The sequence below is a fragment of the Paramisgurnus dabryanus genome, chromosome 21, assembly GCF_030506205.2.
Source record: "Paramisgurnus dabryanus chromosome 21, PD_genome_1.1, whole genome shotgun sequence".
Lineage (NCBI taxonomy): Eukaryota > Metazoa > Chordata > Actinopteri > Cypriniformes > Cobitidae > Paramisgurnus > Paramisgurnus dabryanus.
The window spans coordinates 7,682,647-7,754,735 of record NC_133357.1 but is presented as its reverse complement, the minus strand read 5'-3'; the positions used below and the strand labels follow the sequence as shown (position 1 = coordinate 7,754,735).

Here is a 72,089-nt window from a genome sequence, read left to right as displayed (position 1 = left end):
ACAACAAGTAAATAATAACAGCGATACTACCTTATGCAACTTCATGCAATATAAAAAAGAGTTTTGTTGCAGTGGGAGGAACTCTAACTTGCACGTGCCTGACTGGATGTAATGTATAAGGTGCTTGTTAATGGGTCGTACAGTTTTATCATGCTAAACGAATTAACAACTCTATGTACATGAGAATGTATTGAGAATGTTGATGACATGACACCAAAAACTAATAGAAAGGAATTTATTAAAAAAAGTAAAACACTGGGAATTAAAGAGCAGAAATGTTAACTCATGTTTAATTTAGTTATTTACTGTGTAATTTTTGAGGCTGAGGGTTAAAAGAGAGTGAAATGAGTTATAGGAAACTTCCCTTAAGAAAATAACCGTGGTTTAATAATAATAATAATAATAATAATAATAATAATAATAAAAAAACATGGTTACTGTAGTAAAACCATGGTAATCACAAAATAACCATGGTTTTGACAACCATGGTTTTCAAAAACCATATGGTTAGTGTAGTACCCCATACAGGAAATATACGAATATGGCCAAAAAATATATTTTTCACAGATTTTAAAGCATTAGAAAATATATATTAAGGAAATATATTCATGTGGCATTTGAAGAAAAACTTTATGTTACCTGCAAACATAACAATTTTAAAAAGGTTCAAATTAAATATATTTTTAACTTCAAAAATTTACATTATAAAATGTATAAAATTAACTTGTATTTAGCATATATTTCAAATATTTTTTGATAATTGTTTTTGGGATGCAAAATTACAAATGTTTCTTTTTATCCTTGAAATACATTTTAAAAATACATGAAGGTTAAAACTAAATATATTTTAAATTAAATAATATATTCAACTTAGCAGTACTTTCTACAAATTGTATTTAGCATATATTTATAATATATTTTTTGGCCAGAGAAATGTATTTTTGTGCACCATTCATGTTTTTTTCATGGGGTAAAACGTCTCGGGTTACGTAGGTAACCCTGGTTACCCTGGTTATGCCTATCGCCATAGCAACGCTTTGGGGAACCCCTAGGCGTGACTGATCTGAAGCAGTCTTTTTGCCGGTAAAGACGGTCGAGTTTCTCGAAAGGGAACCGCATGCTGGATAAGGTGACTGATTTTGTTAATACATGACTAACGCATTTCAAACAATGTGTTTTCAAGAAAGATGACAGCTAAGCAGCAGGTTAGCTAGCACATAAGTTAGCCTATAGTTAATAACTGGCTCAGAAAACTCAGTTTCTGTCAAGGCACGGTGAAGAAACAATTACTGAAGGCTTTCATTTATGTTTTTTATATGTAATGCAGAACAGCATTTGTGAGACGACATCAACTCAACATAACAAGAACACCAACAGAGGAAGCCAAGCTGCAAAAAACACTAAATAATTGTTATGAGTTTTTATTTTGAAATAAAAGTTTTGTGTTAATAAAAATTAAGTGTTGGCTTAATTATAGTGTTGATAAGAGGTTTTAAAATAAGATTTTTAAAAATAAAAATAACAATATTCTGTATGTTTTTGGTATTTTTTACCCTATAACATTTATAACAAGAGGTGAACAAAGCACCATTTTAGTTTCATCCCGCAAATATGAGAGTTACCTGGTAAATAAACAGAACAAGGGGGTAACAAGCACCACTTTAATTTACAGCACGCAAATATAATAGTTACCCGGTAAATACACAGTACATGGGGGTAACAAGCGCCACTTTAATTTACAGCCCGCAAAGGTAAGAGTTACCTGGTACATATAACCACTTTAATTTACAGGCCGCAAATATAAGAGTTACCCGGTAAATACACAGTACATGGGGGTAACAAGCACCACTTTAATTTACAGCCCGCAAAGGTAAAAGTTACCTGGTACATACACAGAACAAGCGGGGAATAAGCACCACTTTAATTTACAGCCCGCAAAAATAAGAGTTACCTGGTAACTCCTGTATACATATACAGATCAAAGAGGTACAAGTTGCTATTATTTTTGTTGTACTTGCCTTAAAACACAGATGATCAAATTAAAGCAGCTGCACTTTTGCTATTATACATTACAGTCTATACCGAAATAAAAGTGATGTGCTGTTATATTTTATTTGCCGACGTGGCTCGTAGACATGGGGAATGTAACAACTGTATACAATACACTTTCATCAGGTAAGTAGCAAATATGAAACAAAACTATAACAAAAAAATTAATAGGCCATATTACCCATAGACGTAAGTCATACATACCACTTAATATAACAATAGGTTAGGTACCCTGTAGTTATGAAATACTTAGAGAATAAATCAATTATAATTTTCCATATATTCTTACCCCCTTATTACCCCATCCTTAAAATATTGTTCCCTTTTACCTACAAGTACATACTGTAGAGGTATTTGTTGTTACAAATAGGTACGCTGTAAATTCGGTTTAATTACGCGGTACATTGCGCGTCGTAATATAAAGTGTTACCGAAAACTTATGAAGAACAATAAGTGTGCTTTTGCAAGCACACTTAATAAACAACTGCTGTGGACGTACTGTGACTTTTTTGTACCTGCAGTCCTTATATTATTTGATCATTTTGATCATGGCACCACTAAGCAATTAAATCCCATCTCTTCAAGACATTTACTAAACTTTTTTATCCACTTTGCACAGTTGCTGAAACATTTTCGTCTAACCATATTTGTAAAACACACACTTCAGTGTTTCATGCAATGTACATCATTACCCATCATATTCATTGTGGTTTATTTGTTCAGCGGGCCTGAACAATACTCTCTAAAACTCTCTAAAAGTGGCCAGTTGAAAATAACACCTGCATGATTAACAAAACTCTGGCATCTTAGGGAAGATTCATCATAACTGAAGGCTACAGTGTCTGGCCTTTCAGTGCATTCATCTGGAGGATGAACATGTGCTTATGTAAAATATGAGTCACATGATCTAGTAACATAACCAGTCCTACAACCCTAAATCTACTCAGCGCAGTAAGGTAAAGATGAAAGGAATAAAATAAGAGAAAGAAAAAAATAATAATTTAGACTTTATAAATATGACTGCACTGGAAAAACTTTATCTTTGTTGTAGCCTTCAACAACCCTGAGGATCTTTGACAAGATGTATCTGTAGATTCTGAGCACCATCTGAAATGCTGAATGTGGATGCAGATAGACTTCAGTGTTCTTCAGCGGTCTGTTGGCGTGTTGGGTCGGGTCACTGAAAGTCAATCTTTGGCATCTCGGCTACGGCAGATGGTTTTGAAGGGGTGAGGGTGTCTCACCACACCCATGATACCATCCATGTCTGGATGCTGTGAGATCAGTGGCCAGGAGAAATGAATCCGCTGTAGTAGAGACACAAAGTAAAGAAAAAGCTCCGTCCTTGCAAGGGTCTCACCGAGACAAACTCTCGGACCTGAATGATTAACATAAACACACGGTAAATATCAGTTTAAGTAGTCAAATCTGTTGACTCTTCATAACCACAAGTGATTAAACAACTCACCCATTAAGAATGGGATGAACGCCTCAGGTTTGTAGAAATGTCCGGATATTTCCAATGCTCCTTATCAGTGAAGATTGCTGTTAAGTTTGTCATGATCATAGTTCCCTATAAAAGAGAGTTGATATGAATATGTGCTAAAGATCTCTGAAGGAATCTCACAAAGTCCAGGACACATTTTAGCCTACAAATTATCAGTCCAACACAGGTAAGTATGAAAAATTTATTCATTACCTTGGGAATGTCATATCCTCTTAGTTTGGTTGGCTGTGTGGTTGCATGAACTACACCAAGAGGAACAATGTTGGCACAGCGCTGAATCTCATGAACAGTGGCGTATGTGTAAGGAAGTTTGTCACGGTCATCCATGCTGGGCAGACGATCATAACCCAACACCTGAACAATCTCCTTATGACATCGCTCTATAATAAAACATATTACATGAGCTAGATTGACAAAGATCATGACCATCATGTTTAGGTAGTCAGACACCGAACATCTAAACAGATCTTCTGTTTTATGAAAACCTCACATGTTGCTTCCTTTAATGAGTCTGGTGTAGATTATATCCTGGATTTTATACCTCAAATTTTGAATTTTTATAGGCCATTAATCACCTTGTACATCTTGGTCGTCCATCAAGAAGATAAGTCCCCATCTCATGGTGGTCGCCAGCGTGTCGGTTCCAGCCAAGAAGAGATCGGCTGCTGACATCACCATGTTCTCCTCATGAAACGTTGAGTCCTCGTGTGACTTTTGCTAAAGGTAAAAATGTTTTGGTTTGCTTAGATATACCTCAACAATGCAGGAAGTTTTCTGTTGTTTAAAGTCAAATCTCTCACTTTTTCTATCTCTAGCATGTAGGCATCAATGAAGTCTCGTGGGTTTTCAGGATCCAAAGTTTGTCTGTGTTCTTTAACTTCCTTGCGAATGAAATCCAGTAACTCAGTGGCGTTCTGTATGATCTTCTGGTGAGGTCCAGGAAAGTGTTTGATAAAAGGAACCAAGCTGAATATCTAAAACAGAGATTGATGCTCAGTGTTTGCCCATTTCAGATATGACAGAAATGACTTTGGATAATTTAATTTACTGGTATTTCTCCCTCAAACATACTAAAGAAATAATCAATAGAGCCATTAATGAAACAAGCATTTTATTTCTAATGACTAACATTTATATATTTTCTGAAAATCACAATTTTCTAATTTTTAGGACCACTTGAATTCTGCGTAACACTTTACAATAAGGTTGTTCAGTATTGGTTAACATTGTTAAATACATAAATTAACAATGAGCAATATAGTTTTCAGCATCTTTGTTTATATTAGTTCACTGGACATTAGCCAATTTTAAATGTTAATCCACTTCATCATTGATAAAATGGTTATAATAGGTGCACTTTAACAGCCCTTTTACAACTTTTGATTTTTAAAATGTATTAGTAAGTGTAACATAAATAAACAAAGTAATAATAATAAATGTGGTAGAAGTATTGTTCATTGTTAATTCATGCTTGCTAATGCATAATGTTTACAAATACAACCTAATTGTAAAGTGTTACCAAATTCAGGACTATAAATTAAGATGATGTCACAGTCTACAGCCCAATGATTTAAAGTTACCTGTCCTATTGCTGACCCTGACAGAATAAAGTTCTCATTGAGGATTTTCAGAAGGTATGCGAAGCGTTTGTTATCGTATTCAAAGCGATCTCCAAACACGATGGAACAGATAATATTTGAAACTGCATTCTGTACGGCATGCTGTGGGTCAAATGCTGTTCCTTCAGTAAAGACAAAATATATCAGTATATGATTTAAATAGGACACATGAGTGAGCTAACAAAGTGTATTTTAAATATTAAGTTTACTGTTATACACCATACAAAGAAGAATCTTTTAGATGCTGTATGACTTTTAAATCAAATGTTTACACCCAGACACTAAGGAATGAATCTGAATAGAGGAGGAACATCTCAAACCTTCATCTTTGAGCATCTCAGTAACCAGGTAATGGCCTTCATCTAACACACGCTCTTCAACAGATTTCTTTCCCAGACCGAAGTTTCTGAGCGTGTGGAGAGCAAACCTTCTCTGCTGTCTCCACGAGTGACCATTCGTCATTATTATACCTGAGAAAGACAGAAATTTTCAGCTGCTGTGGTGTAGATGTTCATAATGTTCCTTTCCATACAATAAAAGTATATGGGGACCCACTCACCGTCCTTATAAGAACAAAAGCATCTGCGGCTGATAAACATCTAGCTCATAACATGTGTCATAGATTAACTGCATTTAATAAAGATCTTACATGACAGTATGATATCTACATGTACAAAACATCCAAGTTTTACTGACCGAGTCCATTAGTTATCCATTCTACAAGAGGTAAAGGTGGTCTTCCCGAAAAAGATGAACCTTCTTGGACCAGGGCTTCCTTGGTGATCTGGAGTGTATTTAAGACTATTGATGGTTTTCGTCCCAGGTACACACTTGACAATTCTCCAAACTGACTGTTCTGATCAGAGAAGAGTAAAAAATAAAGAATTCACACTCATATGTGTGTTCATAAACCTACTTTTAGACATATCTGTTGTAAAATGAAACATCTTCACAGTTTCAGAAAGGAGTTAGTAGGAGAAGAAGAAAGAGTACGAATAAGACACTAAAAACTCACTGATCTGACAGATCCCATTGGGTTTTTTATAAAATGTGGCACAGTTCCCACAAAAGGGAAAGGTGTGGGTCCAGGTGGAGTTTGGGCTCTGCTGAAATGAATCCTCATCACCTCAAACAGAACCAGAAAGATCAAACCCAGAACCAAAGCCAGGCTCACAGAGTTGAGGTCGAAAATCATTGCAGCCATCCCGGTTACATTACAACAGATTGACTACAAACACTACATGACCTCTGTGCTTACCTTTTAAAGCTCCTGAAGATGTGGGTGGAGACAATAACAGAAAGGAAGTAAAACCTGTTGTGTTAACTCTTTCCTAGCATTAATGTTATGAGGTATGAATCTATGAGCAGCTTACAATACATCACCTATCAAATTAAAAATAATTGCAATGTATAAACATGATGACCTATGAACATAAAGATGTTTAGGACACTGCAGACACTTCTAGGTTCAGGAAAACACCCCCTTGTCCTGTTTTTCTTCATTCTTTCCCTGAGGAAATAATTAAAAGATAAGAAAGGTACTGAATACTACATAGATAAAAACATGCCACAAAAATCTGAATGACTCGATCTCACCTCCCTAAACTTCATAACACCCAGCAGTAATGAACAAATTCTAATCCCATCTTTATTAAAGGTAAAAGTCAAATTATGTCACAAGTAAATAATAACAGTGATACTACCTTATGCAACTTTATGCAATATAAAAAAGAGTTTTGTTGCAGTGGGAGGAACTCTAACTTGCACGTGCCTGACTGGATGTAATGTATGAGGTGGTTGTTTTATCATGCTAAACGAATTAACAACTCTATGTACATGAGAATGTTGATGACATGAGACCAAAAACTAATAGAAAGGAATTTATAAAAAAGTAAAACACTGGGAATAAAAGGGCAGAAATGTTAATGTATGTTTTAATTTAGTAATTTATTGTGTAATTTTTGAGACTGGGGGTTAAAAGAGAGCGAAATGAGTTATAGGACACTTCCCTTAAGAAAATAACCGCGGTTTAATAATAATAATAATAATAATAATAAAAAAACTTGGTTACTGTAGTAAAACCATGGTAACCACAAAATAACTAGTTATGTGTAGTACCCCATACAGGAAATAAACAAAAATGGCCAAAAATATATTTGCTGAAATATATTTTTCACAGATATTTTGTATATTTTGTTTATATTAAAAATAAATCAATTTTAAAGCATTAGAAAATATGTATTAAGGAAATATATTCAGGTCACATTTGAAGAAAAACTTTGTTACCTGTAAACATAACAATTTTAAAAAGGTTCAAATTAAATATATTTTTAAACTTCAAAAATGTACTTTATAAAATTAACTTGTATTTAGCATATATTTCAAATATTTTTTGGCAAAAAATTTTTTTCCATGGGATGCAAATTTAAAAATGTCTTTGTTTGCCCTTGAAATACATTTTAAAAATACATGAAGGTTAAAACTAAATATATTTCAAATTAAATAATATATTCAGTTTAGCATTACTTTCTACAAATTGTATTTAGCATATATTTATAGGCCAGAAAAATGTGCAGCATTAATGGGTTTTTCATGGTGAAACCATGGTTAATTTTCGTAAGGGCTGTTTTTGAATGTGACGAAAGCGAAAACGAAAGCTGGAGGGACTGGCGAGCGAATCTTCTAATGCAGGGGTCTTCAACTAAAATTGGTGGAGGTCCAGTAAATGAACCCTCCGCACCAGCCGAGGTCCGGATGTAAAAACATAAATCGACCGCTTTCGCCAGACTAAAGAAATTAGTGTAATTTGTTTTATTGAACAAAATATAGTGTTATCAAGCATATTGAATAATGTTTCTTCATATGTATAAGCATAAATAATCCTTCACAAAATGGATTTCATTTTAAAGCTGCTCTGTCCTTTCAGTTGCTTGGTACAAAATATCTAAATTTATCCAGTAACAATGTCTGACAAAAATATGAAGGGAACAGTGCAAAATGCATTCATCTCTAAATCTGCAAAACACACATTCATTTCCACATAACAACTTTATAGGAAAACTAACATGCACTTTTCTGCTAAACTGAGAATTACAATCACAATCAATGAATACAAACCTCTCTGGCTTAATCAAATCATATCACATGTTACATTCATTCTCATTTATTGTCTGTACTTAACTAAGTTCTGCTTAGCTGCTTCAAGTTGCACTGGTAAAAGATCATCATCAATATCATTCATAAACACAAACAGGTAAAAGTAAACTGCCAGTTTTGGAAAACTGAAAAAGTGCAGGAAAACATTTCTCTCTTAATTTGTACTGTTCCTTCAAGTCTATAAAAATGTAAATAAGTTCAAAAGACGAAAGAATAAAAAGTCCTAGTTAAAAAAACTATGCTCATTGATCATTCTTGACATGTTTTTACTTTTGATAATGTTAACTGTTGAGAATGCTGACTCGCAACTATACGTTGAGCCAAAAATGCAGCATCCACGCACTCCTTTACTATTTTCCCATCTGTAAAGGGCTTGTTATGCTTTCCTTAAATCCACTGTATTTTCAGTGAACACTCATAGATGGCTCGATGACGCATAGCTCGTTGTTTGGCAATGAGTGAGTGTGGGTCGCTCATACTGGGCTTTTAGTTCATTTATTTTTCGCACCCTTACCTCGGACTGCTGAGGGTAAGTTTCTTCAAAGTGTCTTTGTTTAGTTTCGTAATGGTGTTTAATGTCCCCACTTTTGACAACCGCAACAGACTCGCAAGCAAGATGAGGCTCTCTGCTTTCTTCCCTGCACACCTGTCTGTGAATGTTCGCGCTGGCTCCGCAATCGAAACCTGTGTTGATGTAGGACCCATATAGCGCTACTGGGCTGACCATATATGTGCCTGATATAAATAAGATTTTATAATAACGTTAAATAGCGTTTGCTATTTATGTATTTTATTGTGTTAAAAGTCTTTGCGGTCCGGATGGACGCATCTCGCGGTCCGGATTCGGACCGGGGTCCGCCAGTTGGGGACCCCTGTTCTAATGCCTCGATTCTTTTTTTAAATAATCGATTGAACCGCAAATCAAAAACACATACTTGTGAAAATCTTAAATATTTTATAATGGAATTGCAATTTAATAAACAGTACTTTACGAAACTAAATTGTTTAATACATTTCGACGACATGTCCTAAGATTTATACTTGTGGGATATAAAGAAATTAAAGAGTGAAAACTCAAATTCAAACAAACGCGATCAAACACTAAAAAACATTACATTTTTAAACAAAAGTAAAAGCCAAATGAATAACTGTTAAAACAGAAATATTGTGTACACTTCTAGGAGGAGGCTTCAATGAATCACAGAGTCGACTCGTATGATTCAGGATTTGATCAAATGAATTGAATTCGGCGACGGGCTGTAAGTTTCGATAAGTTTTTACACACCCTTCTGGCATTACAACTTATCGTCACACACTTTGTTTATTTTTTTAACTGTTGATTCACTCCGGTGTGTGTGTTCTCAAACTGTTCATTAAAGCTTTGCCTTAATTCGCGAAGTTTCACTGAGAAGAAGATTCACGTTATACTCGCTTAAAAATGACACAAAACGCTTCCGGAAGAGCGAGTAACCCGAAACTGTACAGTACCGTGACCTCTGTTGGACTACCATACTCATCAGATAAACGTAAGTAAATAATAAAGACATATTGAATATTTCTGAAAAGACAGAAACCATCACTAATGGATTTAATGAGAATTGTATAGGGTTTAATGTAAGCTATATGGTCTCTATAACATGAAAATTAACCATGGTTTTACTATAGTTAAAACCAAAAAACATGGTTACTGTAGTAAAACCATGGTAATCACAAAATATATGGTTTTGACAACTATGGTTTACAAAAACCATGGTTAAACCATGGTTAGTGTAGTAAACCCATAGTTTTGCTGATAGTAATCAATACACCAAAAAACATGGTTACTACACTTTTACCACAATAAATCCATGGTTAATTTTCGTAGGGGTTGGGATCTATTGGAAGATGTTATCAGGCAGATGGGAACCAAAGAACCCCATTAAATCCTACTGGAATAAGAGCAGAAATAAAGTAATGGTAAACAGCTACTATTTGAAAAGAAAAGCATTTGAATTTGTATAGGTTTTTTTTTTACAATTGGGTAATAATTTAGTAATCTATGCCACTGCTTTTCAATTCTGGTCCTTGAGTACCCCCTTCCAAAAATGTTTAGATGCCTCCTTAGTTAAAACATTTGAATTAACCTATCAGCCTCCTTCCACCAGAATGGTTAACATTTTTCCCTTACAAGCTGATGACTTAAATCAGGTGTGTTAAATCTTAAACATTAGGAGGGGGTACTCAAGGAAACACTGTTTTACACCCTGTTATAAACCCTCTTTCTTATTCAGCAGCAAATCTTGACCTGTTGAAACTGAAGCAAGACCTTCGGGATCTTTTGTCCAGACATTCTGAAGGGATCTCTCTGAGTAAAGCCAGAAGTTTCTGCCCTCTCCTCCTCAATCCACAGCTGCTGAATGATCACGCATCCGTACGGCAACTCCTACAATCCATGCCTGATGTGGTGACGCTACAGGGACTCGGGGTCCAAACAATCCTCCTTCCCACTATCAAAACCGTGCAGTAGCTGCTGTTTATGGGGCTATCCCACAATGCTTTGCAGTCTACAAACAGAACACTTAGAAGAGGACCAGAACACTTATGTGAATCTTTTAGTACTTGACTCAGGTGATATCTCATACCTCAACATGTTTGAAAAATTTTGAATAATGGAAACACAGGAATTGTGCAAAAATCATATATTTTATTACGTTACAAATATCAAGATGTGTATAGACCTGTAAAGAACTAAAGCTGGTTTTTAGTGAAATATAGAAAGAATACTTGGCAACTCAGGATACATATTTATTAATCATCATAGCGTTTTAACAATTACTTATAAAATGCCTATATATTAAAAAATTAGGGCTGGGCATATATTAATCTAGATTAATCTCATACAAAATAAAAGTAATTTTTTGCATAATATATGAGTTTGTGCTGTGTGTAAATATTATGTATATTTAAACACACACACATACACACGCACACACACACACACACACACACACACACACACACACACACACACACACACATACATATATATACATTTAAGATTTTTTTTATTATTTATATATTTTTTTTATTTATATATAACATAGAATATATTAAAAATATATATATTTACATGTATAAATGTTTCTTAAATACATTCATGAATGTGTGTGCATTTATATATACATAATAATTACACACAGCACAAACTCATATGTTATGCAAATAAATACTTTTATTTTGTATGAGATTAATCTATGCTGGGTTATGGGACTCTACATGCAGATTGTAATTTATGAACCCAGATTCTTTCATAATAAATAAAATTAATAAAATATTCAAATGGGTGTAAGATTACACCCCATAAATCAATGTGTAGGCCAGCACAGAACTGTCATGACAAAATTGTGCATGCAAAAAAAATGACAAAATCTATAAACAAAATCTATTTTGGTGTGAAATGAGATTCATGCAGTTCAAATACTGTATATTCACTCAAATGTATTTAATTTTATTAAATGTTTAGTTTTATGTTAAAATATTTAAATAATTCATATATGTTTCAGTATATGTAAAAAAAAAATAAAAAAAGATTTGCATTACAGTAAAATGGTTAATAGTGTGCGTGTACATTTTCTGACTTTATAATAATGTGCATAATAGTATGAAATCAGCATCAGTCAGTTTTACACATGCTTGTAAAGGCTTGATTGAGGTACTCCAACCTGAGATTACATCATGAGAGAAAAATGCTTCACAGTGGTATTACAGGATGGCAATGACATCAAATGAAATGTACAGTTCAACAAATAATATCTGCTAACACTTTTTATCCATCCCTGAGATCTTGTATAGCTCAATGGCACATTGATAAAATATATACATTGTAATGAACTGCAAATCGCTTTGGATAAAAGCATCTGCTAAAAGCATAATGTAATCTTAACTAGTCTAATTTTATTAAGAAGAAGTGTTCAACTTCTTCAACAACGTATAACAACATTACTCAAATCTCTTCCATCTCAAAACATCTAGGAGAACTTTAGGAGCCTTTCTTAAGATGTTTTGTATTTATTATACTGTAGTTGATCACTCATTGGCTCCTCTGCTACAGCAGATGATGTTGAACGGCTGTGGTGAGCGAACCAAACCAAAACCCCCATCCATTTCTGGGCTCTCCGCACCTGGTGGCCATGAGAAACGAAGCTTTTGTAGAAGGCAAGTGATAAAGAGGAAGAGCTCTGTCTTTGCTAAGGTCTCGCCAGGACAAACCCTTGGACCTAAAGATGAAGATTAAACAAAATATCAGCCATACTGTTGGGGCTCTTGGTGATTTGCACTGTCACAAAAAGATCAGTCACTTACCCAAGGAGAAAGGCAGAAAAGACTCCGGTTTGCAGAAACATTTATTATCATCTAAGAAATTCTCTGGATTAAAAGTGTCTGGATGTTTCCAGTGCTCTTTATCGCTTAAAATTGCTGTAATGTTTACTAGTATCTGAGTTTCCTAGAAAGACAAAGTTTGTTTTAAAACCATTATATTTTGGTTAATGCCAGCTTTGGGACAGCTTTCAACCAAGAAAAGTGCATAAATCACTCATCCATTCCTCTATCCGAGCGTTTATTACCTTGGGAATGTCATATCCTCGTAGTTTTGAGGGCTCAGTGGTTTTGTGAACAAAAAGTGGTGCGATGCTTGCACAACGCTGAATCTCATGAACAGTGGCGTACGTGTATGGAAGTTTGTCACGGTCATCCATGCTGGGAAGACGATCATAACCCAACACCTGAACAATCTCCTTATGACATCGCTCTGGTAAAACACAGAACAATGTGAATTTGGGGTAGGAAAACCAGTATGTCTATCATTTGGCTTTAAAATCCTTCGCCTTCATTAGAATGTACAGTGGCAAGAAAACGTATGTGAACCTTTTGGAATTTCATTGTTTTCTGAATAATTTTTTCATAAAATGCGATCTAATCTTCATCTAAGTCAAGGGTTTTGACAAACATTAAGTGTCTAAAAATAATAACACAAAAAATTCTGATCTTTTTTGAGAACAACAAAAAACCTCATAGTGCTAACTGTGCTAAGTGATTGAACTGTTGTTTGCACTATTGCATGGCAGAGTTTTTACTTATAAACGGCTTTAAATAAAGATAATTTAATATAAGGGCGTTTGATGACCATTAATCATGGGGGGATTTAGTTTTTCCCCACCGGGGATAAAAAATAATTAATCAGAGACAGGGATATAAAGACCAGAGGTCTTTCATCCACCAAACTTTCTACCTTGTACATCGGGGTTTTGACTCAGATAGATAAGACCCCATCTGATAGTGGTCGCCGTTGTGTCGGTTCCAGCCAAGAAGAGATCACTCACACTCATAACCATATTCATCTCATGAAACGTGGAGTCCTCGGCTGACTTTTGCTGCTCCAAAGGAAATAAAATGCATGTCAATTTCTTAGTCAAAAATAATCTAGTTGTCCATATATTTACAAGCATTCTTGAAGACAATAAATTGGTCAGGTCTGTTTGACTAAGTATGAATGAGAAAGATGGCAATTCAAGAGCACTGAACTTTACCATCAAATACTACAGTTACTAGAGTATTATTACGATGGATGATGTCTCACTTTCTCCATCTCCAGCAGGTAGGCATCGATATAGTCCCGTGGGTTGTCCGGGTCTAGAGTTTTTCTGTGTTCTTCAACAGCTTCCATAATGAAACCTTTTAACTTATCAGCATTCTGGTATATTTTCTGGTGCGGCCCGGGGAAGTGCTTGATGAAGGGAAACAAGTTAAAAATCTGAAAAGATAACAAAATGTACAACAGTCAGACAGTAGACTTCACTTGCGCTCTATCTGCAATTCTACCATAATATCTTTTCTAAAAAAAACCCAACTAGATTGAATCCAATGTTTTTACTTTGTACTCAATTCATTACATTACATTTGAAGAGTTTGGTTCCAAAACGAGATAACACATTTTTGTCAAAACAATTTTATTATTATGTTGTCATGTTTTATTGTGTTTTATTGAGCTACTTAGCTGTATTTTATTAGTTATAAAGTTTAAATAAAAAAACAGCTGCAGTTTGATTGATATTAATTGGAAAAACACGATTTTTGAAAAATGTAAAAAACTGAGTTATCTCATTTGGAACCAAGCTCTTCATTTGGTACCAGTTCATACCTGTCCAGTGAGGGACCCTGCAAGCATCGTGTTTTCGTTGAGGATTTTCAGAAGGTATGCAAAGTTTTTGTTATTGTATTCAAAGCGATCTCCAAACACAATGGAACAAATCATGTTGGAAACTGCATTTTGTATCATATGTTGGGGGTCAAATGCAGCTCCTGTTCCAGAAAAAAAAAAAATTGATTGTGACCTAATGAGGTGTTGACAATGTTAAAAATAAAGATGCTCAATAGTAGAATCATTTTTGGTTCCCTAAAGAACCATTCAGTCCAAGGTTCTTAGAAGAAACATTTCTTTCATACCTTTTTATAACATTTTATCCCTACGAAAACCTTTTTTGAAACAGAAAGGTTCTTCATATGTTAAAGGTTCTTAATGGAACCATTCGACCAAAAATTGATCTTCTATGGCATCATGTAGCACAAAAGTGTCATACATATGGCCTGCGGGCCGAACAAGGCCCACAAAGGTGTCCAATCCGGCCCGCATGATGATTTATTATAAAATACGTATTTTAAAAATGCTTTCAGGCAGGATGTAGCAGTTATGTGTGTGTAGTTTAAATAGGAGACATGCGGAAACATGGCTGGCTCTTTGCGTTGGCACGTACCGTGTATGAGACGGCCATGAATGAGTTTCTGCGTAAAGCGATGATGGCGACACATGAAGAACAGTAGTGGGTTCTAGTTTAAAAACGGTTTCTTTTAAATGTCATGGCTGATCAGGACTCGCACACAAACCTCTAAAATAGAGAATAGTAACTGCCCCAAAATGTTGATCCGGTGGTCAAAGAAATGTAAGGTAGAGCGATTTAAAATGCCTGTGTTTTATGACTTCAATCTGTACTGTAATACTTTACAAATCTAACATTTTCATGTTCTCATTACAAATATATTCCAAAAAAAGTTAATCATTTATGAATAATTTTGACATTTTTTGGCAATACAGAGAGGATAAGGTGTGAGCATAGGGTATAATTCTGTTAAGGTTCATAAATACATGAAGTTAAATGAAGGTTTCTCAACCCAATAACATGCAGTGGGTTTTTGCAGTTATAAATTTGTGTGCATATGTTTTATTGTACAGTATGAGTATGTTAATGTTTCTGAGGACTTATAAAATTGGTTTTTTACAGAGCTGTGTTTTTCTAGTTTTCTTGCTTCTAGTATATTTAGTGAACATTTACACAATTATCAGCAAATAAAACTCGCAATTATCTGCAAATAAAACAAACGGGGCTAAATAGCACTTAAAGTGGTTCTTGGCCACTTGGTCTATAATCATAGAGGAACCATTTTAAGTGCCACATAGCACCGATGAAGTACCTGTGTAGAACCATATTGTGCTATGTAGAACCATATGTGGTGCTATATAGCATTAAAAATGGTTCCTCTATGATTACGAGCCAAGAACCACTTTTAGTGCTATTTAGAACCGTTTGCTTTTAGAGTGTTAAAGGGGGTCGCACACCGGACGTGCAGCTCTAGGACAACTCGAAACCAGTATTGAAACCGAAAGTGTACATCAATTAGCGCAAGCTTAGTCCGATAGCGTCTAATTCAAAATGCAAAATATACGTTAGCAGCCACTGTTAATTGTTAATGATTTCTGACAAATATGATGTTATTTAATGTTAAACTATGTGAGTGGCGCGACAGGGATTTGAGCAACTTCCTGAGTCAAAGCTGGGCGCCGCGGACAGGCACCACCTGCCCGTGCCGGTGTGTGTATACTCATAGAAAACAAGGTGTTCAATTTTCCTAGTACAGTGCTGCGTGCGGCGCTGAGCTGCACGTACGGTGTGCGACCCCCTTAAGGTTTGAACAAGTTATCCGGCCTTCACATGGTAACGTTATTTACCATGGACCTAAAATAAGTTTGACACCCCTGGTGTAGCACCTAAAAAGTGAGGAACGAATTCAAGACAGAATGAAACCCACAGAAACCTTTTGCTTTGCACATTTCAGCAATCAGGCATTGTCCTTCTTCTAACACACGCTCCTCCATAGTTTTCTTCCCCAGGCCAAAATTCCTGAGTGTGTGGAGAGCAAATCTTCTCTGCTGTCTCCAGGAGTGACCAAACTGGGACCAAACTATACCTACAACGAAAACATTAGGTGTAAAGAAAACAAATGACTGAAACGGATGCCTTTTTATATTACTGCTATCATTGTTTATGCTTTATTGATAACCTGGTCCATGCCAAACCGCAGCAAGTGTTTCCTCATTGAGCAACTTCTAAAGATGAATAGGTCTTCTCATTAAGTTACTCAAAGCATCATGGTTTATTGTTACATACGGAATCTGATTGATCCTAGATGACCACCCCAGCCGCCCCTCAATTCAAACACTGTGTTTAACAGTCCTTGCAGACTATAGATTGCATTATTACTGCAATGTTACAAACAAATTACATTTACAAATACTTAAAGAGTAAAGCTTTGACTAATTGTTACTAAACCTGCTAAGCAACTTTGTTCACGTTTTTGAGCGTTTTCCCAATGGTCTGCTGTATCTTGGCTATGCTTCGTGATCAAATGAATCTCTTTAAGCATCAATAACACCCAAATCACAGCAGGCACAGATGTCAAATACATACAACCGCTACTCACCACCATACTTTCCATCAGCTATCCATTCTACAATCGGCATATGTGCTCTTCCAGAAAAAGATGAAGCATTCTGGACCAGGGCTTCCTTGGTGATCTGGATTGTATTTAAGAATATTGCTGGCTTCCTTCCTATAAACACAGTGGTCATCTCTCCATACTTGGGCATCTGCTCAACATAAATCATGGAGTTAGATGATCTCGCTTGTACACTTTTCACCAGTGTTCAGCAAGTAACTGAAAATTAGTAATTACTTACAGTTCCTATATAGTGTGTTAACATTGTGTACTGTCTCTTTAAAAATTTGTAGACAATTGTGTCAACGTGTCATATTTTCTAAAATAAATAGTCATTTTTCTGATTCCATATTTATTTTAAAAAGTCAGAAACGAAGGTGACGCAAATTATGGGTACTATATTTAATATACATAGGAATATATTTAATCAGAAAACAGAGTACGTGGATTGTTTTGTCGGACGGACACAGAGCGAGTGGATTGTTTTGTCGGATACGGAGCGAGTGAAACCAAACCTGAAACTAAATGCTCACTCACACATACTATGGAGTTTTAACAGTTGTACAGCGCAGTGTGAATATTTTACTTGAAACAACATTCGCGGATCGTTCTCTTCCATGAAAGCCGATGTAAACATCTATGAATATATTAATAATTCTCAGATTTATTACTTTTGTGGACTACAAATGCAAGTTGATGTCATAGCTACTGGGATTGCTTGGCAAAGATAATTTACAAACATGAGACCGGATGGATTATGACTCGCGCACAATTTTTAAACAAAGAATGTTGTCCCATTTAGATTTTTCATGTTCATTCTATACGCACTGTCAGTCATGATGAAGTTTAACCTCTTCAACCCTGAGGACCCTGTCCCGGGTCCAAAATTTCGTATTTTGACTTAATATAAAAGATTCTTTTAATCTTTAATGCTCCGTCATGGACCCCAGTAACACATATGAGATACTGTTTGAAAGCTTAGAGTCTCTACTTTCTGCAGATATGCATCACTTTGACATATCTTTTACTGTAAGAAAGTTATTTACACTTAATTTACACTATCACCCCCCCAATATTTTTTGATATCATATAATATTCACATATTTCATATTTTTCAAAAATGACAAACATGGGCAAGTCTTATATCAAATGAAAGCTCTCACTCTCAGGAATAAGGCTACAGCGTTATTTTTGTTCTATTATCAACACATATCCAACAATCATCGAATGAATAATAAGGTAAAAAATGGTCTTTTGTAAACATATATGAAACTTGAGTGTGAACTGCCTCAGATAGCACATATAGCCACAAATGATACATCATCTTTTATTTTAGGTCCTACTCTAAACAATGAGTCCATTCACAGCATTTTCTTTGGTTGTTTGCATAATTAATCCCTAGCTTTTTATTATACGTGCAAAACAAAAAATTAATATTTTTATGAAAAATGTATTTCCGCACCCTTCAGTAAAATAAGAATATCTTTTGAATGCGACATGCTAAAGAGTTCATTCTTTTTTTGGGTGTTTACTGTCTGCTGCTGGTAACAACCAGAACTGTCTGCAGTCTGCTAGAGCACCCAGAACCAGAGTTATCCACTATCAAAGACAGTGTTTACAACATAAAAAGGAAAATTTGGTGTTTCATCATATGAAAAACAACATAAATAACAATATTTGTCACAAACAGCAGCTTTTTATGTAACTTCAAAGGGTTTTCTTTAAAATGATATAAAGAAATTGCATTTATTCCACTGTATGTGGTTATGGTAGCACTTCAAATGTTTTTTGGCAGAAATTGTACACCATAAGCGTATTATTCCTCCCATCAGTTGGAGTAAAATAACTTTTGCATATATTATGATAGAGAAAAAATTCCTTTTTCCTCTGTAAGCTGACAATTGCTGGAATCAAACAAAACATAAAAAGCGCCTATTTATTTTTGTGTTTATTAGAGGCCTGACATCACATACAACCATGTTTAGCACTTTCAACAGTGTTTTATGTAATTTCAAAGGGTTTCCTGTAAAATGATACCAAACTTTTGTATGTAAACCTCTGCATGTGGGTATGGGAAGCTTTTGAAATTGGGTAGGCCAAATACAGGGGGAAATCCCCAAAATAGCTTCAGGGTGTAAGAAGTTAATGATTCATTGTGTCACCCACCACAGTCCTGCGACATTAAATCAGAAATGTCTTGTCTGAAAGTGTTATTTTTTTTACAAAATAGAGTAACGCCAGTAACGAACTCATTTAAATTTCAGTAATTGTAATTGTTACTTGATTTAAAAAAATACTTTGTTACTGTTAAAAGTAGCTTAGTGGAATTACAGTACCGCGTTACTCCCATCACTGCTTTTCACAATATTGTACATGAAAACAGATGCAATTAAATATTATTACAACAGCAAATACTCACCATTTTAAAAGACTTCATTGGATTCTTCCCAAAACCTTGGACGTTTCCCACAAAAGGCAGAGGTGTTGGCCCAGGTGGATTTTGGGTTCTGGAGAAATTCATACGAAATATTTCATACAGAACTAAAGAGATCAAGCCTAGAAGCAGAGCAAGGCCTACGGTACATGCATCTAAATTGCTCACAGCCGTCCACATTGTTCCAGATTTTCTGTGGGACAAAAACAATCCTCAGACTGCTGGTTTGCTTTATAAACCCTTCAGAAGAAGTGGGAGGAGACTGTTGGTAAAACACTTTGACATGCCTATTCATGTTACTTCTGTAGCTCAGATAAGAATACTATAGGGATGTATTAATTAGTCTAAGTTGAGGTAAGAACATAGTAAAATATTGAAAAACTGTGCTGTTTTCCTTTAAAACATATAAAACACCACATAGATATATAAACAACATAAACTTGATTTTCACCACTGTGGGACTTTAAGATTCTGCACGACGTTTAGGTCATTAAGCACACACTGACTATACATTGACTATATTATTATTTTGATTGTGAAACCAAAGTTTGCAAACCCGCACACGCACACGCACACGCACACGCACACGCACACGCACACGCACACGCACACACACACACACACACACACACACACACACACACACACACACACACACACACACGCATTCTGGTTTCCATGTTTTATGGGGACATTCCATAGACGTAATGCATTTTATACCGTACAAACTGTATATTCTATTCCCCTTACCTACCCCATTCCCTAACCCCAACCATCACAAAAACCCTTCTACTACTTCACATTTTCAAGATACATCATTCTGTTTGATTTATAAGCTTGTTTCCTCATGGGGACATCAAAATGTCCAGGTACGCACGCACGCACGCACGCACGCACGCACGCACGCACGCACGCACGCACACACACACACACACACACACACACACGTTTGCTTTTTCTTTATTTTTTTGGTCTTTTCTTGATTTTTTCTGCTCTTTATTTTGTTTTCTTGGTTTGCTATAGGGGAGATTTTTTTGGCACTACATAATTTTCTCATTGGGCGTTATGTTTTTCCTACCTAAAGCCTTTGTCTTTAGGCAAGCAAAATAGGAATACAGCTAATAAAAATAAAGCCAATACGTTTTAAATCCTTATTTTACACATAAAATAAAAACACTTTTTGGACCCCTCCAAAAATAGGGGTATTAAAATATTTGACATTTTGCATCACAAATTAATGTGAACACAGAAATAAAAAATAAAAACTGTACAAAAATGTTCATTGTTCATTTCCCAATGCACATGTAGCAGTATTAAAGTATAGTGTGGATTAATATCTATAGCCCACGGTCAAGATCCACAGGCAATAATTCTCATCTTTTGTGTTAAGCACTTAAATTACTCATAGATGGACGGACACGGTGTTACATAAAAATATTACCTAAATAAACATCATTTAATTTCAAATAAAGACTTTAGAAAAAATAACATCAAAAAGCACCCATTTATTTTTGTGTTTATTAGAGGACTGACAACACATACAACCATGTCTAGCACTTTCAACAGTGTTTTATGTAACTTCAAAGGGTTTCCTGTAATATGTTACCAAACATTGGTATGTAAACCTCTGCATGTGGGTATGGGGAGTTTTTGAAATTGCGTAGACCAAACCCACAATAACCTCAGGGTGTAAGAAGTTAAGTTACTCAAGGAATCATGTTGTTACATCATCTCTCTCTGGAGATAAACATGTTATTCTGCTTAGCATTAGCTTATATCTGTACAGATATATATACAGTTATGTTCAAAATAATAGCAGTGCCACAACAGTAAGCTGATAAACCACTGTTAATATTTCTGCATTGGAAATTAATTACTTACAGATGTAGTAGTGTAATAGAAAAACAATAGACCCATTTGTAATGATATCCACACTACTGGTTCTGAGTTATAGACTCATTGATTGAAAGTGGCTTGATCAAAATAAAAGCAGTGTGAAGTTTACTTGGAAAATGAGTTCATCCTGTGAAAAAAACCCACGTGTCATTTATTCCTTTATTGCGAAAGACTGGAAGCAAATGTTTCACTCTTGTATGAAATATGTCTGCTGCTGAATTTCTAAGTAAAATGGACCGTTCAATCATTGCTCAGAGGAACAACACAATTTAATTAAAAAGTTGATTTGAGAGGGGAAAACGTATTCCTCATTCAGCATCAAACCCAGACCTGTTGAAACTGAAGCAAGACCTTCGTGATCTTTTGTCCAGACATTCTGAAGGGAGTAAAGCCAGAAGTTTCTGCCCTCTCCTCCTCAATCCAAAGCTGCTGAATGATCACACTGTAAAACATCCAATTAATGAAATGTTGGACGGGCAAAAATATATAAGTTAAACCAATTTTCTTGTTTGGGCTTAGTTGAGAAGACATGGGTCATTCTATGAAAATGGTGGCTTTTTGAACAGACAACTTTTTAAAAATGTAATTCTTTTTTATACCAAAACTTATAGTCATATAATAGTTGACTCTTAACATTATAAATCAGCTTAAATGACAGCTTTATGTATTTTTATATTTTACTACACTGTAAAACCTAACAGTTAACTTAACTCAAACCATTTAAGTAAACCGATTGCATTAGACCATTTAAGTTTTAAAACACATAAATTTAAGTACTGTGAACTTTAGTCATGTGCAATTATGCACTTATATTTAAGTAGTGTGAACTGAAATATAAGTGCATAACTGCATATGACTCAATTTGTTTAAGTTCACAGTACTCAAATGTATGCGTTATAAAACTAATGCAACCGGTTTACCTAAATGGTTTGAGTTGAGTTAACTTTTAGGTTTTACAGTGTACATTACATAAAAAATGCTTCTGCTGCTTTTTTGTCACTGGTGTTACCTATATTTAGATGACAATTCAGGCTTCCCAGAATGTAATTTGACTAGTTAATTTGCATACATAATTCAAGACAGAAAAAGTTAATGTAATATTAAGAAATTGTCTTGATTAGTAATAATTTACTTTAAACAGGCATGCGTAAAGTTCTATAGTGGGAACTTTTTCTATTTCTACCATTGTGTTTTTTGTTGTAACATTAGAAATAATTGAGTTTGAGTGATCAAAATTGAATGATGATATCCTTAAAACGCTTACTAATGAATGCAACAACAGTAAGGTAGATACAAAAACCATATTCTACAAAACTGGGGCAACTATGATGCAAGAAAACCAATATGCCATGCGGTAACACCAGTGACGCAATGTAACACCAGTGACGCAAAGTGAAACCAATGACAAAACATACGATTATTATTAGTGTTGGCCAAGCTACTTGGAAAATGTTACTTCACATTAAATGAAGCTTCACTACACTGAATATACCCCCCTGGGAAATGTAGCAAGCTAAGCTACATCAATGGTAGCTTGCTACATCCAAGCTACATTTTAAATTTTTAACCAGTAGGTATTCCCTGTAAATTATTTATAATATTTAGTTGATATTTTAGTTTTTTAAGTAAATAACTGTACTACTTCCCTTTGTATTATGGCATTTAAAGGGGGAGAATAATATATTTTTTAACTCAAAATATGTCACTAAACCAGGACTCCTGGCCTGAGGGACAATCCAATTTCATGGTACTGATCATGTTCTACAATATATATAAAAAATGGTTTGCAATATTACTGTCTCACATATGTTTTATTAATAATAAAACACTTCAATTAAAACAAAAAACATATATTTTGTGTCATTATCTGACACTTTTAAGTGTTTTCCTGGTGGTTGAGACCGGGACAGGAAAGCCAGCATTTTCAGAATGACCCAATTGCTTAAAATGGAGCATTAACTCAGAGAAGGTCAAGGGACAAATGCCTAACTAAAGGAAACACTAATCACCATAATGGTGACTTTTAACTGCTGGGTTATGGGACTTTACATGCAGATTGTAATTTATGAACCCAGATGCTTTCATAATAAATGAAATTACATGTGCTGTTCAAATTGGTGAATATCATTTTTAAGACTACACCCCAAAAATCAATGTGTAGGGCAGCACTGATATGTCATGACAAAAATGTGGATGTAAAAATGACAAAATCTTTAAACACATTCTTTCTATTTTGGTATGAAATGAGATTCATGCAGTTCAAATACTGTACATTCACTCAAATTTTATAAAATGTTTAATTTTATGTTAAAATAATTAATATATGTAAAAAAAGAATAAAAAGATTTGCATTACAGTAAAATGGCTAATAGTGTGCGTGTACATTTTCTGATTTTATAATAATGTGCATAATAGTATGACATCAGCACCAGTCAGTTTTACAAGTGCTTTACAACCCATCCACCCTTTAGTTTGTTTCAAAACCATCACAGTACTAATGTTGCCCCGTACAGGCTTGTTTGAGGTACTCCAACCTGAGATTACATCATGAGAAAAATGCTTCACAGTGGTATGGCAATGACAACAAAATAAAATGTACAGTTCAACAAATAGGTGAAATATCTGCTAACACTTTTTATCCATCTCTGAGATCTTGTATAGTATAATATATACATTGTAATGAACTGCAAATCACTTTGGATAAAAGCATCTGCTAAATGCATAATGTAATCTTAACTAGTCTAATGTTACTAAAAAGAAGTGTTCAACTTCTTCAACAACATTACTCAAATCTCTTCCATCTCAAAACATCTAGGATAACTTTAGGAGCCTTTCTTAAGATGTTTTGTATTTATTATACTGTAGATGATCACTCATTGGCTCCTCTGCTACAGCAGATGATGTTGAACGGCTGTGGTGAGCGAACCATACTAAAAATCCCATCCATTTCTGGGCTCTCCGCACCTGGTGGCCATGAGAAACGAAGCTTTTGTAGAAGGCAAGTGATAAAGAGGAAGAGCTCGGTCTTTGCTAAGGTCTCCCCAGGACAAACCCTTGGACCTGATGATGAAGATTAAACAAAATATCAGCCATACTGTTGGGGCTCTTGGTGATTTGCACTGTCACAAAAAGATCAGTCACTTACCCAAGGAGAAAGGCAGAAAAGACTCCGGTTTGCAGAAACATTTATTATCATCTAAGAAATTCTCTGGATTAAAAGTGTCTGGATGTTTCCAGTGCTCTTTATCACTTAAAATCACTGTTAGGTTTGCCATTATCTGAGTTTCCTAGAAAGACACAAAGTTTGTAAGAAAGCCATTATATTTTGGTTAATGCCAGCTGTTCAACCAAAGTCACTCATCCATTCCGAGCGTTTATTACCTTGGGAATGTCGTATCCTCGTAGTTTTGAAGGCTGAGTGGTTTCGTGAACTGCACCCAACGGTGCGATGTTTGCACAGCGCTGAATCTCATGAACAGTGGCGTATGTGTATGGAAGTTTGTCACGGTCATCCATGCTGGGCAGACGATCATAACCCAACACCTGAACAATCTCCTCATGACATCGCTCTGGTAAGACACAGGGCAATGTGAATTTGGGGTGGAAAAACCAGTATGTCTGACACAAATCTATCCTTTGTCTCTTAAAAGGGACATTCGCAAGACTTTTTTATGATGTAAAATAAATATTTGGTGTCATCAGAGTGCATATGTGAAGTTTTAGCTTAAAAATTTACCATATAGATATTTTATTATAATGCTGTCAATTATTCTCTTTCTCTGCACTACATGGCAGTGTCGTGGCTGGATAAGGCCCGGTATTATTATAATAATTCTGACATCACAAGGGGAGACAAATTTCAATGACCTTTTTTTCACATGTTTGCAGAGAAAGCAAAACTAACTGTGGGTTCACACCAGCTGTGAATAAATTGCGCTATTCGCGTATAGTTGGACACTTTGAACATTTTGAGTTAACTCACGTCAATTGTGCTAGAAATTCAGACGCGAATACGCTCAATTTGCCGGCTTTAGCTAGCTTGTAATCTCAATATGTATATATAGCTTAAATTGAGTAAAGAGTGTTTTGAACAACGTAACATATTGTCCCACCTCCTCACTCTCTTTCAAGAAAAATCCTTTTTATTCCTGTTTCTATAAAAGTACGGCTCCGTGTGTCTACCTACAGTGACAATTATTTTGTCCTCTATTGTTGTTTCGTATTTCTGCCTTAGCTCGCTTTGTCGTTATCACGTCATTACTAGAGCAAGCTCCTAATAGGTAAACGCAGCGCAAATATTCGCCAAAGTTCGGATTTTTCAATCCCCGAAACGCAGCCTCATTTGCCTGAATCACGCCGCAGATATCTAGCGAGTCTTTGCATTGACTTAACTTGTAAATCAATTGCACTTAACGCGCTTCATTCACGTCTGGTGTGAACGCACCATAAGTTACTGGATTGATCTTTTTCACATTTTCTAGGTTAATAGAAGCACATAAACATAGAAAAAGTCAGATTTTCATGATACAGTGAGGAAAATAAGTATTTGAACACCATGCTATTTTGCAAGTTCTCCCACTTAGAATTCATGGAGGGGTCTGAAATTGTCATCGTAGGTTATTTATTTGCATGACACAGCTGCAGAACACCTGAGAAAATCAATGTTAATATTTGGTACAGTAGCCTTTGTTTGCTATTACAGAGGTCAAGCGTTTCCTGCAGTTTTTCACCAACTCCAAACACGTTTAGTAGAACTATGACCAAAAAGTTCTCATCTGCCCACATGACTTTCTCCCATGACTCCTCTGGATCATCCAAATGGTCATTGGCAAACTTAAGACGGGCCTGGACATGTGCTGGTTTAAGCAGGGGAACCTTCCGTGCCATGCATGATTTCAAACCATGACGTCTTAGTGTATTACCAACAGTAACCCTGGAAACGGTGGTCCCAGCTCTTTTCAGGTCATTGACCAGCTCCTCCCGTGTAGTTCTGGGCTGATTTCTCACCTTTCTTAGGATCATCACAAGGTGAGATCTTGCATGGAGCCCCAGTCCAAGGAAGATTGACAGTCATGTTTAGCTTCTTCCATTTTCTAATGATTGCTCCAACAGTGGACCTTTTTCTACCAAGCTGCTTGACAATTTCCCTGTAGCCCTTTCAAGCCTTGTGTAGGTGTACAATTTTGTCTCTAGTGTCTTTGGAGAGCTCTTTGGTTTTGGCCATGTTAGTAGTTTGATTCTTACTGATTGTATGGGGTGGACAGGTGTCTTTACGCAGCTAACGACCTCAAACAGGTGCATCTAATTTAGGATAATAAATGTGGAGGTGGACATTTTAAAGGCAGACTAACAGGTCTTTGAGGGTCAGAATTCTAGCTGATTGACAGATTTATCATACACATAAATAGTTAAAAAACATACATTGTAATTTCTGGATTTATTTTTAGATTATGTCTCTCACAGTGGACATGCACTAAGTTACTGGATTAACCTTTTTCAAATTAACTTAAAAGTTAATAAAACATTTCCTAAGCACTAAAACATAGAAAAAGCAGCTTTTTGTGATATGTCCCCTTTAAATCCTTCACAAATGCATTAGCATATTTACTTGTGTCTGCTAACCTACCTCTGTGGAAAAGGAAATCAACCATGTTCAGCGCTATTTAGTTCATTATATAAAAAAGGTCACATTGTACATTCAGCTAAACAACTTTACAATGTTTCCTTAAACTCTTTAGACCAGTGTTTAATCAGTGCCTTATTTTGTTTGGTTGATCAGCATTTTTATTGGTTTGAACCACAAAACATGTGACGTCCATTCCAGTGGACGCAGGTCTGAAGGGGTTAAAGAAAGTAGTTCAGCTTTGGAAAATGTGTGAACTACTCTTAAATTCAACACACATCAGTACACCTGAAGCATGATTATGATGAACTTTCTACCTTGTACATCAGGGTTTTGACTCAGATAGATAAGACCCCATCTGATAGTGGTCGCCGTTGTGTCGGTTCCAGCCAAAAACAGATCACACACAGTCATAACCAAATTCATCTCATGAAACGTGGAGTCCTCTGTTGATTTTTGCTGCTCAGAAAAAAATAAAATGCATGTCAACTTCTTAAAGTCAAAAGTAATCTAGTTGTCTACATATTTCCAAGTATTCTTGAAGACAATGATAAATCTGTTTGACTAAGTGGGAATGAGGAAGGGTGCAATTTAAGAGCACTAAACTTTATAATCAAATACTACACAGTTACTATTACGATAATGTCTCACTTTCTCCATCTCCAGCAGGTAGGCATCGATATAGTCCCGCGGGTTGTCCGGGTCTAGAGTTTTGTGGTGTTCTTCAGCAGCTTCCCTGATAAAACCTTTTAACTTATCAGCATTACGGCGCATTATTTGGTGCGGCCCGGGGAAGTGCTTGATGAAGGGAACCAAGTTAAACAACTAGGAAAGAAAACAAAATGTACAACAGTCAGAGAGTCGAGTTCACTTGCGCTCTATCTGCAATTGTACTAAAAGATCTTTTCTAGGAAAATATCCAGATGGAATCCAAGGTTTTTAGTTTTTACTCAATTCATTGCATTACATCTGCTACCCGTTCATACCTGCCCAATGAATGACCCTGCCATCATGATGTTTTCGTTGAGTATTTTCAGAAGATATCCAAAGCTTTTGTTATCGTATTCAAAGCGATCTCCAAACACGATGGAACAGATCATATTGGAAACTGCATTTTGTATCATATGTTGGGGGTCAAATGCAGCTCCTTCAACAAAGAAAATGTGTTAGTCTCTTAAAAATGATTTGATATATTTCATAGTTTTTGTCCAGGTATATGCGTAAAGTAGGTCACTGGCATGCGCTCTACAAATGGATGGAAACGCTTCTAATTTGCATTTGTTTGTTTTTCTTTTTTTGATAATTTTTGAAAAGATTTGCTTCACGTTTTGATGGCAACCCATAACACACAGAAACCTTTTGCTTTGCACATTTCAACAATCAGGCATTGTCCTTCTTCTAACACACGTTCCTCCATAGTTTTCTTCCCCAAGCCGAAATTCCTGAGTGTGTGGAGAGCAAATCTTCTTTGCTGTCTCCAAGAGTGACCAAACTGTGCCATCACTATACCTACAATGAAAACATTAGGTGTTAAACAATACAAATGACCCAAACAGATGCATTTTCATATACTGCTAGGGGAAATATACTGCATATACATTGTTTATGCTAGGGGTCTTCATGGGCCTGGTTATCCATAATGCATAAACCAGGTGCTATTCCAACCCTGCTCCTGATGAGCTACCATCCAGCAGATTTTAGCTCCAACCTCAATCAAACACAGTTGAATTGGCTAATCAAAGTGTTCAGGGTTGCTTGATAAATACAGAGAGGTGTGTTGGAGGAGCTGGGTTGTCTTCAGGACAAAAGCTTTATGCATTATGGATAACCAGGCCCATGTCAAACTGCAGCTATAGTGTTTACTCATTGAGCAACTTCTAAAGACGATACAAAGCCTTTTGACTTTTAGTAAACCTCAGAGATATAATGGTCTTTTTATGAAGTTACCCGGGCATCATGTTTCAGCATTTCACCTTCTCTTTTCTTGGATAAACATGCAATTCTGCTTAGCATTAGCTTATATACTTGTTAATACTTATATGCACTTGTATATACTTGTTAATACTGTTATTAGGTTTATAATGTGCAAGTCCCTGCTGGTCAAACCAGTTTAAAGTTTGTTAGAAAATATGGAATCTGATTGGTCCTAGATGGTCTAATAATAAAACTTTGGGTCGCTGTGATTTCACAAAGTAAGATGCATTATCATTTTTTTGTTGGTCCTGGATCAACGTTTATATATATATATATATATATATATATATATATATATATATATATATATATATATATATATATATATATATATATATATATATATATATATATATATATATAATTACCCTTAACTCAAACACTAAACATTTTTTATCCCTTAAACTAGTGTGAAATAAAAGTTTGAAAATTATTTTTTAAAAGCCCTTAACTCAATCCCAAATCTATTATAATCAAGTATAGTATAGTATAAGGATGCAGCAAGTATCCAACAATCTCTCAATTCCTCCAGAAAACAGTGTGAGGCGCACTTGAGAGTATAATGGACATTTTAATTTGAATAAAAACCAGGGGACCCCCTTATTTATATTTTTGTGCTTTATAGGTGGTCCCTCAATGCTTATAGGAGGTCCGGGACCACCCCAGCTCATTTCAAACACTGTTTAACAATGCTTGCAGACCATGTAGTTTGCATTACTAGTGCAAAGTCACAAACGAATATCATTAATAAATACTTAAGAGTAAAGCTTTGTCGAAACCTGATAAGCAACTTTTTTGAGCATCATTAACTGCTGTATCTTGGCCATGCTTTGCATTGAATTGAATCTCTGTAAGCACAATAAGACCCAGCAAATCACAGCAGCTACAGATGTCAAATACATACAACCGCTACTCACCATATCCATCAGTTACCCAATCTAGAACCGGCACATGTGGTCTTCCAGAAAAAGATGAAGCATTCTGGACCAGGGCTTCCTTGGTGATCTGGATTGTATTTAACATTATTGCTGGCTTTCTTCCTATAAACACAGTGCTCATCTCTCCATACTTGGGCATCTGCACAACATAACTCATAGAGTTAAATGATCTCACTTGTACACTTTTACAATATTGTCCATGAAAACAGATGCAATTAAATACTCACCATTTTAACAAACTCCATTGGATTCTTCCAAACATGTGGTAAGTTTCCCACAAAAGGCAGAGGTGTTGGCCCGGGCGGATTTTGGGTTCTGGAGAAATTAATCCGAAATATTTCATACAGAACTAAAGAGATCAAGCCCAGAAGCAAAGCAAGGCCTACGGTACATGCATCTAAATTGCTCACAGCCGTCCACATTGTTCCAGATTTACTGTGGGACAAAAACAATCCTCAGACTGCTGGTTTGCTTTATAAACACACAGAGGAAGTGGGAGGAGACTGTTTGAAAAACACTTTGACATGCCTATTCATGTTACTTGTGTAGATCAGATTATGCTATACATGCATAGCTACACGTTCAAACATTGAGAATAAAGGTCGCCTTCAAAAATCTGTCTGTATTCCGGTGTTTCAGAGTTGGAAAGTGAAATTTCCTTAAGAAAATTAACAATGGTTTTACTACAGTTATAAAAAAAACATGACTACTGTAGTAAAACCGTGGTTTTGCTAATAGTAACCAATACACCGAAAAAAACATGGACTGACCAAAGTTCAGACATTTACTCAACGCAAATAATAAACAAAAAGATCAGTGCAGTTCAGTTAATAAATGATTTAAATCTCTATGATAGCATTACAATGAAAGTTAATCCCATCACAGCCAATAGAAACTGACTTCCATTCTACTTCTTAATCTGTCCATCATTAGGTGTGTAAGGGTGAAGCTGTGGCAAAGGTAAAGCATGATCAGCATTTACTTTAAACTGACACATTCATGACATGCAATGCATTATCTCTACATTTTGCAGCAATGTAAACATACAGGCCATGACATTTATAACAAACAGTAGCAATGTGCACCAAACATTTGCAGTGGAAACCATATCTGAAAATATGTGACTCAAAATTTTTACCTAAAAAACATGTAAACAATATGAAATGGCAAACTTTTCCTGTGATTTCTTCATGCTTTAAAACTGCTTAAATGCAATTCCGTCATTTAGTATAGGCGGATCACTGAATATCCAAATGAGTCTCCGCCTCCATAATTTTGTACATATAAACAGATGCAAACTTTGGCAATTTTAGACACATAACTGCCAAGTCCAGTTTCACAATGCATACGTGAACTGCACCTTTGTGGCACTAACTGTTTCGCAGTTAGCAGGACTATTACACATTGCATGTGATTACAAATGTGATGATGTGATTGGTTACATGTGTATTTATAGCAAACCAAGGCGCTTTATAAACCGCAGTAATGAGAGGTCTTTGGAAAACCTAAATATTATTTAAAAAAAAAACTCCTCAATGGTGTTGTTGATTAAGGAATTGGCATGATTTGACTAAACCTGACTCCATCCACTGGCAATATTTGAAAAATGCATGAAAAGTGGGCAGATCCCAACGGAGATAGAGCGGAAGAACTAAGCTCGTACCAAGTGTGTGGTGAGATCGTAACAAGGGCGTGGTGAGCTTGAACCTGCTTACATCACAAGGTTTTTTGGACCCAACATTCAATAGGAAAATTAAACTGCAGTAGCCACCGTTCAACCTGAAGAGGGCAGCACTCAGGCGTTTTTACACCATATATTGTAGTATTGAAACACTTTATATCCAAATGTCAAAAAACTTACTAAAATCAATAAACAACACTAATAAAGCATCATTCTTACAGATCATTAACTAAAAAAAGTTGGTTTAGGGTTAAGTTACTATTTAAAGGAAATTAATACATACCTATCCTTTTCAATGCATATTTAATCTTTGTACAGCGCTTCTTGAATGTGTTAGCATTTAGCCTAGCCCTATTCATTCCTATGGCTCCAAACAAAAGTTTTATTTTGTGTCACCATACTTAAGCCCGATTTATAGTCGCGCAAGCTCGACAGCGTAGCTACTCAGTAAGTTATCCGTAGCCTGTGCGTAGCCTGACGTACACCTCGCAAAATTTTTAAAAGCGGGCGTGTTTGCACGTTGACGACGCAAAAGTATAAATGAAAACCGACGCGGAACCTACGCTGTCGCGGCTACGCCGTAAAGACCTACGCACAACTATAACGAGCCCTTTACTCGTGTAACTCCTCATGTAACAGTCTTTAAATAGGGAAAAATTGGAAGTGTTTGGTGGCTTCTAAATTCATCCCTGTTTGGATCCTAAGGAATGAATGGGGCTAGGCAAATTGCTAACACATTTACGACACGCTGTACAAAGATTAAGTGCACGCATTGAAAAAAGAAAGGGATGTATTAATTCATCTAAGTTGAGGTAATAACATAGTAAAATATTGAAAAACTGTGGTGTTTTCCTTTAAAGCATATTAAAAACACCACATAGATATATAAACAACAAAAACTTGATTTTCACCACAGTGGGACTTTAAGATTCTGCACGACATTCAGGTCATTAAGCACACACTAACATTATTATTATTATTATTATTATTATAATTGCGAAACCAAAGTTTGCAAACCGACACACAAGTTCACAGAATAACACACACACACCAGCATGTTGGTTTGCTTTTTCTTTATTTTTTTGGTCTTTTCTTGATTTTTTTCTGCTCTTTTTTTACTGTTTTCTTGGTTTGCTATAGGGAAGATTTTGGCACTACATAATTTTTTTTCATTGGGCGTTATGTTTTTCCTACCTAAAGCCTTTGTCCTTATGCAAGCAAAATAGGAATACAGCTAATAAAAATAAAGCCAATACGTTTTAAATCCTTATTTTACACATAAAATAAAAACACTTTTTTGGACCCCTCCAAAAATAGGGGTATTAAAATATTTGACATTTTGCATCACAAATTAATGTGATGATAAACACAGAAATAAAGGGAAATAAAACATAAAAACTGTACAAAAATGATAAAATACATTTTAAAAATTCTCAAAACCAAATGATGCAAAGTTAGTCTTTTCTTCTATAAGGACCATGGGCATTGGTTTAAAAAGTAAAGTGTCACTTCATTTCTTCTGTTTAATGTAGTTCAGATTGCCGTGCCGGCCGTGTTGAATAAGTGGATAATGTTGATTTGCCACCACTGAACCTAAGAGAGGGAGAAATAGGGCAAAAATGTTGTTCAATTCCTAATGCACATAAAGTTAAAAGCAGTAATTAAGGTATATTGTGGATCAATATCGATGGCCAATGCTCAAGATCCACAGGCAATAATTCTCATCTTTTGTGTTAAGCACTTAAATTACTCATAGATGGACACATTGTTACATAAAAAATTACCTAAATAAACGTTATTTAATTATGTTTTTAATAGCACTTTTTACAATGTTGCATAGGGCTGTCACAATGGCTAAATAATCGTCGCATTGCGATTGTTTGACCTCATCGTGATGATCTCAGATTGCACATCTCTCTAAAAAACACAAGGGGGAGCCTGTATAAATGAGATCGTTTTAGATTACTTTTAAATACGTGTTATGTGTATTAATATTTACTGCCAGATAAACCTTGCAAAAGATTTAATTTAAATTATCACAACAATCTGTGAAAATTATTTCATGAACAAAAAAAATTTAAAATGTCAAGGCAATAAAACGTCATAATTGTCACAATTCATCAATCAATTAAACGTCAGCCAAATTGTATAATCATGCAAAAAGCAGCATTACATAACAAAAAAAACTGAAAATGGAAAACCGATTACAGAATAGAATATGTAAGGAATTATTAATGCAAAGAATCAAAGAATGTGTACATTATTTTCCAATAATTCAATTATTCCGCCACGGTTACCACAAACATTGCTCTGGTGCTTTTTTAAAACATTTGACAGGTCAGGTGTGCGTTTATATATCGGACATTTTTCAACCTGAATAAAGCATTCAACAGTCCTTTGGTATAAATATGGTATGATTGCCAAAAACCGTTTTTGATCTACTCAACAATTTTTATGTATTGCTGAAACTATAGGACATTTAATCAATTAATATGACAGATGACAACTATCAAACTAAATCAGACATGCCTTAAAAATTAATCTTACAAGAAGATTATTTAAGTTTGATAATAAAAGCTATATTAACAAATACCGTAAAATGCACAAAGAAGCAGACTTAAGTAACAACCTCTTGCCGATCTTTGTGAACGTACCTTGTGAGATGAAGGATTTGTTGGGTGTCTGTATGTAGGGTGGCATACGGTAGGGCCCGTATGTTGGGGACAGCGAATATTGAGCACCGCTGCTGGGTTCCCAGGATCGAGAGCCTTGATTCACAGCTCCAAACTGAGTCGAGAAACTAGGATCTGATTAAACATAAGAACTTTAGTAAAGAATCATTAAAGTGTCAACACATAGCCATACTAAAACCATTAGCTTTAAATTTGTAGAAAAATACTTTAATGTAATAATATGATTAATCCTGATTAATCGCATACAAAATAAAAGTTTGTTTTTGTGTGTATTTATATTTACACAGACACACAAACATAATAATTACACACACAAATATATTATGCAAACACAAACTTTTATTTTGCATTTCGATTAATCGCGATTAATCTTTTGACAAGAAGAGTAACCGGTGACCAAAAAGACTGTTAAAGAGGGAACCCTGTTGAAAATGCTATAGGATGATTAAGGTGATGTCACCCAGTGAACCAAACACACCTGTGAGACTTACCTGAGTTCACAAACATCACCTGCTCTCACACAACAACACATGCACACCAGACACAAGCACTGGACTTACTTTACTGACAAGTCACAAATCCTAAATAAGAGTCAGGTTATAAAATATCATCCATGCATTCTTACCATTTATATGACAGATTACACATCCACATTTTTTAGAATCACACACACACACACACACACACACATACAGAAATAGCAAACCTGTACACAAAAAACACAAACACGCACACACACAGTGATTGTGAGAACCGCATCCGTGTACCTGTTTTATTTCCCACTGTGCCATTTGGATTGAGGTGGTGGTTGTGCCAGTGGTGCCCCCTATCTCTGCCCGGACCACCCACCCCCCCGGCCACCCGACCCGACGACGGCTGGGCAAAAATTATGCTAGGGTCGTTTAGGTTCATGGTGGCGGTGCTCACCGCCTGCCCGCCTGTTCCACTCCCACCCTGCACGGCAAACTTCAGGCCAGAAGGGGAGGCGTGCTGGACAGGGTTGGAAGAGGCGGCGGAAGCCCCGGAGCCCTGAATAATAGGGCCGTGGACGGGCCAAGAGCCCGGGTTCAGAGGTGGCTGTTGGGGGTGGGAGGGCAGCAGACCCAATGCAGAAAGCCCGGCACGGAACTGGCCCGGGTGGTGCGGATAACTGAAAATGGGAAGTTGGACCTGCTGCGGCTGGGAAGGTTTAGGGTGTCCGGCAGAGGACGAGGAGGATGAGGAAGTCTTGCTGTTCTGGGGCGAGATGGATGCCTGGCTGAACGGAGACAGCTGAGGGGAGTATGGAGGAGTCTGACGCGTATCAGACTGAACAAAGACACAGTGAAACAGATGAGTTTAAACTCCCTAAAGTATTACAAAAAATGCTATGATCTTTGCTGGGTGATGTTTAAATATTTGCAATAATAGGTCATATTTAACCTTGCATAAACATCAAGACACATAAAAAAATCAAAGTATGTCTTAAACTATATCACTCAGTCCTAGCTGGCAGCTAAAGGTTTTGTGACATACACATTCAGACGGCTGTCTGTTCCGACCGACCCGATCCTGACCTGGTGCACCTTGAGGAATGGGGATGGATTGAGAGCTCGCCATGGCCCGAACCATGTGAGGTCCTGTACACAAATAAAACATCACAATCAAACTCTTGACACTCTTTCCAAAGCCTTTTCACAGGCTAAATACATTTGAAGAGAATAATATGACAAAAAATACTTTCATTTACGCTTGCAATGCAGTTAAAGTCAAGTCATAAAACTTGAAAGTTTGCGATTTGATACCTGGTCCAGGTGTTGTTCTCTGACGCAGGTGTTTATAATCAGGACAGTCTCTCCTCACATGACCCATGTCACCACACTGAAAACAGCGTCGCTCTCTGGGCTCTCGGTCTTCCTCTCGACCGTCGTCATCTCTCTCGTTCTCCTTTTTCTTCATTCTGAAAATTAAATACAGAAGATCAGCGATCACCTACTGCTTAATTCATGTGTGGATAGAGTCCAATCCAGAAATAAGCTGGTACACTTACAAAGTGATTTTATCACTGGCTTGGGTCGTGCCTAACCACACCTAACTGGGGTACAATCGTGCTTGCAAGGACTTTTAAAAAGAAGTTTTAATCACTTCACCTGCGCCTTTTCGGGCAATCCTTCATATAGTGACCGATTTTCCCACATATACGACAGCAGCGGTCATTAGGAGCCAATTCACCATCCGTCAAGACCTGCGAGTCGAAGAAGTACTCCTGAGAGAAAGAGAGACAGAATGAATGCTATGTAGCCCACAACTTCCTCTGAGATGACGGATAAAGGTTCGAGATTTTTAGGAGATTTGAAATATAAGATGGCAATTTACCAAAAAATATTCATATAATATACAATGATGTGTACATGATTCTGCACCACACACAAAGCGTAAAGCTGCATGACACACAGCATCCAATTTCTGAAGTAAAGAAGCCGCATACATACAGACAAGAGTCAAGACAAGGTCCCCATAATCAATTATGGATAAGAAAGTACTCATTTCTTTCTCGTTTCATATTTAACTCTTTCACCGCCATTGACGAGATATCTCGTCAATTAAGAGAAAACGCTTCCCCGCCAATGACGAGATTTTCCGTCTTTCCGCAATACCGCTATTATCCACCAGGTGGCGCCCTTCCGCAACTTTTTAAACCCGGAAGTATTGCCCTATGGCAAGCTGCTGCATGTCCGTGTCTGTTTTAAAGATCGCTCTGAATATGATCTCTATGAAAAGTCCGTCACAAAAATTGAATTATCTCTGCTTTTTGCTCAAAATGTGGTGTTTTTGCAGAAACCTACCCATCTTCAAAAGCTGATTACAAAAGAACCACTGAAGGTAGGATGAAATGTTTTTTTTTGTTTGAAAGCAGAGGTCTGTTCTTTCATTTGGTATATTGAATGTCTATATAAGAAGAACATTTTCTGGAAGGCATTACACTTTGGTGAAAATCATGATAAACGCTGGCGCTGGCTGGCAACTTTAAAAAAAAAAACGCTGGCGGTGAAAGATTTAAACATTTTTAAACAATAATAAACCTAAATTTTGATTTGAACTTTTCTCAACAAATTGTCATTATGAACATTTAAAACTAGTTTCTCGTTTTATATATATAAATTGTTTACTATGTCAATGACTCAATCCGATGCATCCTCAATTTTTTATATTACTAGACTTACTGCTCCAGAGGTGCGCGTTTCGTTGAGAAGGCGGGTATTGCTTTGAGAATTGTTGAATGAGCGCTTTGCATCCTAAAGAACTTTCAGGTGTTCAAGTTTAAACTCATACCAAACAGAGAGCGAGATATGCGAGGGGGAGAGAACTGCTTTTTGATAATTGATTAATAGTTTTTATGCATCGAAGCAGTAATCGCTCACTTTAGCATTGTGATGCATAAAAAAAAACCCGATTATATTCAACAACTCCATATTTGCCACTTTATTAAATCTAATAAAATAAATGTACTCACAACTGATTCTATTCCAAGACCGGGGTAAAAAGACGGGGTGCCAAAACGCTTCCTGCCGTTGATGAAGGCCTTCATGATGAAGTTAGTCACTGTGAAGAACAAACACAATTAAACCACACGTTCACCATCACTGCTGTGTGCACAGAAGACAATGAAACACTGACAGGTGAAAATGTAAATAATTTCTACTCACTTTTGCGAGAGACACCAGCACCAAGGTTGTGGTTTAAGTCAAAGGGATCTGTTGATAAAACAAACGTGTCAAGAGAGAATATATTGCTTAGCCTCATATTGTCTTATAACCAGATTGATCTTTCCAGAAAGCAATTCTTTAAATCTACACCACAAGCATAACATTGTGATGTGACAAAAACAGCCAAGCAGGCCGTGATAACGATACCCATCCATAAAGACTTGTTTATTGTGAGTAGTCACGTGACACAAGAACCATGCAATGAGATTTGAAGTTACTGCCATCTGTATTTTAGTGCTAATGCATGAGTATTGGTTTCATTTCCAAACCTTCGATTGCAATGCATTTGGATGTCCACTGCTTCTCGAAGGTTGTGAGGCGCTTGTGCTGGCGGATGGAGATGACGTTCTCTTTAAAATCAAACTCCTCTGTGTAGAACCGCAGGAGGCCGAGCCAAAGTTCTCCAACCGTCTCCTTATTCTGACAGAGTACAGGGAGACGCCGCTTCTGCACACACAAGGTTAAACAGGGTTCCCACACCTTAGTTAACTTCAATGACCTTTCAAGGACTTTCCAGGTCCAATACCCTCAAATTCAAGGACTAAATATGGGGACACATTTCAAGTGAGAGCAAGGTTACATCGTGTTACCTTTTAAGATACATTGTTACAGTTCCCTTTTGAGGGAACTCGCGCTGCGTCACTGCGGTGACACTTTGGGGACGCTTCCAGGGGTAAGTGCGTCTGAATGTGTACTTCAAATTCAACCAATGGTGAGGCTTAATGAAAAAGACCGGGTGACGCGAGACACAGGAAGTATATCGCTATCTGAAATATTGCTAAAGACGGCGTTACAGGGATGCAGGAAGTATGGCAAGGAAGAAGCAGCGTCTCATTCCCTTCTCAGGGAACAACAGTTACATACGTAACCAGTTTTTATGTGTCAAACACAACTATGCAAAAAAACATTTTGGTATGATTCAACATTCACATGCAGAAGATATAAGCATTTAAAGCAAACAGTTTAGCACGTGTGCTTAAAAAGTCTAGAATTTTTATGATATTATCCTACACGACACAGGGAATAATATTGTTTTTTTGTTTTCAGAAAACTTCTTGCATAAAATAGATTCAAGCACTTGACCTGTATCTATGCATGTATATTTTTTAAAAACTTCCCAGGGCATATTCACAAACTTTCAAGTATTTCAAGGACCCATGGGAACCCTGGTTAAAGTGATCTACTGCATTATCTGACCACTGGGTCATGCATTGAAACTATCAGAGCAGACCTTCATAAAAGATTTCATAAGAAAATAACATTTCACGATTTAAGATTTCCTGACATTTTGAAAGTAAAATCTGATGTGGACCTAACTAGAGATCCTCCGCAAATAAACGCTTTATTCTTTCAGAACCACAGCTCGAGTTTGAATCTTGGCTCGTGTTTTTTTTTTTGCGCGATGCAACTGCTCATCACTTTCTGTCTCTCTATCCTCTCAAAAATAAAAATATATAATTTAATCAGATTTTAGAATTAATCTTATATATTGTTACATCTGTGAGGTCATTAATACATTATCATTCACTTTAACAAAAATACACTTTTAGGTGCTCTCACATCAAATAAGACTCACCAGTTCATCCAGGTCATCGAAAAAGAAAGCGTTCCAGCCATCGACCATCCTCTCAGGAGCAGAGTTCCCATCATAAATCTGCAGAATGAGCAACAGAAGATTTAACACCTGAACAAAACCCATCTACCTGCTTCATAAAACCATGCAGATGTGCGTGCAGGTGTGTGGACACCTCCCGTAGCACGGGTATGTGTGTACGACGTATTGTAGCACAGGTGTGTGTGTGTGTGTGTGTGTGTACGCAGATGTGTGTACCTCTTGTAGCACAGGTATGACTGGTGGTTGTCTCTGCTGCAGGTAGTAAAGCACCATGAGGATGTACGCATATGAAGAGAGACTTCCTCTGGAGGCATCACCGATATCACAACGCTAGAAAAACAAAAACAGATTCAGTGCTACAAAAAAAACAACAACACATGTACAACCAATCATATACATAAAACTATTCTAATAACGTATGCTAGCAATACGTTTAGCAAAAAATGAAAAAGCAGATCATATTCGAAGACAACCCCAAGAAGTGATTTCTAGTCTCACCTTTGCAAACACTTTCATAGTGTAGCCCAGATACTGCACACGAGGGTCTAAAGCCGCGTATGTGGCCAGCATTCGTGTGTTGTGTTGGGCCTAATACACAAAATACAACATTACAAATTTTGTAAATTTGTATAATATCACGTGTGTACATTAAGAGTCTGTGTTTGTCTCACCAGTGTATTGTAGAGACTGATATCTCCCTCCAGTCCGCTCTGTCTGTGTTCAAACTTCACTATAGGCACTTTAGCAGTTGTGATAGGCAAGATGTTCCTTAAACCTGATCCAAAAAAAAACAAAAACAAATAGAAATTAATCTGTGCTGAAGAATCACCCGTGACTGACATCATCTGATAAAATCATTCATTACCTGTGTGTTTCTTCAAAACTTTGGCCAAACCCTCAATGATCTCCTTACAGTTTAGATTCTGTTGAGGGGAGACAGAAGGGTTTATATATTATATTTTCATAGCACATTTTAAAACTTGAATAATCACTTTTTCACATAAAGTGCATTACAAAGAACAGGCACTAATGGAAAATTGCAATATTAACACCAATATCAAATAAATCTGAGCATTATGTTTTGGTCTAAATCATATAATACATACAAGAAGAAAGAGGTTTGTGATGAAAGTAATATGCAATTGGGTTATAAGCAAACACGTCACAGTAACAAACTAAAATGAAGATGAAGAAATCTTAACCCCATTAACTGGCACAAATCCCTTTTTCAGTGAAGGGGTGAAACTGTGCATCTTAAAATTATTATAACTCTGGCATTTTTGGTCTACAAGCCTAATCTTGGTCTTGTTTTAAAGAAGACAATTGTTGTTTGCTTGTTTTTCACAATTTTTCACAGATATTATAGATTTAAAATATTAAATAAAAACTGTTTTAGCAGTTATAATGCAATAACATATTAATTTTATAGATAAAATTATAAAAATGTAAATGTTTCACAAAAATAATACTGCAAACATGAAGCCACAAGTCTCAAGTAGTTGTGATCCAAATTTCAAGTTAAAAATCTCAAAAAATGAGGTTTGTGTCACACTTTTAGTGGTTTTACCAACAACGGCCACTAGGTGTCAACGATTTGTTGCATACTCTAATCACAAATTAATAAATTACTGTCACTGCATTTTTATTACTGCAAAATGGTTTTGAAATATGAAAATTACATTCTTAGAGTGTTATCAAATGATATAAAGTTTGTCAACATTTTTGTAGGTTTATGATAGGACATAGTGTTATGAATAAATAATATGCATTTCTATGGGGGGAGACCATGTAACAAAAAAACGGTCACTACATTATTTCTATCATCAGATGACCTTGAAATATGAAAACTACATTCTGAAAGCTTTCCAGTGATATATAGTTTGTCATGATTTTTTAGGTTTAGAGTAGGGTGTTAGTGTTATAAATATGTAAAAACAATTTTGGCCTACCTCTGGGCCTGTGACCTTTTAGAAACTGACTCTCACAACGTTATAATTTTCCCAAAATGGTTATGAAATATAAAAAACTACACTCTCTGGGCTTTTCAATGATATATAGTTTGTCATGATTAGATAAGAATTCACATGCAAAACATTGAAGTAAACAAAGGCGTCCAGCTGGCGGGACGGTGAAATTTTGCAGGATATAAATGTTTTGAGGCACACTCTCTTCATAAATAAATCAATTACTCTCCCTACATAATTTATTTTATAAGATACTGTTGAAATATATATTCTATAGGGTTAGACCATTCCAACGATATATATATGTCGTGATAGATAAAAATGTACATGTAAAATATTAAAGTAAAGTAAGTGGACGGTGCCAGTTAAGGTCTTAAGGGGGGCAAATGGGGTAAAAACAGACCCGATTTAATTACCTCTGCTGTTTCATGACCCTCCAGTGTCATACAGATATCCAAGTCACTGTCACGAAACCCGAAGCCGTTCTTCGAAGAGCCGAACAGACAGAGCTGGGCCTTATCTGAGAAGAAATACAGTCTTAATACCCAACTCCGTATTTGTTATTTCATGAATCATTTTAATTTAAGAAAATTTTATTTAAATGGAAGTTTGTGAAGTCTGTTTGTGCATTCACACCATTATACTCTTTTCTAATGAAGCGCTCCAGACTGCCCAGGATCTGTTCTCTCTTTTGTTGCTCCCCGTAAGACGGTGACAGCTCACCTAAAAACACAATAACATCAAACATCTGAATGCATATCTGTAGCCCTTTCAGACACAAACTATGGAAAATGCGCCAGGAATTTTTTTGCAGGAACCTATAGTTTGCTTATTATTCATGATTTCTCTCCATAAATGTTTCGGCAATGTTACTAGAGCCCCTTTAGGGGAGCGGTACCAGAAACAATTACAGGACATGTTTACGTTCACACAAAAGACACACTGGCATGGGATTTTTTTCAAAGATCAGCGTGCTGTGTGAATGAGGTTTGATATAATACTGAGCTCTTACTGTAACAGAACAGACAGAGGGCGTCCAGGATGTCTCTGAAGCGCTCGCTCACAGGTGGCAGTGGCGTAAGCTCGATTTTCTTAAAGTCTTCAGGGCACTCATCCTTCAGGTGTCCGTCTCTCTTGCAGATGCTGCACACGACAGTCGGAGGCTGAAAATAAAATCGACCATCAAATATTTACCATAGTAAAGAGATGACACAATGCATTACATCACAGAACTGACCGATTCAATTTCAGTACTCAACGATGAAGCAGAGTTAGGGGTCATTATAACAAAAAATTTGCTTGTGGCACAGAAATGACAGATTTATCTTTAAACCATGAGTGTTCTTGAGGCAAGAGGCCTTTACTTTTTAATAAAGCTATAATGTTGGCACTAGAGTTACCTTTCCTCCTGTGAAGATCATCCTGTCAAAGATATAATGCATGTCTTCAGGGGCAACAATTTCCTGCTCAAGCTTCAGATGTTGCTCTTTCTCTACCTCCTCTTCATCACTGTACATCAGCAGGCCGTTTTGGGCAGAAAGGGACATGACGGAGGACGAGAGCTCCTGAGAAGCAGCTGGTGAGCCGGCGTCAGTCACCAGAAGCTTTGTGAAATCTGTTCTCAGATTCTCCTCTTCGTCCTCCTCATCATCATCACTGCTCTCTTCTTCCTCCCCGGTGTTCTTTCGCTCCTGGCTGTCAGATTCAGTCATCCCATCGCGAGCCTGTCGGGGAGCTCTGGCGCGGCGTCTGGATTTCTTCCTCGGGAAGCTGCGATTGTTCGTTCCGTTACGGCTCTGTGGGCAGGCGAAGTACTTGTACGCCATGCGAAAACGCTCCTGTATGTACTCGAACACCATCTGACTGTTCAGACTGCGGGCCACGTTCCTCTTTAATGCAAACGGGTCTGGAATAATTAAAGCACACATCTATTCAGGAATATTGAACAAAATCTCACATTTCTGAAAATTAGCTTTATTTATAAAATTCAAATGGAGTTGGTAAGTAATGTACTTAAGAGGTCTTAACGGGTTCACTAAGATCTGAAAACCAGAGGTCAAACCAGAGTGGGTTCAGGTCTAATGCTGCGTTCAGACCAGCCGCGGTAGAAGCGCCAAGTGTGAGTAATTTTAATGTTAAGTCAATGTGAAGACGCGTTGATGCGTCTGGAGGTCTCGTGGTTGCGAATGAGGTGTTTAATGCGACGTGGTAGACGCAATTCTGCCTCATTTGCACTTCTAGTTCATGCAAATTGAGAAAGTTGAAAAATTGAAACTTTGGCGGAAAAACGCGCCGCGTTAACCAATCAGGAGCTTGATCTAGTAGTGACATCTAGTAGATGTCTCTGACTAAAATTTCACGCGCAGCTTTTCACACGAATGAAGTGAGTAAACTCAAAATGTTCAAGCAGCAAACTAGACGCGGTAACCAATCAGGAGCTTGACCTAGTAGTGACGTGTTTACAGAAAATGAGCAGAGTCGCAGAAGCCCCTCCCATGATGCGAATTTCCACATGAATGTCTCGATGACTAGAATTTCACGTACGGCTTTCACAGTGAAGCTCGAAACATTTGTCCTGTTGATCCTCAACATTTCTTACCCTCGATGGCAAGTCTGCGGCGAGGCCAGCTCTTCAGTTCCCGTGGCAACAGCTCTTTCAGACGGATGCTGATGATGTGTTCCTCCAGCGCAAACTCCAGCGTGTAAAATCGCAGAAGCTCCAGCCACAGCTGACCCAGAGATAAACTTTCAGTTTTATCCAGCGTCAGGCGAGCCTACAAACAAACACACAACATGAAAACAAACGCTGGGATTTTGTAGGACAATTTGAATTAGGAACAAGGCTCCGGATGTTCACCTTGCCCTTAGCGCACGCTCCCTTCTTTTCCATCTTCTCTTTGGAGTTCTTGGGTTCAGGTTTGCCTTTGCCCTCTCCGCGGCCCTCGCCTGCAGGAACGGGTCTGTGCTCCCAGCCCACAAAAAGAGACGATTCCATCCCGGTCAAGTGATATTCATCCACACGCTTTACATCGAAACCCTCGATCTGATCAAACAAACAAACACAACAATTAATCAATCATCAGCAAGAATCCATTTATTTAATTTATTTGAAGTGTTCACAGAAAAAGAATGAGTTCTCACCCAATTTCCCAGATAGACGGGTAGGATGGGCTTTTTTCGCTGCTGCAGGAAGAAGATGACCATCAGAGAGAGAGAGTATGATGGGATTCCACCTTCTGCCTGACAGTCAATGTGGCACAGCTACAAACAAAAACACACTTATTAGACCTCAAAGTAAATAAAAAAAACATCTGCGTACACGTGTCTGTGAGTCATACATTGGCCCAATAGCGGAAAGCCAACACCAGTGGCACGAGTCTCGGCTCCAGTGTAGCCAAAGCTGCGAGGTGATTGGTGGTAAGGCATGCGACATCATTTCCTGCGCTCACTTTGCACATGAACCCACTGCAGAAACAAAGAACAAAACATGAGGTCAGTTATGATAAAATACTTAAACACACCGAGTCTCATTCATGAAACATGAGCGGAACAAATTTTTGTTCTGAACAAATGTCTGCCATAAGTTTTCGGATTCATTTTTATATTGTTATCTAGTACACAAAACGTACACCTGTTTTCCACCACATGAAATAGTGCGTAAAACATTCAAACCTTCTGTTTAGTTTAAGACAAACTGATGTATTTTGATGAACTATGTATCATAATGATATTTCATGAGTTCTTCGGCCCTGTCTTTATTCAAATGCGTCTCTGGAATAACTATGTGCTTCCAAAGCGCTCTAATTTATTGATAATGATTAAACGTAGCCTATTAGCCTCTTATGCATGTATGCAATATAATGTTGCCAAACCAGAGAATGGAGTCCAGAGTATTACATCATTCCTAGATACGTATTTTGCATTTGCATTTATGCTTATTGTAAATGAGTGTGCAGGCACGCCCTCTTTACGAATGATTGGAATTCATTACCATACACACATTTCACTATCAAATCTTAAGGTTACGAAGTATTTGTGAATCAGGAGGAGACTTTCTGGAAAGGTCCGTTTACGTGCAAAATCATCGAATGTTTCATGAATGAGACCCACTATGCGTACAAAGTACGTTTGACCACCAAAGTACAGTTCTCGTTTTTCTAGTGTGATCGTTTTGCACATCAGGGAGTGAGGAGGGGGTCAATTGCACTCGGGTACGGTTTTGTTCGGTTACTGTATAATATGACTGCACCTTTATTGGACTTGTAAATATTACCTTGTGACATCTCTGCAGAAGACGACAGGGACTTTGGCATGAAAATCAGACTCCACTTCCACAAACTCATCTGGAAACACAAGTGAAACTAGGGTTAATCTGAGCTCTTGAAACTTTCAAGTCTTTTGGCGAGCTGGGTGATAATATCAAGCTTAACAGACAAATTTGATAAACAAATAACTAATAACATTGATAACAAATAAACAAAATACAAATTATTAAATTCTTATTGATTTTAATAAACAAGAAAATTTAAATGAAAACTAATGAAAACATAAAAATCTTATTTGTTAAACCTTCGGGCTCCCAAAAATAAAAATTTCACAGTATTTCTTTTTTAGTTACTAGTACCTCTTTAAGGAATTGCAAATGAAGCTACATTTATTATCCATTCATAACAGACAAGCCTTTACTAAATGTGGGGTTTGTAGAGAACCGTCTAGAAACTTCAGCACATTGCTCATCAGTCTTAAACACGCTTGAATGTTTTGTAGGTAAATGAAGACAAACCAACCACTGTTCTTTAAGATCTCCAGCACCTGGATCAACACGTCAGGCTGAGTCATCTGCAAAACATACACGTGGTTAATCTTTGATTTATGCACACTTAAACACGCGTCGACATGAGGGACGTCACATTAGACATGTGAAATGCACATTCACACTCACAGTGGAGGGGTAAGACACGTCGATGTTGATGTCGCTCGATTTGAAGGCGAATCGAGTGAGGCAGGAGCCATACAGGCGAAGAGAACATGCTGTAGAGAAGGAAAGAGAGAAACAAAGTTGAATTAATTAACGCATAAACTGAAATAGATCATTTATGTGCACCAAAACTGTAAACAAATCCAATTCAAACTTCCAAAAAAAATGGTTAAGCACGAAGGTTGCTCATTACTGACCCATCCTACATTACAAAGTATCTGATTCTTTAAAAAACATAGTTGAACAGTAATATACTACTCAACATTTAAAGTGGATCAAAACCTTTCATAAAAGTTGTCTAAAACCAATACCCAATACCCGTTCTTGTCTTAGGACAACTTTGATGAACTTTTTTGATGCAGTTCAAGTGTTGACTAGTGTAGTTTACTATGAAGTCCAAAAAGGCACATGCCATGTCATCTAATCACCCCCATGTCATCCAAGATGTTTATGTTGTTCTTTGTTCAGTCGAGAAGAAATTAACTTTTAAACCACAACTTATCATCTTGCACTAGCCATGTGACCTCACGTTTTACGTTATCATGTTGAAGGTAACGCGTTGCATATGTGAAATGCACACTTGCGGATCATTTAAACAATAAAATGACACAAAGACATTAATTTGTATTATTACTCACACAACAACGTCTGAACTTTCCTCTTTCTCCACACTTGTAAACATTTTAGAGGCAGGGCTCAACATAAAGGACTGCCCGGTGGCCCGGAGCAAGTGTGAGAGACGTTCGGGCCAGTAAAAAGAATTGTCACTTGCTCGATCGGGCCAGTGTTTCACCCTCAGTCACTAAAATATATTTTTATCAATGTATATTATTTAACATCTTGGAAGCAGACGTTTACTTGCGTAATACACGACAAAAGAAACGATTTGCAAAATTTGCTGTCAGTTTACAGGTAAAGCAGAAAAGTTGGGATCCTTTCTTCGTTGGAACATGTCTGTCATATATGTATACAACTATATTTGACTTTTGAATTATTATTTTTAAATATGTGACACTGAAATTTTTTGGGGGGGGCCAGTGAAAATTTTGGCAGGGCAAGAGAAAACCTGAAACACTGGCCCGACTGGGCCAGTATAAAAAATTATTTGCGTTGAGCCCTGAGAGGTAATTTCACATATGTCATGGGTGACCTTTCGACATGATTACATAATATGTAAGGTCACACGGCTAGTGCAAGACAAGAAGTTGTGGTTTAAAATGACTTGTTTTATATTTTTCTTGGAGAAAATGATAAATCGTTTCACAAGATAAGACACTTATGCTTCGGTTGGGATAGTTTAGAGCCCTTTGAAGCTGCGTTGAAACTGCAAACTATTGAGGTCACTAAAGTCCGCTATATGGAGAAAAATCTTGGAATGTTTTACTCAAAATCGTAACTCTTTCGCCACCATTGACGAGTTATCTCGACTCAACAAGTTATCTCATCAGTTAAGGGAAAACATTTGAATAAAAGAAAGAGGTTTAATCTTAATCTGTAATACTGCGACTATCAACTAGATGGCGCACATACCCAATTTACAAAAAAAACACTTTTTCCACTGAATCACTTTTTCTACTAATTTAAACTCTGTGTATGTTTTAATAATCGTTCTGAATCTGATCGGTTAACAAAATTCCTTCGCAAATATTTCAGGTTTTTGCTTAAAAAAATATATTTTTTAAAGAAAAATACTTATAGTTAAGTGTTTAAAAGCAGAGTAAAAAAATATAGATAGGGATGAAACTTTTTTCCGTATTGTTTGTTCGTTACGGAGCCCTTAAGGGGACATGGAGCAAAATTAAATAAAGTTTAGTTTCACGTGCGCACGCAAAACTAAACTTTATTTAATTTTTGCTTCATGTCCCCTTAGGGGCTCCGTAACAAACAAACAAGACGGAAAAAAGTTTCATCCTATCTATATTGTTTTTCTGCTTATAAACACTAAAATATAGATATTTTGAACATGAAACTAACCTTTTTACTCCAATGTCACCTTAGGGGCTCGGTAGTTAGTTTGAAAGCAGAGAGTCTGTTCTTTCATTTGATATATTTTTATGTTTATATATTTTTAGAAGATTTTTTTTCTGGAATGCATTTTGTTAAATTTTCAAAAAAATGCTGGGGGGTAACTTTTTAAAAAAAGGTGGTGAATATGTAATTTTTTCTTGACTGAACAAAGAAAGACAAACATCTTGGATGACATATGAGAGTGAGGAAATTATCATGTTTTTTTTTTTTTTTTTTTATGAAAGTGGAGTGGTCCTTTAACAATTCACTGGGCAAGTTATAAACGATATTCAATTGTAATAAAATCTTTTCAGCAGAGGTTCCCTAATAAGAAGTTGATTTTTGTCGTACCAGTGAGCTGCTTATGTATAATCTCCTCCATGCGGAGCACCACGGCACGCCTCTGCTGGAAATCTTCCTCGGAGATACCATGCTCCCTCACCACCTCTTGCACTACAGAGTCTAGCGCACTCAGCTGGTCAGGAGAGGGAAGAGGGAGCGAACGCAATTCATTTTCCTCCTGTTTTTCCTGCAAAGAGACACATAAACAAACCTTCTAACTAAATCACATTTTTTAACAATAAAAGTAACAAAGCAAGAATTATAAAGCACAGAATGAATTGTTGGTCCGAGTTTCTCTCACCATCATGTTCTTCTTGTGTCGTTTCTCTTTAATGTGCTTGTAAGCACTTTGGATGTTCTCCACGTGGACTGAACACAGTTTGCATAGATACTGGAAATTTGGGTACTCAGGAGATTGCTGTAGGGAACAGACAATGACACAGAAACCAATCAGAACACAGGAGATCACCTCGCACAAGGATTACAGATGTGAAAATGGGCGACCATCGATGGCCTGTTGACAGGATTTCGTCTGTTTCTGAATAAATTAACGACTCGACATTTAAAGCCAAATCACCCTGTGAGTGCGAACAGGAGGTCTGATTTACATTTCTACTCAAAGTTACACCTAAAGGTCAAATAAAAGCAGTGTCTACAATCAGTATCTAAAACAGTGATATCAAATGCTAAAATAAATAATAATGCATACAACAACGTCAGAGATTTCCAAATCATTTTGAAGGCCACTGTTGTGATAGCAAGGTTGAGTTAGTTCACCCCAAAATTACATTTTATCATAAATCTGTGTTGTTTCGCTTCGATTGTCTTCAGAACACATTTTTAGATATTTTTTATGAAAACTGGGAGGATTGTGACCCATAGACTGCCGTTTGATTTTTCACAATCCGTTTCCCAGAAAAGAATGAAAGACATCGCCAAAAAAGTCCATGTTCCATCAGTAGTATAATAATAATAATATTATGAAGTGACAAGAACACTTAGTGCGCAAAGAAAACAAAACAAACGATTTTATTCAACAATTTGTTCTTCTCCTTGATCGTTCAGTCCGCGTTCAAGGGCAGACTACGCACATGCTGACATAGTTGCCAATTTTTCATTTTTTATTTAATTGCTATCCGAAATATTGCCAAAGACGGCGTTACAGGGACCTTCTCAGAGAACAACAGTTACATACGTAACCAGAGACGTTTTCATGTGTCAAACACAACTATGCAAAAAAGCATTTTGGTATGAATCAACATTCGCATACAGAAGATATAAGCATTTAAAGTGAACAGTTTAGCACGCGTGTCTAGAATTGTATGATATTATCCTACACTACACAGGGAATATGGATTTTTTCCAGAAAACGTTTTGCATAAAATAGATTCAAGCACTTTAAATGACCTGTATCTATGTATGTACATTTTAAAAAACTTCCCACTTTAATTTTTCCCCCAGATTCACAAACCTTCAAGGATTTCAAGGACCCGTGGGAACCCTGTACAGAGTAAAAAGGCAAAATCATGCATAGCCTAATGTGCTTGAAGTAAAAACAAACCATGTCCAATTATAATATTTGAAAACAGAAATACCAAAATTGTATTTTGTTAAAGCATGCAAGAGTTGGTTGGATTTTACTTAAGTTTTTGACTTTTTGACTATTGTTGCCATTTTAACTACTAAGTTGGTGTGTTCTCTGTTATTTTACCTTAATTTTCTAGTTATTCTGTGGTACATGTATCTTACCTTGAGGAGCCTGTGAATGTAGTCTCTCTGAAGTCTGTCCTCAGCCTGTTTGAGTCCCAGCTGCTGGTCAGAGGTCAGGTTTCCCACCTCTGTGACCTCTGCTACGGTCTCGCCCCTTTGTCTACCTGCCTCCACACCTGAGATTTAAATAAACAGACTGATTAAAATCCTTAAACCACAAAGAGAAAGTACAGAATCTGTATTGTCTCACCATGCATCTTGTCTTTAGCCATGACAACGTTCTTCTGTGATGAGTTCTCCTCTGGTGTGCTGGGCAGTGGTGTTGCTCCCATATCTTTCCTCGGTCCACCGTTTCGTCCTGGAGTTTTGTTCTCCTGGGTTTGCTGACGGGCGTCGCTCTGTTGGGTCTTCCCCTTCCCCCTCTCTCCAGAGTTGGTTCTGCCCGTCAGTCTGCGGGCTTTGCCCCTCCCCTGTTCCTGAGGGCCACCACTGTTGGTCCTGCCACTGTTATGGCCGCCCAGGAACTCCTCTTTCACTCGGAGGACAGCGTCTTTACTTTGGCGTGGAGATTTTGCGCTGTCCTTTTGGGATTTTGATGAAGACGCACCACCCCTGTTGGACCGGGATGGTTTGACCACCTTTATGGGGCTCTTGGGGTCCTCCATATCACTCCACTTCTTCTCACCAGACGAAACTGAAGATAAGCCCAAAGGGCTCAGGGTTGAAGATTTCTGGAAAGGACACGAGACAAAATCAGTCTGACTATAAAATAAACCTAAAGCCAAATGCGCACTGTATGATTTTTAACCCTTTATGATTATTGCGTGTCTCAGCTGTAAGCCACGTCAGGATCTTAGTAGATATGACAATAAATACTTGGTAAAAATGGACACACCCAAAAAGACTCGCCCAGAGTTTTATGTCATAGGTTAGTGAAGTCTCACCACAGGACTGTGTCTCAAAATTTATGTGAAATAACCATTAATTGGCTGTTAGCGATCCTTTCAAATTAAATTTTTTAGGATCTGCAAATTGTTTCTCTGCCAAATCATGCCCAAAATCGTACAGCGTTACGACTTAATTTGAGAAGGAAACATAAAATTATTGAACATTTTGGGTATGTTTAGAATAGCATAACACATATACTGCCTAATAAAAAAAAATAAACAAGCCCATCATCGTCACATAACCTCACCATGTGGTTGTGAGTGACACTTACATTTTATACAAGGTTGTATATTATAGATAAAAATAAAGGAGCGATTACCACTTTCGATTCATCAATCACAATGAAAAGGTGGAGTCAAGATGAACACAATGCATTGTGGGACATCGTATTTAATGACAGCACAGTGCTGATGTCATGTCTGACATATACAGCAGATATTTTGTACATACGGTGTGTAAATCAGACAATACTTTAACCTGAGCCTGTGTCACAGTAACACTACATCAGCAATTATTATTTTAACTTACAATAATAAAAAAGATGAATATTTACTTCTTAACTACCTGTTATTTAACTAGGCATTGCAGAACTTTGCAAGCTGACACACCTGAATGACATTATTCAAAAAACCAACATTAGTTTTAAATAGATCAGTTTTGGTTTCAGATGCACAAATGTGCTTCCGTTCGTCTAATGCCAGCTGCAAGTTTAAAGACCTGTAGGCCCAAACAAAAACAAAAACAAAACTACAGGACTAGACAAATTAATCTGGACATGAATAAGTACCCAGTCTGTGTGAACTTTATTCACTAACCAGAATGATTTGGCTTGTTTTCGACTTCCTGTTATCAGACTATAAACAATCCCCTCACGTAACATTGCAATTGATAATGCATCGGTAGAATAAAAAACAGCTCTTTTCACCTGGACGTCAAACATATTTGTGAGAGTTATTTACACTTACGTCCTTTAAACATTTCACAAAATCGGATTTTGTAAACATTTCCTTTACACTATTTATAACGGCTTAGCTCGCGCGAGGGGCTACAAACGCCTCGCGCAGCTCTTTCTCTCGTGTTTATTGACTTTTCTTTCCTACCTCAATTCTCAAATGTGCGATTAATCAGCAGCACATCCCTCACGCGAGCATACGGAGGTGTGTCGGTGAGCGCTGTCGCTTCAGCGGCGCGTTAAACGCCGTGAATCCCGGCGCTGAGGTTGTTGTTGTTTTCGGCCCTGATCAAGATCGCGAGCACGCGCGCCATGTTAACTTGGCTGCGCGCAAGGAATTGTGGGCCGCGGCGTGCGTCACTGCGGCAGGCAGCCGCAGAGAAAACGAAACCGCAAACAGAGGCCGTTTTTCAATCCGAAGGCTGCAGCCTCCTGAGGTCGCATTTCCACTAGTAGGGATATCTGCAGCCTGCATACGTCTTATTTCGGAATATTAACAATTATAAAGTTGACTTTTATTTTTAGTTAATCGTAAATTGTTGTAATATGCTTATGACTTGCGAATGTAATGTTCAGGTAACTTAAATAAACCAGGCTTGATGACGTATGCAGCCTGCATATGCGACCTCCACAGGCTGCAACCTTCTTATTGAGAAACGGACGAAATCCAACGCGATGCTTCGAGGCGTCAAAATGACTCTGTCACACCTGCGGGGGGCGTGCTATGGCCCATGTGAATTAGAAAAGAGATAAAATGTTGATAAAAGCAATTTAATAATTTAATAACTGTAACTGTATTAACACGAAATTGTTATGGTGTGATTTGGATTTTTCGTTGAAAATAGTACTAACATTAAAATATTTTTTTTTTATGACGGTTCTTTCGATTTTGGAATTTGGTACATTATGAATGTATTAATTATGTTGGCTTGAGAAAGCCAACATACTGTTGTTGCACTTAAACTTATTATGTTGGCTTGAGAAAGCCAACATACTGTTGTTGCACTTAAACTTATTATTATTATTATTATTATGTTGGCTTGAGAAAGCCAACATACTGTTGTTGTACATAAACTTTTTATTAGTGGTGCTTGCATTTATGCAAGGCATCACTATTATTATTGCTCATACTTATTATTATTATATCTTATTATTCTTATGTCTGCACACTTTTTCGGCGCGTAACTCGTCCCACACGGTTTGTCGTAGACCCATAAATTAGGGCTCAAATCGACCGGCATATTGAGGAGAGGTGTGCTATGACTTTTATAAGCGATCGGGTGCAGGATTTCCGAAAGGGGGGCGAAAAACCACCCAAAAAATCCCATTGACTTAACATTGCGCCCAACTTTGACGAGTCATAGCTCCGCTCGAGGATTTTGTAGAAACATGTGGGTTACAACATTTGAAGAGGGTGGTAGGCTCTGTAAGCACATGGATCACAATGGGGTGTAAGTTGTACCCCTGGGGTGTAAGAGGTGCCCAAAAGTGCCCCAATGAAAAGTCAATGGGGCAAAATCCCATAGACTTACCATTGCAAAAATTTTGACGGGTCATAGGTCCGAGCCAGGATTTCATAGAAACATGTGGGTTACTAAATTTGAAGAGGGTGCTAGACTCTGTCAGGACGTCCCCCACAATGGGGTGTAAGGTTACCATAGCAACCATTTTGGGCACCCTAGCAACCTATACCATAGACTGCCATTATAAAATACCCGGATGGATATCTTTGCACCACAGTGTCATAGAGACATGGGGGTGGGCTCATTTTACTCAGGCATCCAATCAGTCTCTCAGGATCCTTACAGACTTACTAAGCCACGCCCCTAGCAACCACTTTTGAGCACCCTAGCAACATAAAATACAAACAGTTATATCTCGGCATCAGAACATCGTAGAGACACGGGGGTTGGACCGTTTTACTTGTGACTAGGGGTGTAACAATTGGGCACATCATTGGCCACTCCCAAGCCACGCCCCTAGCAACCAAATTTGAGCACCCTAGCAACCGAATAAACAAAGCCTTATATCTCCGCATCAGAACATCGTAGAGACACGGGGTTTGGACCGTTTTACTTGTGACTCGGAGTGTAATCACTGGGCACATCATTGGCCACTCCCAAGCCACGCCCCTAGCAACCAAATACAGTACCCTAGCAACAGAGTAAACAAAGCCTTATATCTCCACATCAGAACATCGTAGAGACACGGGGGTTGGACCGTTTTACTTGTGACTCGGAGTGTAATCACTGGGCACATAATTGGCCACTCCCAAGCCACGCCCCTAGCAACCAAATACAGTACCCTAGCAACAGAGTAAACAAAGCCTTATATCTCCGCATCAGAACATCGTAGAGACACAGGGTTTGGACCGTTTTACTTGTGACTCGGAGTGTAATCACTGGGCACATCATTGGCCACTCCCAAGCCACGCCCCTAGCAACCAAATACAGTACCCTAGCAACAGAGTAAACAAAGCCTTATATCTCCACATCAGAACATCGTAGAGACACGGGGGTTGGACCGTTTTACTTGTGACTCGGAGTGTAATCACTGGGCACATCATTGGCCACTCCCAAGCCACGCCCCTAGCAACCAAATACAGTACCCTAGCAACAGAGTAAACAAAGCCTTATATCTCCGCATCAGAACATCGTAGAGACACGGGGGTTGGACCGTTTGACTCGTGACTCGGAGGGTAATCACTAGTGGATGCCATTTTTTTCCCTAGCAACCAAATACAGTACCCTAGCAACAGAGTAAACAAAGCCTTATATCTCCGCATCAGAACATCGTAGAGACACGGGGGTTGGACCGTTTGACTCATGACTCGGAGGGTAATCACTAGTGGATGCAATTTTTTCCCCTAGCAACCAAATACAGTACCCTAGCAACAGAGTAAACAAAGCCTTATATCTCCGCATCAGAACATCGTAGAGACATGGGGGTTGGACCGTTTGACTCGTGACTCGGAGGGTAATCACTAGTGGATGCCATTTTTTTCCCTAGCAACCAAATACAGTACCCTAGCAACAGAGTAAACAAAGCCTTATATCTCCGCATCAGAACATCGTAGAGACACGGGGTTTGGACCGTTTGACTCGTGACTCGGAGGGTAATCACTAGTGGATGCCATTTTTTTCCCTAGCAACCAAATACAGTACCCTAGCAACAGAGTAAACAAAGCCTTATATCTCCGCATCAGAACATCGTAGAGACACGGGGGTTGGATCGTTTGACTCGTGACTCGGAGGGTAATCACTAGTGGATGCCATTTTTTTCCTTAGCAACCAAATACAGTACCCTAGCAACAGAGTAAACAAAGCCTTATATCTCCGCATCAGAACATCGTAGAGACACGGGGGTTGGACCGTTTGACTCATGACTCGGAGGGTAATCACTAGTGGATGCCATTTTTTCCCTAGCAACCAAATACAGTACCCTAGCAACAGAGTAAACAAACCCTTATATCTCCGCATCAGAACATCGTAGAGACACGGGGTTTGGACCGTTTGACTCGTGACTCGGAGTGTAATCACTAGTGGATGCCAATTTTCTCCCTAGCAACCAAATACATTACCCTAGCAACAGAGTAAACAAAGCCTTTTATCTCCACATCAGAACATCGCAGAGACACAGGGGTTGGACCGTTTGACTCGTATCTCGGAGTGTAATCACTAGTGGATGCCAATTTTTTCCCTAGCAACCAAATGCAGTACCCTAGCTACAGAGTAAACAAAGCCTTATATCTCCGCATCAGAACATCGTAGAGACACGGGGGTTTGACCGTTTGACTCGTGACTCGGAGTTTAATCACTAGTGGATGCCAATTTTCTCCCTAGCAACCAAATACAGTACCCTAGCAACCGAATAAACAAAGCCTTATATCTTCGCATCAGAATGTCGTAGAGACATGTGGGTTGAATTGTTTTACTTTTGGCTTGGAGTATAATCATATATTGTCCCCCGAAATTTGCCACGGCAAGCACCACTTCACATTTTCTTCAGGAAATGTACCTATCTAGTTATTATTATTATTATTATTATTCTTCCTTTTCTTCTGAGACAAAATTTCTAACTCTAACTCGCCCTAGAGCTTTCAAGCTACAGCCATCAAACTTTGGACATACCTTCGGTCTGATCTGACTCGAGTTGCTATATCTTTTCTAACTGATGGGACCTTCCGAATTCCTAAACGGGGCGCTGAAACACCCCAAAATTTCCATTGACTTAACATTGAGACAAACTTTGACGGGTCATAGCTGCGAGTGAGAAACTGGTAGAAACTTGTGGCTTACCACATCTAAGGAGTCTGACAGGCTGTGTAAGAACATACCTCACAATGGGGTGTAAGCTGTACCCCTGGGGTGTAAGGGGCCCCCAAAATTTCCCATTGACTTATAATGGGGCAGGAAACATGCCCATAAAAGGGAATAAAAGCGTCCCAGATGGAATATCTTCACTTTAGAGTGTCATAGAGACATGGGGGTGGGCTCATTTTACTCAAGCATCCAATCAGTCTCTTAGGATCACCCCAGAGCTATTAAGCCACGCCCCTAGCAACAATTTTGGGTACCCTAGCAACATCTCCCATAGACTACCATTATAAAAAGCCCAGGTGGATATCTTTGCACCAGAGTGTCATAGAGACATAGGGGTGGGCTCATTTTACTCAGGCATCCAATCAGTCTCTTGGGATTCTTATTGAGGTATTAAGCCACGCCCCTAGCAACAAAATATGAAGACCCTAGCAACATAATAAACAAAGCCTTATATCTCTGGATCTGAACATCGTAGAGACACAGGGGTTGGACCGTTTTACTTGTGGCTTGAAGTGTAATCATTATGGGATGCCAATTTTCTCCCTAGCAACCAAACTTAGTACCCTAGCAACGGAATAAACAAAGCCTTATATCTCCGCTTCAGAACATCATAGAGACACGGGGGTTGGACTGTTTTACTTCTGGCTTGAAGTGTGATCATTATGGGATGCCAATTTTCTCCCTAGCAACCAAACGTAGTACCCTAGCAACGGAATAAACAAAGCCTTATATCTGCGCATCAGAACATTCTAGAGACACGGGGGTTGGACCGTTTTACTTGTAGCTTGAAGTGTGATCATTATGGGATGCCAATTTTCTCCCTAGCAACCAAACTTAGTACCCTAGCAACGCAATAAATGTTAGCTTCATGCTAGCTTCCTGCTAATCATCCTAGCTTCATGCTAGCTTCATGCTAATCATGCTAGCATCATGCTAGCTTCATGCTAATCATGCTAGCTTCATGCTAGCTTCATGCTAATCATGCTAGCATCATGCTAACTTCATGCTAAACATGCTAACATCATGCAAGCTTCATGCTAATCATGCTAACATCATGCTAGCTTCATGCTAGCTTCATGCTAATCATGCTAACTTCATGCTAGCTTCCTGCTAATCATGATAGCTTCATGCTAATCATGTTAGCTTCATGCTAGCTTCATGCTAATCATGCTAGCATCATGCTAGCTTCATGCTAATCATGCTAACTTCATGCTAGCTTCATGCTAGCTTCATGCTAATCATGCTAGCATCATGCTAGCTTCATGCTAATCATACTAGCTTCATGCTAATCATGCTAACATCATGTTAGCTTCATGCTAATCATGCTAGCTTCATGCTAATCATGCTAGCTTCATGCTAATCATGTTAGCATCATGCTAATCATGCTAGCATCATGCTAGCTTCATGCTAAATATGCTAGCTTCATGCTAATCATGCTAGCATCATGCTAGCTTCATGCTAATCATGCTAGCATCATGCTAGCTTTATGCTAATCATGCTATCATCATGCTAGCCTCATGTTAAATTATGCTAGCTTCATGCTAGCTTCATGCTAATCATGCTAACTTCATGCTAGCTTCATGCTAGCTTCATGCTAATCATGCTAGCATCATGCTAGCTTCATGCTAATCATACTAGCTTCATGCTAATCATGCTAACATCATGTTAGCTTCATGCTAATCATGCTAGCTTCATGCTAATCATGCTAGCTTCATGCTAATCATGTTAGCATCATGCTAATCATGCTAGCATCATGCTAGCTTCATGCTAATCATGCTAGCTTCATGCTAATCATGCTAGCATCATGCTAGCTTCATGCTAATCATGCTAGCATCATGCTAGCTTTATGCTAATCATGCTATCATCATGCTAGCCTCATGTTAAATTATGCTAGCTTCATGCTAGCTTCATGCTAAATCATGCTAACATCATGCTAGCTTCATGCTAATCATGCTAGCTTCATGCTAGCTTCATGCTAATCATGCTAGCATCATGCTAACTTCATGCTAATCATGCTAACATCATGCTAGCTTCATGCTAATCATGCTAACATCATGCTAGCTTCATGTTAGCTTCATGCTAATAATGCTAACTTCATGCTAGCTTCCTGCTAATCATGCTAGCTTCATGCTAGCTTCATGCTAATCATGCTAGCACCATGCTAGCTTCATGCTAATCATGCTAGCTTCATGCTAATCATGCTAGCTTCATGCTAACTTCATGCTAATCATGCTAACATCATGCTAGCTTAATGCTAATCATGCTAACATCATGCTAGCTTCATGCTAGCTTCATGCTAATCATGCTAACTTCATGCTAGCTTCATGCTAGCTTCATGCTAATTATGCTAGCATCATGCTAGCTTCATGCTTATCATACTAGCTTCATGCTAATCATGCTAACATCATGCTAGCTTCATGCTAACATCATGCTAGCTTTATGCTAATCATGCTAGCTTCATGCTAGCTTTATGCTAATCATGCTAGCATCATGCTAACATCATGCTAGCTTCATGCTAATCATGCTAGCTTCATGTTAGCTTCATGCTAATCATGCTAACATCATGCTAATCATGCTAACATCATGCTAGCTTCAGGCTAATCATGCTAGCATCATGTTAGCTTCATGCTAGCTTCATGCTAATCATGCTAGCATCATGCTATCTTAATGCTAATCATGCTAACTTCATGCTAGCTTCATGCTAGCTTCATGCTAATCATGCTAGCATCATGCTAGCTTCATGCTAATCATACTAGCTTCATGCTTATCATGCTAACATCATGCTAGCTTCATGCTAATCATGCTAGCTTCATGCTAATCATGCTAGCTTCATGCTAATCATGTTAGCATCATGCTAATCATGCTAGCTTCATGCTAATCATGCTAGCATCATGCTAATCATGCTAGCATCATGCTAGCTTCATGCTAATCATGCTAGCATCATGCTAGCTTTATGCTAATCATGATATCATCATGCTAGCCTCATGTTAAATTATGCTAGCTTCATGCTAGCTTCATGCTAAATCATGCTAGCTTCATGTTAAATCATGTTCGCTTCATGTTAAATCATGCTAGCTTTAATCATGATAGCTTCATGCTAAGTTGTCAAACTCTACTCTCAGACTAGGCTTTCTCAAGCCAACATAAAGTTTGTTCCGACGAACTTTTCTATCTTTATTATTATTCTTTTTCCGAGACTAAAATTTCTAACTCTAACTCGTCCTAGAGCTTTCAAGCTACAGCCATCAAACTTTGGACAGACCTTCGGTCTGATCTGACTCGAGTTGCTATATCTTTTCTAACTGATGGGACCTTCCGAATTCCTAAACGGGGCGCTGAAACACCCCAAAATTTCCATTGACTTAACATTGAGACAAACTTTGACGGGTCATAGCTGCGAGTGAGAAACTTGTAGAAACTTTTGGCTTACCACATTTAAGGAGGCTGACAGGCTGTGTAAGAGCATACCTCACAATGGGGTGTAAGCTGTACTGCTTGGGTGTAAGAGGCCCCCAAAATTTCCCATTGACTTATAATGGGGCAGGAAACATGCCCATAAAAGGGAATAAAAGCGTCCCAGATGGTATATCTTCACTTTAGAGTGTCTTAGAGACATGGGGGTGGGCTCATTTTACTCAAGCATCCAATCAGTCTCTTAGGATCACCCCAGAGCTATTAAGCCACGCCCCTAGCAACAATTTTGGGTACCCTAGCAACATCTCCCATAGACTACCATTATAAAAAGCCCAGATGGATATCTTTGCACCAGAGTGTCAAAGAGACATAGGGGTGGGCTCATTTTACTCAGGCATCCAATCAGTCTCTTAGGATTCTTATTGAGGTATTAAGCCACGCCCCTAGCAACAAAATATGAAGACCCTAGCAACATAATAAACAAAGCCTTATATCTCTGGATCTGAACATCGTAGAGACACAGGGGTTGGACCGTTTTACTTGTGGCTTGAAGTGTGATCATTATGGGATGCCAATTTTCTCCCTAGCAACCAAACTTAGTACCCTAGCAACGGAATAACAAAGCCTCATATCGCTGCATCAGAACATTGTAGAGACACGGGGGTTGGACCGTTTTACTTGTGGCTTGAAGTGTGATCATTATGGGATGCCAATTTTCTCCCTAGCAACCAAACTTAGTACCCTAGTAACGGAATAAACAAAGCCTTATATCTCCGCATCAGAACATTGTAGAGACACGGGGGTTGGACCGTTTTACTTGTGGCTTGAAGGGTGATCATTATGGGATGCCAATTTTCTCCCTAGCAACCAAACTTAGTACCCTAGCAACGCAATAAATGTTAGCTTCATGCTAGCTTCCTGCTAATCATGCTAGCTTCATGCTAGCTTCATGCTAATCATGCTAACATCATGCTAGCTTCCTGCTAATCATGCTAGCTTCATAATAGCTTCATGCTAATCATGCTAACATCATGCTAGCTTCCTGCTAATCATGCTAACTTCATGCTAGCTTCATGCTAATCATGCTAACTTCATGCTAGCTTCATGCTAATCATGCTAACATCATGCTAGCTTCATGCTAATCATGCTAGCATCATGCTAGCTTCATGCTAATCATGCTAGCATCATGCTAGCTTCATGTTAATCATGCTAGCATCATGCTAGCTTCATGCTAATCATGCTAGCATCATGCTAGCTTCATGCTAATCATGCTAGCAGCATGCTAGCTTCATGCTAATCATGCTAACATCAAGCTAGCTTCATGCTAATCATGTTAGCATCATGCTAGCTTCATGCTAATCATGCTAGAATCATGCTAGCTTCATGCAAATCATGCTAGCATCATGCTAACTTCATGCTAATCATGCTAACATCATGCTAGCTTCATGCTAATCATGCTAGCATCATGCTAGCTTCATGCTAATCATGCTAACTTCATGCTAATCATGCTAGCATCATGCTAGCTTCATGCTAATCATGCTAGCAACAAGCTAGCTTCATGCTAATCATGCTAGCATCATGCTAGCTTCATGCTAATCATGCTAACATCATGCTAGCTTCATGGTAAATCATGCTACCTTCATACTTAAACATACTAACAGCCAGATAGCCTACTAAACTAAACTTATGTCAAACCGTTTTAAACGTTCAGGCTACGCTTTCTCAAGCCAACATAAAGTTTGTCTTCAAACTTTACCATCTAGTTATTATTATTCTTTTTCTTCTGAGACTAAAATTTCTAACTCTAACTCGTCCTAGAGCTTTCAAGCTACAGCCATCAAACTTTGGACAGACTTTCGGTCTGATCTGACGAGGTGTGCTATATCTTTTCTAACTGATGGGACCTTCCGAATTCCTAAACGGGGCGCTGAAACACCCCAAAATTTCCATTGACTTAACATTGAGACAAACTTTGACGGGTCAAAGCTGCGAGTGAGAAACTTGTAGAAACTTGTGGCTTACCACATTTAAGGAGGCTGACAGGCTGTGTAAGAACATACCTCACAATGGGGTGTAAGCTGTACCCCTGGGGTGTAAGAGGCCCCCAAATTTTCCCATTGACTTATAATGGGGCAGGAAATATGCCCATAAAAGGGAAAAAAAGCGTCCCAGATGGAATATCTTCACTTTAGAGTGTCTTAGAGACATGGGGGTGGGCTCATTTTACTCAAGCATCCAATCAGTCTCTTAGGATCACCCCAGAGATATTAAGCCACGCCCCTAGCAACAATTTTGGGTACCCTAGCAACATCTCCCATAGACTACCATTATAAAAAGCCCAGATGGATATCTTTGCACCAGAGTGTCATAGAGACATAGGGGTGGGCTCATTTTACTTAGGCATCCAATCAGTCTCTTAGGATTCTTATTGAGGTATTAAGCCACGCCCCTAGCAACAAAATATGAAGACCCTAGCAACATAATAAACAAAGCCTTATATCTCTGGATCTGAACATCGTAGAGACACAGGGGTTGGACCGTTTTTCTTGTGGCTTGAAGTGTAATCATTATGGGATGCCAATTTTTTCCCTAGCAACCAAACTTAGTACCCTAGCAACGGAATAAACAAAGCCTTATATCTCCGCTTCAGAACATCATAGAGACACGGGGGTTGGACCGTTTTACTTGTGGCTTGAAGGGTGATCATTATGGGATGCCAATTTTCTCCCTAGCAACCAAACTTAGTACCCTAGCAACGCAATAAATGTTAGCTTCATGCTAGCTTCTTGCTAATCATGCTAGCTTCATGCTAATCATGCTAACATCATGCTAGCTTCATGCTAATCATGCTAACTTCATGCTAGCTTCATGCTAATCATGCTAACTTCATGCTAGCTTCATGCTAATCATGCTAACATCATGCTAGCTTCATGCTATTCATGCTAGCTTCATGCTAATCATACTAGCATCATGCTAGCTTCATGCTAACTTCATGCTAATCATGCTAGCTTCATGCTAGCTTCATGCTAATCATGCTAGCATCATGCTAGCTTCATGCTAATCATGCTAGCATCATGCTAGCTTCATGCTAATCATGCTAGCATCATGCTAACTTCATGCTAATCATGCTAGCATCAAGCTAGCTTCATGCTAATCATGCTAACATCATGCTAGCTTCATGCTAATCATGCTAGCATCATGCTAGCTTCATGCAAATCATGCTAGCATCATGCTAGCTTCATGCTAATCATGCTAGCATCATGCTAGCTTCATGCTAATCATACTAGCATCATGCTAGCTTCATGCTAACTTCATGCTAATCATGCTAGCTTCATGCTAACTTCATGCTAATCATGCTAGCATCATGCTAGCTTCATGCTAATCATGCTAGCATCATGCTAGCTTCATGCTAATCATGCTAGCATCATGCTAGCTTAATGCTAATCATGCTAACATCATGCTAGCTTCATGCTAATCATGCTACCATCATGCTAGCTTCATGCAAATCATGCTAGCATCATGCTAGCTTCATGCTAATCATGCTAGCATCATGCTAGCTTCATGCTAATCATGCTAGCATCATGCTAGCTTCATGCTAATCATGCTAGCATCATGCTAGCTTCATGCTAATCATGCTAGCATCATGCTAGCTTCATGCTAATCATGCTAACATCATGCTAGCATCATACTAGCTTCATGCTAATCATGCTAGCTTCATGCTAATCATGCTAGCATCATGCTAGCTTCATGCTAATCATGCTAGCATCATGCTAGCTTCATGCTTATCATGCTAGCTTCATGCTAATCATGCTAGCATCATGCTAGCTTCATGCTAATCATGCTAACATCATGCTAGCTTCATGGTAAATCATGCTACCTTCATACTTAAACATACTAACAGCCAGATAGCCTACTAAACTAAACATATGTCAAACCGTTTTAAACGTTCAGGCTACGCTTTCTCAAGCCAACATAAAGTTTGTCTTCAAACTTTACTATCTAGTTATTATTATTATTATTAGTGGTGCTTGCATTTATGCAAGGCATCACTATTACTATTCCTCAGGGATATTATTATTATTATATTTTATTCTTATGTCTGCACACTTTTTCGGCGCGTAACTCGTCCCACACGGTTTGTCGTAGACACATGAATGAGGGCTCAAATTGACCGGTTTATTGAGGAGAGGTGTGCTATGACTTTTATAAGCGATCGGGTGCTGGATTTCCGAAAGGGGGGCGAAAAATCACCCCAAAAATCCCATTGACTTAACATTGGACCGAACTTTGATGGGTCATAGCTCCGCTCGAGGATTTTGTAGAAACATGTGGGTTCTAACATTTGAAAAGGGTGGTAGGCTCTGTAAGAACATACATCACATTGGGGTGTTAGCTGTACCCCTGGGGTGTAAGAGGCACCCGAAATATCCCATTGACTTATAATGGGGCAGGAAACATGCCCATATAAGGGAATAAAAAAGTTCCAGATGGAATATCTTCGCTTTACAATGTCGTAGAGACATGGGGGTGGGCTCATTTTACTCAGACATCCAATCAAATTATCAGGATAGTCCCAGAGCTATTAAGCCACGCCCCTAGCAACCACTTTTAAGCACCCTAGCAACATAAAATTCGAAGAGTTATATCTATGCATCAGAACATCGTAGAATAACGGGGGTTGGATCGTTTTACTCGTGACTCGGAGGGTAATCACTGGCCACATTATTGGCCACTCCCAAGCCACGCCCCTAGCAACCAAATGTGAGCACCCTAGCAACAGAGTAAACAAAGCCTTATATCTTCGCATCAGAACATCGTACAAACACGGGGGTTGGACCGTTTTACTTGTGACTCGGAGTGTAGCAACTGGTCACATCATTGGCCACTCCCAAGCCCCGCCCCTAGCAACCAAATACAGTACCCTAGCAACAGAGTAAACAAAGCCTTATATCTTCGCATCAGAACATCGTAGAAACACGGGGGTTGGACCGTTTTACTTGTGACTCGGAGTGTAGCAACTGGTCAAATCATTGGCCACTCCCAAGCCCCGCCCCTAGCAACCAAATACAGTACCCTAGCAACAGAGTAAACAAAGCCTTATATCTCCGCATCAGGACATCGTAGAGACATGGGGGTTGGACCGTTTGAGTCGTGACTCGGAGTGTTATCACTAGTGGATGCCAATTTTTTCCCTAGCAACCAAATACAGTACCCTAGCAACCGAATATACAAAGCCTTATATCTCCACATCAGAACATCGTAGAGACACGGGGGTTGGACCGTTTGACTTGTGACTTAGAGTACAATCATATATTGTTCCCGGAAATTTGCCACGGCAAGCACCACTCACATTTTCTTCAGGAAATGTACCTATCTAGTTATTATTATTATTCTTTTTCTTCTGAGACTAAAATTTCTAACTCTAACTCGTCCTAGAGCTTTCAAGCTACAGCCATCAAACTTTGGACAGACTTTCGGTCTGATCTGACGAGGTGTGCTATATCTTTTCTAACTGATGGGACCTTCCGAATTCCTAAACGGGGCGCTGAAACACCCCAAAATTTCCATTGACTTAACATTGAGACAAACTTTGACGGGTCATAGCTGCGAGTGAGAAACTTGTAGAAACTTGTGGCTTACCACATTTAAGGAGGCTGACAGGCTGTGTAAGAACATACCTCACAATGGGGTGTAAGCTGTACCCCTGGGGTGTAAGAGGCCCCCAAAATTTCCCATTGACTTATAATGGGGCAGGAAACATGCCCATAAAAGGGAATAAAAGCGTCCCAGATGGAATATCTTCACTTTAGAGTGTCTTAGAGACATGGGGGTGGGCTCATTTTACTCAAGCATCCAATCAGTCTCTTAGGATCACCCCAGAGCTATTAAGCCACGCCCCTAGCAACAATTTTGGGTACCCTAGCAACATCTCCCATAGACTACCATTATAAAAAGCCCAGATGGATATCTTTGCACCAGAGAGTCATAGAGACATAGGGGTGGGCTCATTTTACTCAGGCATCCAATCAGTCTCTTAGGATTCTTATTGAGGTATTAAGCCACGCCCCTAGCAACAAAATATGAAGACCCTAGCAACATAATAAACAAAGCCTTATATCTCTGGATCTGAACATCGTAGAGACACGGGGGTTGGACCGTTTTACTTGTGGCTTGAAGTGTAATCATTATGGGATGCCAATTTTCTCCCTAGCAACCAAACTTAGTACCCTAGCAACGGAATAAACAAAGCCTCATATCTCTGCATCAGAACATTGTAGAGACACGGGGGTTGGACCGTTTTACTTGTGGCTTGAAGTGTGATCATTATGGGATGCCAATTTTCTCCCTAGCAACCAAACTTAGTACCCTAGTAACGGAATAAACAAAGCCTTATATCTCCGCATCAGAACATCGTAGAGACACGGGGGTTGGACCGTTTTACTTGTGGCTTGAAGTGTAATCATTATGGGATGCCAATTTTCTCCCTAGCAACCAAACTTAGTACCCTAGCAACGGAATAAACAAAGCCTCATATCTCTGCATCAGAACATTGTAGAGACACGGGGGTTGGACCGTTTTACTTGTGGCTTGAAGGGTGATCATTATGGGATGCCAATTTTCTCCCTAGCAACCAAACTTAGTACCCTAGCAACGCAATAAATGTTAGCTTCATGCTAGCTTCCTGCTAATCATGCTAGCTTCATGCTAGCTTCATGCTAATCATGCTAACATCATGCTAGCTTCATGCTAATCATGCTAACTTCATGCTAGCTTCATGCTAATCATGCTAACTTCATGCTAGCTTCATGCTATTCATGCTAACATCATGTTAGCTTCATGCTAATCATGCTAGCATCATGCTAGCTTCATGCTAATCATGCTAGCATCATGCTAGCTTCATGCTAGCTTCATGCTAATCATGCTAGCATCATGCTACCTTCATGCTAATCATGCTAGCATCATGCTAGCTTCATGCTAATCATGCTAGCATCATGCTAGCTTCATGCTAATCATGCTAGCATCATGCTAGCTTCATGCTAATCATGCTAGCATCATGCTAGCTTCATGCTAATCATGCTAGCATCATGCTAGCTTCATGCTAATCATGCTGGCATCATGCTAGCTTCATGCTAATCATGTTGGCATCATGCTAGCTTCATGCTAATCATGCTAGCATCATGCTAGCTTCATGCTAATCATGCTAGCATCATGCTAGCTTCATGCTAATCATGCTAGCATCATGCTAGCTTCATGCTAATCATGCTAGCATCAAGTTAGCTTCATGCTAATCATGCTAGCATCATGCTAGCTTCATGCTAATCATGCTAGCATCATGTTAGCTTCATGCAAATCATGCTAACATCATGCTAACTTCATGCTAATCATGCTAGCATCATGCTAGCTTCATGTTAATCATGCTAACTTCATGCTAATCATGCTAGCTTCATGCTAATCATGCTAACTTCATGCTAATCATGCTAGCATCATGCTAGCTTCATGCTAATCATGCTAGCTTCATGCTAATCATGCTAACATCATGCTAGCTTCATGGTTAATCATGCTACCTTCATACTTAAACATACTAACAGCCAGATAGCCTACTAAACTAAACTTATGTCAAACCGTTTTAAACGTTCAGGCTACGCTTTCTCAAGCCAACATAAAGTTTGTCTTCAAACTTTACTATCTAGTTAGTGGTGCTTGCATTTATGCAAGGCATCACTATTACTATTGCTCATACTTATTATTTATTTATATCTTTATTTATTATTCTTATATTTGGACACTTTTTCGGCGCGTAACTCGTCCCACACGGTTTGTCGTAGACCAATAAAACAGGGCTCAAAATGACCGGCTTATTGAGGACACGTCTGCTATGACTTTTATAAGGGATCGGGTGCAGGATTTCCGAAAGGGGGGCGAAAAACCACCCGAAAAATCCCATTGACTTAACATTGCGCCCAACTTTGACGAGTCATAGCTCCGCTCAAGGATTTTATAGAAACATGTGGGTTACAACATTTGAAGAGGGTGGTAGACTCTGTAACAACATGGATCACAATGGGGTGTAAGTTGTACCCCTGGGGTGTAAGAGGTGCCCAAAAATGCCCAATGAAAAGTCAATGGGGCAAAATCCCATAGACTTAACATTGGAAAAATTTTGACGCGTCATAGGTACGAGTGAGGATTTCATAGAAACATGTGGGTTACATTATTTGAAGAGGGTGGTAGGCTATGTAAGAACATACATGACATTGGGGTGTAAGTTGTACCCCTGGGGTGTAAGAGGCACCCGAAAATTCCCATTGACTTATAATGGGGCAGGAAACATGCCCATATAAGGGAATAAAAAAGTTCCAGATGGGATATCTTCGCTTTACAATGTCGTAGAGACACGGGGGTTGGACCGTTTTACTCATGACTCAGAGTGTAATCATTATGGGATGCCAATTTTTTCCCTAGCAACCAAATACAGTACCCTAGCAACAGAGTAAACAAAGCCTTATATCTCCGCATCAGAACATCGTAGAGACACGGGGGTTGGACCTTTTGACTTGTGACTCGGAGTGTAATCATTATGGGATGCCATTTTTTTCCCTAGCAACCAAATACAGTACCCTAGCAACAGAGTAAACAAAGCCTTATATCTCCGCACCAGAACATCGTAGAGACACGGGGGTTGGACCGTTTGACTCGTGACTCGGAGTGTAATCATTATGGGATGCCAATTTTTTCCCTAGCAACCAAATACAGTACCCTAGCAACAGAGTAAACAAAGCCTTATATCTCCGCATCAGAACATCGTAGAGACACGGGGGTTGGACCGTTTGACTCGTGACTCGGAGTGTAATCATTATGGGATGCCAATTTTTTCCCTAGCAACCAAATACAGTACCCTAGCAACAGAGTAAACAAAACCTTATATCTCCGCATCAGAACATCGTAGAGACACGGGGGTTGGACCGTTTGACTTGTGACTCAGAGTGTAATCATTATGGGATGCCAATTTTTTCCCTAGCAACCAAATACAGTACCCTAGCAACAGAGTAAACAAAACCTTATATCTCCGCATCAGAACATCGTAGAGACACGGGGGTTGGACCGTTTGACTCGTGACTCAGAGTGTAATCATTATGGGATGCCAATTTTTCCCTAGCAACCAAATACAGTACCCTAGCAACAGAGTAAACAAAGCCTTATATCTCCGCATCAGAACATCGTAGAGACACGGGGGTTGGACCGTTTGACTCGTGACTCAGAGTGTAATCATTATGGGATGCCATTTTTTTCCCTAGCAACCAAATACAGTACCCTAGCAACAGAGTAAACAAAGCCTTATATCTCAGCATCAGAACATCGTAGAGACACGGGGGTTGGACCGTTTGACTCGTGAATCAGAGTGTAATCACTAGTGGATGCCAATTTTTTCCCTAGCAACCAAATACAGTACCCTAGCAACAGTGTAAACAAAGCCTTATATCTCCGCATCAGAACATCGTAGAGACACGGGGGTTGGACCTTTTGACTTGTGCCTCGGAGTGTAATCATTATGGGATGCCATTTTTTTCCCTAGCAACCAAATACAGTACCCTAGCAACAGAGTAAACAAAGCCTTATATCTCCGCACCAGAACATCGTAGAGACACGGGGGTTGGACCGTTTGACTAGTGACTCAGAGTGTAATCACTAGTGGATGCCAATTTTTTCCCTAGCAACCAAATACAGTACCCTAGCAACAGAGTAAACAAAGCCTTATATCTCCGCATCAGAACATCGTAGAGACACGGGGGTTGGACCGTTTGACTCGTGACTCGGAGTGTAATCATTATGGGATGCCAATTTTTTCCCTAGCAACCAAATACAGTACCCTAGCAACAGAGTAAACAAAACCTTATATCTCCGCATCAGAACATCGTAGAGACACGGGGGTTGGACCGTTTGACTTGTGACTCAGAGTGTAATCATTATGGGATGCCAATTTTTTCCCTAGCAACCAAATACAGTACCCTAGCAACAGAGTAAACAAAACCTTATATCTCCGCATCAGAACATCGTAGAGACACGGGGGTTGGACCGTTTGACTCGTGACTCAGAGTGTAATCATTATGGGATGCCAATTTTTCCCTAGCAACCAAATACAGTACCCTAGCAACAGAGTAAACAAAGCCTTATATCTCCGCATCAGAACATCGTAGAGACACGGGGGTTGGACCGTTTGACTCGTGACTCAGAGTGTAATCATTATGGGATGCCATTTTTTTCCCTAGCAACCAAATACAGTACCCTAGCAACAGAGTAAACAAAGCCTTATATCTCAGCATCAGAACATCGTAGAGACACGGGGGTTGGACCGTTTGACTCGTGAATCAGAGTGTAATCACTAGTGGATGCCAATTTTTTCCCTAGCAACCAAATACAGTACCCTAGCAACAGTGTAAACAAAGCCTTATATCTCCGCATCAGAACATCGTAGAGACACGGGGGTTGGACCGTTTGACTCGTGACTCAGAGTGTAATCATTATGGGATGCCAATTTTTTCCCTAGCAACCAAATACAGTACCCTAGCAACAGAGTAAACAAAACCTTATATCTCCGCATCAGAACATCGTAGAGACACGGGGGTTGGACCGTTTGACTCGTGACTCAGAGTGTAATCATTATGGGATGCCAATTTTTCCCTAGCAACCAAATACAGTACCCTAGCAACAGAGTAAACAAAGCCTTATATCTCCGCATCAGAACATCGTAGAGACACGGGGGTTGGACCGTTTGACTCGTGACTCAGAGTGTAATCATTATGGGATGCCATTTTTTTCCCTAGCAACCAAATACAGTACCCTAGCAACAGAGTAAACAAAGCCTTATATCTCCGCATCAGAACATCGTAGAGACACGGGGGTTGGACCGTTTGACTCGTGAATCAGAGTGTAATCACTAGTGGATGCCAATTTTTTCCCTAGCAACCAAATACAGTACCCTAGCAACAGTGTAAACAAAGCCTTATATCTCCGCATCAGAACATCGTAGAGACACGGGGGTTGGACCGTTTTACCCGTGAATCGGCATGTAATCACTAGTGGATGCCAATTTTTTCCCTAGCAACCAAATACAGTACCCTAGCAACAGTGTAAACAAAGCCTTATAACTCAGCATCAGAACATCGTAGAGACACGGGGGTTGGACCGTTTTACTCGTGACTCGGCATGTAATCACTAGTGGATGCTAATTTTTTTCCCTAGCAACCAAATACAGTACCCTAGCAACAGTGTAAACAAAGCCTTATATCTCTGCATCAGAACATCGTAGAGACACGGGGGTTGGACCGTTTTACTCGTGACTCGGCATGTAATCACTAGTGGATGCCAATTTTTTCCCTAGCAACCAAATACAGTACCCTAGCAACAGTGTAAACAAACCCTTATATCTCCGCATCAGAACATCGTAGAGACACGGGGGTTGGACCGTTTGACTTGTGACTTAGAGTGTAATCACCAGTGGATGCCAATTTTTTCCCTAGCAACCAAATACAGTACCCTAGCAACAGTGTAAACAAAGCCTTATATCTCCGCATCAGAACATCGTAGAGACACGGGGGTTGGACCGTTTAACTCGTGACTCTGAGTGTAATCACTAGTGGATAGTGGGTTGGAACGTTTTACTTTTGGGTTGGAGTATAATCATATATTGTCCCGAGAATTTTGCCACGGCAAG

At 38.4% G+C, this 72,089-nt stretch overlaps 3 protein-coding genes and 1 pseudogene across 5 annotated transcripts; all 4 read right to left on the bottom strand.

The window, feature by feature from the left end:
• Positions 1–1,680: 1,680 nt before the first annotated feature.
• On the bottom strand, positions 1,681–6,417 carry LOC135750336 (cytochrome P450 2B4-like; annotated as a pseudogene).
• A 5,371-nt stretch (positions 6,418–11,788) lies between these two features.
• On the bottom strand, positions 11,789–19,801 carry LOC135750334 (cytochrome P450 2B4-like). Of its 2 annotated transcripts, none has more exons than XM_065269134.2 (9): positions 19,559–19,801; positions 17,125–17,290; positions 16,459–16,611; positions 14,510–14,670; positions 13,949–14,122; positions 13,601–13,745; positions 12,936–13,120; positions 12,673–12,814; positions 11,789–12,587 (listed from the first exon to the last, which is right to left on the bottom strand). In XM_065269134.2, the coding sequence occupies exons 1-9, from the start codon at positions 19,751–19,753 to the stop codon at positions 12,397–12,399; spliced, it is 1,512 nt and encodes a 503-aa protein (XP_065125206.1). In that variant the 5' UTR covers positions 19,754–19,801; the 3' UTR covers positions 11,789–12,396. The 2 variants fall into 2 exon arrangements, with proteins under 2 accessions (XP_065125206.1, XP_065125207.1); XM_065269135.2 differs by having other exon boundaries at positions 13,601–13,742; positions 19,559–19,798.
• A 3,460-nt stretch (positions 19,802–23,261) lies between these two features.
• LOC135750319 (cytochrome P450 2B4-like) lies at positions 23,262–32,616 on the bottom strand. The gene is made up of 9 exons (XM_065269111.1): positions 30,232–32,616; positions 29,984–30,143; positions 28,449–28,601; positions 28,079–28,239; positions 27,744–27,917; positions 27,410–27,551; positions 24,851–25,038; positions 24,615–24,756; positions 23,262–24,529 (listed from the first exon to the last, which is right to left on the bottom strand). Exons 1-9 carry the CDS (start codon positions 30,424–30,426, stop codon positions 24,339–24,341), a joined length of 1,506 nt encoding a protein of 501 aa, XP_065125183.1. The 5' UTR covers positions 30,427–32,616; the 3' UTR covers positions 23,262–24,338.
• Positions 32,617–32,743: 127 nt separating this feature from the next.
• tut4 (terminal uridylyl transferase 4) lies at positions 32,744–52,974 on the bottom strand. 2 transcript variants are annotated; one of them, XM_065269109.2, is made up of 31 exons: positions 52,789–52,974; positions 50,991–51,471; positions 50,780–50,916; positions 50,502–50,531; positions 49,332–49,448; positions 49,040–49,217; positions 46,646–46,734; positions 46,491–46,542; positions 45,977–46,046; positions 45,042–45,168; positions 44,845–44,964; positions 44,561–44,746; positions 44,303–44,477; positions 43,104–43,609; positions 42,716–42,866; positions 42,340–42,426; positions 42,120–42,223; positions 40,605–40,662; positions 40,411–40,514; positions 40,238–40,327; positions 39,956–40,069; positions 39,701–39,778; positions 38,394–38,571; positions 38,065–38,112; positions 37,872–37,960; positions 36,508–36,623; positions 36,163–36,317; positions 35,894–35,997; positions 35,146–35,686; positions 34,340–34,492; positions 32,744–33,278 (listed from the first exon to the last, which is right to left on the bottom strand). In XM_065269109.2, the coding sequence occupies exons 2-31, from the start codon at positions 51,403–51,405 to the stop codon at positions 33,196–33,198; spliced, it is 4,455 nt and encodes a 1,484-aa protein (XP_065125181.1). In that variant the 5' UTR covers positions 51,406–51,471; positions 52,789–52,974; the 3' UTR covers positions 32,744–33,195. The 2 variants fall into 2 exon arrangements, with proteins under 2 accessions (XP_065125181.1, XP_065125182.1); XM_065269110.2 differs by lacking the exon at positions 50,502–50,531.
• Between the last annotated feature and the right edge of the window lie 19,115 nt (positions 52,975–72,089).

Coding starts and splice junctions, on each gene's coding strand:
- LOC135750319 (XM_065269111.1), bottom strand. CDS start 30,426: ATGTGGACGGCTGTGAGCAATTTAGATGCATGTACCGTAGGCCTTGCT. Junction 24,757..24,850: donor GAGGATACGACATTCCCAAG/GTAATAAACGCT, acceptor GTGTCTTTCTAG/GAAACTCAGATAATGGCAAA. Junction 24,530..24,614: donor TTTTCTGCCTTTCTCCTTGG/GTAAGTGACTGA, acceptor CTTCATCATCAG/GTCCAAGGGTTTGTCCTGGG.
- LOC135750334 (XM_065269134.2), bottom strand. CDS start 19,753: ATGTGGACGGCTGTGAGCAATTTAGATGCATGTACCGTAGGCCTTGCT. Junction 17,291..19,558: donor CAATGAAGTCTTTTAAAATG/GTGAGTATTTGC, acceptor TATGTTGAGCAG/ATGCCCAAGTATGGAGAGAT. Junction 13,121..13,600: donor TCAAAACCCCGATGTACAAG/GTAGAAAGTTTG, acceptor GTGTTTTACCAG/AGCGATGTCATAAGGAGATT.
- tut4 (XM_065269109.2), bottom strand. CDS start 51,405: ATGGAGGACCCCAAGAGCCCCATAAAGGTGGTCAAACCATCCCGGTCC. Junction 35,687..35,893: donor ACAGACAGCCGTCTGAATGT/GTATGTCACAAA, acceptor GTCTTTGTTCAG/TCTGATACGCGTCAGACTCC. Junction 34,493..35,145: donor CACAGTGGGAAATAAAACAG/GTACACGGATGC, acceptor ATGTTTAATCAG/ATCCTAGTTTCTCGACTCAG.